Source organism: Suncus etruscus, chromosome 14 (assembly GCF_024139225.1).
Source record: "Suncus etruscus isolate mSunEtr1 chromosome 14, mSunEtr1.pri.cur, whole genome shotgun sequence".
Lineage (NCBI taxonomy): Eukaryota > Metazoa > Chordata > Mammalia > Eulipotyphla > Soricidae > Suncus > Suncus etruscus.
This window is the reverse complement of record NC_064861.1, coordinates 88,909,758-88,979,013: the sequence shown is the minus strand read 5'-3', so window position 1 is coordinate 88,979,013 and position 69,256 is coordinate 88,909,758. Positions and strand designations below refer to the sequence as shown.

At 53.8% G+C, this 69,256-nt stretch overlaps 3 protein-coding genes across 3 annotated transcripts in view; all 3 read right to left on the bottom strand.

The window, feature by feature from the left end:
• Window positions 1–2,922, bottom strand: part of CBLC (Cbl proto-oncogene C) — a 13,201-nt gene extending 10,279 nt beyond the window's left edge. Inside the window, exon 1 of the mRNA XM_049787522.1 lies at window positions 2,561–2,922. Coding sequence (XP_049643479.1) covers window positions 2,561–2,922 — 362 coding nt within the window. The remainder of the gene's footprint in view (window positions 1–2,560) is intronic.
• An 8,922-nt stretch (window positions 2,923–11,844) lies between these two features.
• On the bottom strand, window positions 11,845–23,883 carry BCL3 (BCL3 transcription coactivator). Its single transcript, XM_049787284.1, has 9 exons — window positions 23,613–23,883; window positions 21,840–21,993; window positions 14,684–14,792; window positions 14,284–14,488; window positions 14,075–14,163; window positions 13,852–13,929; window positions 12,547–12,714; window positions 12,270–12,390; window positions 11,845–12,165 (listed from the first exon to the last, which is right to left on the bottom strand). Exons 1-9 carry the CDS (start codon window positions 23,881–23,883, stop codon window positions 11,978–11,980), a joined length of 1,383 nt encoding a protein of 460 aa, XP_049643241.1. The 3' UTR covers window positions 11,845–11,977.
• Window positions 23,884–39,018: 15,135 nt separating this feature from the next.
• Window positions 39,019–59,032, bottom strand: CEACAM16 (CEA cell adhesion molecule 16, tectorial membrane component). Its single transcript, XM_049787520.1, has 9 exons — window positions 58,996–59,032; window positions 57,740–58,084; window positions 56,106–56,381; window positions 53,539–53,817; window positions 51,099–51,425; window positions 49,706–49,785; window positions 49,534–49,591; window positions 46,960–46,991; window positions 39,019–39,099 (listed from the first exon to the last, which is right to left on the bottom strand). Exons 1-9 carry the CDS (start codon window positions 59,030–59,032, stop codon window positions 39,019–39,021), a joined length of 1,515 nt encoding a protein of 504 aa, XP_049643477.1.
• Between the last annotated feature and the right edge of the window lie 10,224 nt (window positions 59,033–69,256).

Below are 69,256 nucleotides of genomic sequence, written 5' to 3'. Positions count from 1 at the left end.
AGCCTGGGGTTCCCAGCTCAGCAGCGGGGCCTCATCCTCATTCAGCACAGCCCTCCTCGGAACCCCTCTTCTGGGGCGATGGCTCTGCACCCTGGAGCCCCCAGTGTGATCTCTGACAGCCTCTGATCCCCCAACAACCCATAAGCACCACAACTATGTGGCTGCAAATCCCCAAAACAAACTCAATATAAAAGCCTAATTTTTTGTTTGTTTTTTGGGGGGACGATGCCTAGCAGTGCCAGGGCCTACTTCTGGCTCTGCTGTCTGGAATCATTCCTGGTGGTGCTTGGTGGATCCCATGGGATGCCAAGGATCGTATTCAGGTCAGCCATGTGAAAAGCAAGGGCCCTTCCTGCTGTGCAACCACTTCTGGCCCCATAAAAACCTCTTTCATAAGAGATATTATTTGCCTTGTACATACCAACCCAGTGGGTTTTATCTCCAGTGCCCCATATGGTCGAACCCAGAGCCTAGTCAGAAATGGTCCTTGCAGGAACAATAGTATAAATGACAAAGCACTTGCCTTGCAGTTGTGGCCAATTTGGGTTCAATCTCCTGAGACCACCAGGACTGACTCCTGTATCTTTTATTTTGTTTATTTTTGTGTTTTGGGACACAACGGTGGCGCTCAGAAATTACTACCCGCAGGCTCAGGGGACCATATGGGATACTAAGGTTGACCATGTGTAAGGCAAAATGCCCTCCTCACAGTGCTATTTCTCCGGTCCCACATTAGGTTGCTTTTTGTTTTTGTTTTTGGGTCACAGCATCCTGGCTCTGCGCTCAGAAATCATTCTTTTTTTTTTTTTTTTTTTTGGTTTTTGGGCCACACCTGGCTTTGCTCAGGGGTTACTCCTGACTTTCTGCTCAGAAATAGCTCCTGGCAGGCACGGGGGACCATATGGGACACCGGGATTCGAACCAACCACCTTTAGTCCTGGATCGGCTGCTTGCAAGGCAAACATCGCTGTGCTATCTCTCTGGGCCCCAGAAATCATTCTTGGCAGGCACAGGGTACCATATGGGATGCTGGGTTTTGAACCACCGTCCGTCCTGGATTGGCTGCGTGGAAGGCAAACGCCCTACCACTGTGCTATCTTTCTAGCAGCTAGTTTATATATATATATATATATATATATATATATATATATATATATATATATATATATATATATATAATTTCTTTTTGTGTGTGTGTGAGGGTTTGGGCCATACCCATCGGTGCTCAGGGATCACTCATGGCCATGCTTGAGGGACTTTAATTAATACTGGGAAAGGGATTGGGTCTGAGGCATGCAAGGCAAGTACCCTTGACCGAGCTACACACCTTGGCCCTTAAATTGACTCACTAGCCCCAGGGCTCGCCAACTTAGAAGGAACGCTGCCATCTTGTGTAACCCTGGGAAACCATTTGATCCCAAGGATTTACACAGACTGGGCATGGCCTCTTCTCCACAGTGTGCAAATGCCTTTGCATTTCATCCCAGGTAGACTTTTATCTTTATTTATTTGTTTTGTTTTGAGGCCATACCCTGTGGTGCTCTGGGGTTACTCCTGGCACTGTGCTCAGGAATCACTCCTGGTGGTGCTTGGGGGCCCATATGGGATGCTGGGGATCGAGCCCAGGTCAGCTGTGTGCAAGGCAAGTACCCTCCCTGCTATCCTATCTCTCCACTCAATTAAATACAATTATGGGTGCTTTCACCTATATGGCTCCCTTTGGGGTTAATGAGAGGGGACATGCCCAAAAAGTTGCCTAGCAGCGGGAGAGCCGGGACACAGTCCCCCTCAGTTGGTCCTCGAGGTCACTCAGCAGTGCCCCCCAACCCTGCATTTATATGAAGCAGCAGCAGCAGCTGCTCACACAGTGAGGCCTGAGATTTGGGGACTCAGGAGGGGTGGGAATGGGAGCTGAGGATCCCTCCAAACCCTCTCAGGTAGGAAGCTTCTAGTCTTGGAGGTCCCATATCTCCCCTCCTGATGTGTCCAGGGCCTGAGGAGTCTAGACTGAGGGAGGAGGGCAGGGGAGCATGGAGAGTCTGGTATGAGGGAAGAGGGACCAGGCATAGGGAGTCATAGTCTGAGGGAGGAGGGCCCTGTAGGGGGAATCTTAGTCTGAGGGAGGAAGGATCTGTTTGGGGGGTCCTGATCTGAAGGAGGAGGGGGCACAGGGAATCTGGTCTAAGGGAAGAGAGGTGAGCCTGAAGAGTCCTAGTCTGAGGGAGGAGGGGCTGTAGGGGGAATCTTAGTCTGAGGGAGGATCTGTTTGGGGGGTCCTGGTCTGAGGGAGGAGGAACCAGTCAGGGGTATCCCAGTCTGAGGGAGGCTGCCCAATGCCCCCCACCAAGGGGAATCTCAGTCTGAGGGAAGGGGGACCAGACATGGGCAATGCTGGCTTGAGGGAGGAGGGTGGGCACTGGAAATCTGGTCTGGGGGAGCAGAGGTGGGCCTGAAGAATCCTAGTCTGAGGGAGGAGGAACCAGTCAGGGGTATCCCAGTCTGAGGGAGGCTGCCCAATGCCCCCCCCCAGTCACAGCCTGGCAGGTAGGTGGGCGCTCACCTGGGCGAGGTGCCCTCCTGGAAGAGCTGGTCGTCGGCCGCCTTGCCCTCCCTGGGCAGCAGGGCCGCCAGCTGCCTGCCCTTGGCCTCCAGGTTGCCCAGGTAGATGGCGAGGAAGTGGCCGGCCCCTCCGGGCCCCTCGAAGGCGTCGTCCCTGGGGCCGGGCGGCTGGGCCCGGGCCTGGTCCACATCCCGCAGCAGCCGCGCGAGACCGGGCAGCAGGGTGCGCAGCGAGGGCGGGCTGGTGGCGAGCCGGGGGTCCCTGCACCGGGCTTGCAGGCGCTGCAGCCGCTTCACGGCCCTGCCGATCGCTCGAGGGTCGCTCCCCAGCCGGGCCCCTGGGGCCTCTGCGGCGGCAGCCATGGGTGCCGGGTGCCCGGGGAGCGAGAGGTGCGGCCGGCTGGGTGGCTGCGGGCCCAGCTGGGGCGGGGTGGGGCGGACCCTGCACGCTCGGGGCGGGGACAGCAGGTGGGCCCCACTCCCCGGTACTTGGGGTTCGGGCCTCTGGTCCCCCCTGCAGAGGCTTCAGTGGGGAGACAGAGGAAGGGGGACACTTGCAGGGGGGACCCCTGGACCCTGCAGGGAGCGAATGACCTGCTGGGTGTAACCCCTGCAATATCACGGGGGCCCTTTGCTTCCCGACCTGCCTCGAGGGCGAGGCTCCAGGTGAACCTGCGGCGGGGGATGGGGACTAAAGGTCGGGAGAGAACTTTCTGGAAGCAAAGGTCTGAGCTGGGCCTTTAGTCTCAGGACCAAGAAGGAGGCAGAATTCCCGTTCCCCCAAGTTTCCAGGCGGCCCTGCACGCGGCCAACCCGGGTGGGAGCCCCCCAGAACCCCACTAGGTCCCCTGATCACTGCTAGGAGGGAGCCCTGAGTTCAGAGCTTGGAGCTAGGCCTTTAGTGGTCCACGCCGGAAGTAATCCCACTGATGACAACCGGGCGAACCTGGGGCTTATATATGTGCAACGCGGTGGGCGTGGCTTTAAGAGGCGTGACCTGTGTCCAACGGGGCGTGATTTGCGTTTGGTAGGCGTGGTTTATGTCTGGTGGGCGTGGTTCACATCACCGTAATCTACCACCCACCCGCTGGTGGGCGTGGTTTACGTCTAGTGACTGATTTGTAGCTGGTGGGCGTGGTTTATGACTACTGGGCACGGCTTGTAGCCTGTGGGCGTGGCTTATAGCTAGTGGGTGTGGTTTGTAGCTGGTGGGCGTGGTTATGAGCACACCTGCTCCCTGGGCATGTCTCAGGTGGCTAGACAGAGTTCCAAAGTCAAATAAAAACACCATTCTTGAGTTTTGGGATATATTTTTTGTGGGATGAGGGGGTTGTTGGGGGTCATATTCAGTGATGCTCAGAGGCTACTTACTTCTGTCCCTGCACTCAGGGAACACTCCTGCAGGTGCTTGGGAGACCATATGGGATGCTGGGGTTATAGAACCTAGGTGGGCTGCTTGCTTGCAAGGCAAGCACCCTCCCACTGTATTTAAATAGCACAATCATTTGAGGTGGAGGGATGGGGAACTTTGTTGTACCCCCCAACTGCACATTGTTCCTCAGTCTCCGGTCTCCTCCACTCTATACAAAGAATTTGGGAACCCTTAGCCTCCAGACTTCCTGAGGCTGCCTCAGGCTAAACAGAGACCCACCTTCTGTCCTGTGAGAATGCAGGAGAGTTGGGCAGGGTCCGAATATCTGCCTAGAGCTGTTTGCAATCCTGCCCTGCCTGAGTTCTAGCATCCTCTAGAAGGTAGACCCAAAGTAATTTTGTGTATTTGTTTGTTTGTTTGGGCTACACCCAGCAGTGCTCAGGGGTTACTCTTGGCTCTGCGCTCAGAAATCGCTCCTGGAAGGCTAGGAGGACCATATGGGATGCCAGAAATCAAACCTGGATCGGCTTCATGCAAGGAAGATGCCCTTACCTGCTGTGCTATCACCCCTGCCTGAAATACTTTTCTTTATTCTTTTTTAAATTCCTCTCCTGTTGGGAGTCAAAACAGGACTTCAGACAAGCAAGGTGATTGTTCTACAAATATCCCCCCCCCCAATTCATATGTATGGATATTAGGGCTGGGGTCAGATTGGGCCACATTCCTGATGTCCATGGGCTCTCCTGGACTATCCTAATGAGTGAACCCTGGCCAGGCAGGGATGGTTCTGGGGGTCTAGTAGCCCCCAAAACTAGCCTTTTCCAGGATCCCATCTCTCAGCCCTAAATGCTCCATCCTTTAGAACTGGGTCCTGTATCTATTTTTGTGCACATCTTGCCATAAAACAGCCCAAACGAAATGTTTCTTCACCCTGGCTCTGGGTGCATGTTGGAACTTGTGTTTAATTCCATTTGGTTAAAGGGAAAATCGCGTTTGCAGCCCACTAACTAGATTTCCTGTCCCACTAATGGGTCTTGTTGGGCAGCTTGGAAAACATTGCCTTAAGAAGACTCAGCGAGGCCTCGCCAGGACTGTCAATTAAGGTCTTGTCAGAAACGAGAAGTTGGTGCCCATCACCTGCTGCTGGATGGGGGGGTATTAAAAAAACGGGGTGCACGCCTCCAACAGAGCCCAACAGCAGTGTGAATAGGCAAAAGTGGTTACACGGGCCATTAGCATGAATCAGAAAAACGTAAGCATGAGTATACTGGGGTGAGTAGTTCCTCCATTTGCCCCCATCATCTCTTCACCCCTTATGCCGACTCATAGATGTGGAATCTATGATTTAGAAAGTCTCTCTCTCTCTCTCTCTCTCTCTCTCTCTCTCTCTCTCTCTCTCTCTCTCTCAGCCCAAATACTTTTCTTTTTCTATTTGGCCACACCCGGTGGCGCTCAAGGTTTACTCCTGGCTCTACACTCAGAAATCACTCCTGGCTAACTTGGGGGACCATGTGGGATGCCAGGGATGGACCCCGGGCCGGTCAACCGCGTGTAAGGCAAATGCCCTCCCCGCTGTGCTGTCTCTCTCTGGTCCCCTAGAAGCCTAACATGATGGTAGTAACTCGGGGGACCATCTGGGATGCCCGAGATGGAACCTGGATCAGTTGCGTGTAAGGCAAGTGCCTTCCCCACTATACTTCTGGGCCAAGATTTTAAAAAAAGGAAGAACGAGCTTTAGAATGAGCACAAGGGGGCGCTATAAGCACAGGTTTTCCCTCTCCCTTGGGAATGAAATTTCTCAGGCCAAGCCACCAGGCTCTGGCTATACCCCCAATTGTCCTTAGCCCCCCTAAGGTCACATCCCAAATGTGACCCAAAATGTCTAAATCCCTAATGCCTAAAACCCCACCTTCGCCCTCTCAGTTTCTCTTTTCTTGATGCAAGCATGAATTTAGGTTTTTTTTTTGTTGTTGTTGAGGGGTCACACTTGGCAGCACTCAGGGGCTACTCCTGGCTTTATGCTCAGAAATCGACCCCGGCAGGCTCAGGGGACCATATGGGATGCCGGGATCTGAACCATTGACCTTCTGCATGCAAGGCAAACGCCTTATTGCTGTGCTATCTCTCCAGCCGCATGAATTAGCTAGAGCTTTAAAACCTTAGTCTTTTTCTTTTAGAAATCGCTTTCAAACTTCCCGAAAATTTTCAAAATTAGGACCAAGAATGGACTGGAGTGATAGCACAGCGGTAGGGCATTTGACTTGCATGCTGCCGACCCAGGACAGACCCAGGTTTGATCCCCGGCATCCCATAGGATCCTCCACTACCCTGCCAGGAGTGATTCCCTGTAATCCCTGAGCACCACCAGGTGTGACTCCAAAACAAAACAAAACAAAACAAATAACAATTTGCTGATTCGTTTTAGGCTGTTTCCCTCCCCCACCACACCAACTAGAGAGTAAATTTTTGGGTGCCTATTTCCTCAGGTGTTTTTGGGGTCCCTTGGAGATCTCAATCAGCGTCCAGTTTCTCTTTGTTTCAGGAAGCTGAAGACTTCCACCGTTTTTTCTCTTCCTCTTCTTCCCCTTGTTGTTGCCCATGAAGGGAACCACAGGATTATATCGTCGTCTTTGGGCCGGGCGGTGGCGCTGGAGGTAAGGTGCCTGCCTTGCCTGCGCTAGCCTAGGACGGACCGCGGTTCGATCCCCCGGCGTCCCATATGGTCCCCCAAGAAGCCAGGAGCAACTTCTGAGCGCATAGCCAGGAGTAACCCCTGAGCGTCACAGGGTGTGGCCCAAAAACCAAAAACCAAAAAAAAAAAAAACAAAAAAACTATATCGTCGTCTTTGTTTTGGGCCCGCACCCAACAATGCTGGAGGAGAGGCTGCTCCTGACACAGTGCTCAGGCTCACACTTGATGGCGCTCAGGGAACCATGCGGTGCTGGGGATCAAACCTGGGTCTCCTGCATTCACAGCTTAAGCTGTAGCTCTTTCAATGATCTCCCTTGTGCACTTTAGTTGTGGCATCAGGGGGATTAAACAGTCGAGTTGGACTAGGCTAGGCATATGTGGGAAGGGCCAGGGGTGAAACTTGAGGCCTTAGGTGTACAAGGCTGGAGCATTTGCTCTGGAGTCATTCCCAGGTTCTGAAGCAGGTAATACACCCAGCGACGCTCAGGGTTTACTCCTAGTCATTCGCTCAGAAATCGCTCCTGGCTTGGGGAAACAGATGGGACGCTGGGGGATAGAACTGTGGTTTGTCCTGGGTCAGCCGCATGCGAGGCAAACTCCCTACAGCTGCGCCATTGCTCTGGCCCCAGTTAATACAATTTTAACCTCATCATTCAGTTGTGATAGAGACTGCCTGCTTAGACTCACGCTTACCCAATAATACCTTGTGACCAGATTCTGGGGGTGATAGGGGATGATACTCTTTAGAAGTGACCACATGTGCCTGGGAGACTTGTTGTGGGAAGGCACACAAAGGTTGGTGATGAATTTTTTTTTGTGGGGTCACACCTAGCTGTGCTAAGGGATCACTCTTTTATTTATTTTTTGACCACACCTGGTTGTGCTCAGGGGTTACTCCTGGCTCTGCGCTTAGAAATCACTCCTGGCAGGCATGGGGGACCATATGGGATGCCGGGAATCGAACCTGGGTCTGTCCAGGGTTGGCCGAGTGTGAGGTAAATGTATTACCACTGTGCTATCTGTCCAGCCCCATCAAGGATCACTCCTAGTGAGATTATGGGACCATTATGTCGCACCAGGGATCAAACCCAAGTCAGTGGCGTGCAAGGCAAATGTCCTCCCCATTGTACTATCTTTCCGGCCCCACTGGTGATGAATTTCATCAATAAGTGTGAATATGAGAACCAGGACTTGGGTTCCCCAAGACAGCTGCACCCTCTTGTGCCTCAGTTTCCCTTTCTGAAAGATGGTGGTACCTTTCCCATTCAAAGTCTGCAAGAATGCCTAACCTGCAGATGTGTCCTGTTTCCCATCCATCCATCCATCCACCCATCCATCCATCCATCCATCCATCCATCCATCCATCCATCCATCCATCCATCCATCCATTCTTTCATTCATTTTGGTTTTAGGGTCAGAGCTGGCAGTGCTCAGAGCTTACTCTTGGCTGCACTCAAGGATCACTCCTGAAGGACGTGTGGGACCATAAGGGGTGTTAGGGATTGAACTTCTATTGGCTGCATGCAAGGAGAGTCCCCTACCCACTGGACAGATGAGTTTTGTTGAGTTCTCATGCTTTAAAAGTAAATATATATATATGCATATTTATGTATGCACTTAAAAGTTCATTTGGCAGTTTTTGTGCCTGGAAGGGCTGTTTTGGCTGGGTTTTTACCCACAGTGGTGATAATAAGTGAAACTTGGCCTCTCTCAAGAAATTGCTGAAAAAGTCACTTCTGGTTTTTTAGAAAGCGGAGACAGTTACAGGTAAGGGGAAGGGACTTGGCAGCCGTGGGTCAGGGGAGTGTGGTTGACACCCACATGCGTGCTCATCACAGCCCAAGAGTCCATGTCCTTGGGTTCTTTGGTCTACGTTCTCTCTCTCGAGGGGAAGTGGGGTAACTGTGGAAGGACGCCTGGGCCCAAGGTCAGGAGGCACGCAGGGAGTTTCCAGATCCTTTGATTTAGAGAAGTGACTGACAAGGTCAGTGCCCAAGCAAGTTCAAGACCCGGTTCAGCGCTTGAACTTGGGATCATTTCCTCACACACAGTCGGACCACAGACAATGAAGGACACTTCAGTCACACTCGCCAGGCTAGGCTGGGGTGGGGCTCTGGACCACCCTCATGAAATAAATATTCTTCCACCCAGCCCTGCCAAGATGTGTGGGGTCATTCCCATTTTACAGATGGAAAAACTGAGACTCAGGACAGTAAGGTAACCACACCTAGACTCATGTAGCCCTTTGCAAGCACATTTACTTGGGGTGACAGATTTACTTATTCCTTCCCAAACATTCTCTCCTTTATTATTATTATTATTATTAATTTTATTTATTTATTTATTTATTTGTTTTTTGGGTGGTGCTCAGGACTTACTCCTGGCTCCACACTCAGGGATCACACATGGCAGGCTCAGGCTCTAAATATGGTGCCAGGGACCGAACCCGGGATGGCTGTGTGCCAGGTAAGCTCTCACCCCGTTGTGCTATCAACAGGGCCCCTCTACCTTTTTCTAACAGATCTAGTCTGTCCAGAGAAAACTACATTTCCCAGAATTCCATGTGCTAACTGTGGCCACATGACTAAATCCTGGCCAATAAAAAGGGCTGTGCATGACATAGAGCGTTTTTTAATCTTAAAGGGCTACAACACAAGTCTCACTTTTTGGATTAGCTTTGCAATGGTTGGGATAAGGAAGGCGTGCTTGAGGTGGCGACTGGAGCTATGGAGTGTGAGATGAAGGTAACAGGGTAATGAGGTGGAATGATCTAGGGTTTCTTTTAAGGTCCTGAGTATTAACAGGATTTTTCTGTGAGAGAACAAATATTTATCTTATTTGAACCATGGTGCATTTCAGTTCGTTTTAGATCAATCACATGAAAAGACAGTCACCTGTTTATTCCTTTTTGGGTAGGGGCTGCTGAGGGGCTATTTCTGACTCTACTTAGAAGTGACCCTTAAGTAGTGCCAGGGACTGAGCCAATGACAGTTGTTTGGTAAGTGTCATATGCCATACCTGTATTATCTGTCCTCCAACATCTGTGTGTGTGTGTGTGTGTGTGTGTGTGTGTGCGTGCACACACACACACACACACCAGGGATAGAACCCAAGGCTTCACAAATGCAAAACAAGTCCATCTTTGTCAGCTCCTGCTGAGTTTCATCTGAGGTCCTAAGACACCTACCTGGGCAAGGACCTTGTTATTCCACTTTTCCATCCAAAAAAAAGATTCTGGGGTTGGAGCAACAGTACAGCAGGTAAGGCGTTTGCCTTGTACATGGTCAATCTGTGTTTGATTTCTGGTCTCCCATCTGGTCCCTTGAGCCTGCCAAGAGTGATTCCTGAGCAAAGAACCAGGAGTAACTCCTGAGCACCGCTGGATGAGCCCTTCCAAACCTATATAAACTAGATTCCTGGGGCCAGAGTGATAGTACAGTAGGGAGGGCATTTGCCTTGCATGCAGCTGAACCAGGTTTGACCCTTGACATCCCATATGGTCCCCAACCCCTTACCCCAATAAGTGATCCCTGAGCACAGAGCCTGAGTATTCCTGAGTACCACCAGTGTGACTCAATAACAACAACAAAAAAAAAATGGGTGGTGGTGGCCTGGAGAGATAGCACAGCGGTGTTTGCCTTGCAAGCAGCCGATCCAGGACCTAAGGTGGTTGGTTCGAATCCCGGTGTCCCATATGGTCCCCCGTGCCTGCCAGGAGCTATTTCTGAGCAGACAGTCAGGAGTAACCCCTGAGCACCGCCGGATGTGGCCCAAAAACAAACAAAAAAAATGGGGGGTGGCCAGAGAGATAACACAGTGGAGAGGGTGCTTGCCTTGCATATGGCTAACCTAGATTCAATTCCTGGCAGTCCATATGGTTCCCCAAGCCCTGCCAGGATTTACTGAATGCAGATTCAGGAGTAAGCCCTGGGCACTGCTGGAAATGATCCATGAGCACAGAGCCAGAAGTAAACCCTAAGCACTGCCAGATATATCCCCAAACTAAACTCACAAGAAAAGAACCACTAGCAATGGGGCCTGCGAGATAGCCTAGAGGTGAGGCGTTTGCCTTCCATGCAGAAGGGCAGCGGTTCGAATTCCGGCATCCTATAAGGTCCCCCTTGCCTGCCAGGGGTGATTTCTGAGCACAGAGCCAGGAGTAACCCTGAGCACTGCTGGTGTGACCCAAAAACTAAAAAAAAGAGAACCACCAGCAAACATATTGATGGTTTCGAACCATCTATTTTGTGGGGATTTGAATGCAAATCCTGAGTAACTCAGAAAGGCAGGCCCAAGATCTCACTAGAAACAGATTCCAAACATAGGGCTGGAGCAATATATGGCAGGTCGGGCACTTGTCATACCTGCAGCTGACCAATTCTATCCCTGGCACCGAATATGGTTCCCTGAGCACCTTCAGGAGTGATCCCTGAGCACCACCAAGTGTGGCCCCCAAACCAAAACCCAAAACCAAACCAAGAGGCTAACTTGGCCTGAGAGACATCATGACACTTGAAGTCAGGTTGTCACCCAGGGGACCAACCACACTGTACATGCTCACCTCTGGGACCTGGACTGACCCTGCCAACACATCTACATACACCCCCAGAGCTACGACCATCACATGCCAGCCTCTGGACCTAGCTTGGGAACCCACAAACTGACCTCAGAAAACCACATCCAAGTGGGTATACTAGGGTGTCCATGGGTTGTCAATGAGAAAAATGGCGCCCACGTTACCCAAACACACCGGAAGTGCATCACCATGTCGCATCCGGTGAGATCCTCAGATGCCCCCCACAGCATCACCTGAATACGGAGGTCAGGGTGTGTGTAGGGGGTGGGCAGTGTGTTTTCCTCCACTTCCCGAAAATGAGATCCAGCTAGGACAGCGACATGGTACAAAAATAGTTTATTACAAAAGAAATCCAACCAAAAGATCTAATAATTTACATTGCTATCAGTGTCCAGCCCAGCTCCCTTCTCCCTGCCCGCTAATGGGGTTCCAGGCAAAAGGGGAATGGGGGTCCCCTGCTTCCACCAGCTCCGGGGAGAAGAACTAGTTTTGGTAGAACTGCAGAGAGTGTGGGAGACGGGTGCCTGAGAATCACGGGGTGGGGGTTGAGGCCAGAAAGGGCGGTCACGAGTTGAGTCCTGGGGAGGGCTCCGTAGAACAGTGCTCAGAGATGAGGTTGGGTAGAGTAGGTGCGTGTGCCTGTGCAAATCCTGGTCCCAAAGATTGGTGGGGGAGGGCAGAATGAGCGCTTCACAGTTTCCAGGAGGGCTGGCCCTATTGGGCCTGGGGGGGGGGGGGTCCCTCCGTATGAGTCCGACATCTGCCCTCCCCATTCCTCTCAGCTGCCTCCTGGAGCTGGGGAGGGGATCATTGGCCGGCCAGGGCCTCGGAGGACTCCGGCAAAGGGCAGGAAGGCAGGTGGAGAGGAGGGAGAAAGGAAAAAACTGGGGGGACCCAGGGGGAATCCGGGGAAATCCTTGGGAGGAGACTGGGAAGGCGAAGAGGCGGGCGAGGCGGACAGCAGACCTGTGGGGGGACAGAAAAAGGGGTCGTGAGGGTCTGAGATGGTTTCCCTATATGGGGGAATCTTGGGGTTCACCCCCCAAGCCTGGGGTGGCTGGCTGTCTCACCATTGGAGCTGAGGAGGCCGCTGCTTTCAGGAGAGGGGGTGAACCCGCGCTCCGGGGAGGGCTCAGGCTGGGGTGCAGGCGCGGGGGGCCGCGTGGCCTTTCCCCGCAGGATGTCTATGACCTGTGGGCCGAGGGGGGCCATCAGCAGGCACCAGGCTCTCGAGGCTCCTGCCTGGGCGAGCCCCGCCACCTTAGAAGCCGGTGACAGCAGGCGCATCACTTGCTCCCCGCGTGCCTCGACGTCCCTCCAGCGCCCCCGCACCCCGCAAGCACTCACCCGGCGGTTGCGCGCTACCATAAGTGGTGTGTCGTTGTGACAGTTCTTGAGGCCGCTGTCGGCGCCGCTGCGGACCAGGGTGCGCACGAGCGGGAGCAGCCCGCGGCCCGACGCCGAGTGCAGCGCCGAGTTGCCCGAGCACATCTGGGCGTTCACGTTGGCGCCGTGCTGCGGGGCGGGGAGCGGATCGGAAGAGGGGGCGTCAAGACCCGCGCCCGGAGATGCGCTCGGGAGCACAGGGACAGGGGGCGTGACAGAGGGGGCGGGTCCACAAGGAAAGTAGGTGTGGCCATGGGCGGAGCCTTAGAAGTGAAATATACAGAGCTGGGGGGGTAATAGGCGTGGTCCCAGGGCGAAATCTGATTGGTTGGTGAAATGAGGCGTGGCCTCTGAGGGCGGAGCCTGCAGAGGTGGGGAAATGGGCGTGGTCACGGGCTGGCCCAGGGGCGAAGTCTGATTGGCTGAGAAGGGGGGCGTGGTCTTAGAGGGCGGAGTCATGTGGGTGGAGAGATGGGTGTGGTCCCAGAAAATCTGATTGGTTGGGAAAGGGGCGTGCCTTAGAGGGAGGAGTCATGTGGGTGGGGAGATGGGCGTGGTCCCAGGATGGAATCTGATTGGATGGGGAACTGGGCGTGGCCTATTAGGGCAGAGCCTGCAGAGCCGGGGAGATGGGCATGGGCCCAGGACAGTCTGAATGGCCGGGAAAGGGGCGTGGCCTTAGAGGGAGGGGCATTATTGGGGGTGGGCGTGGTTGTGGGCGGAGTTCACAGGTGTGGTCAGGTCGAGGGCGGGGCCTGGATGGGACCATTTTGAAGGCTGGCGGATAGACTGAGAGAGGCAGACCCTGGATCAAAACCAGGTGAGGCTGGGGACAGGTGACATCTGGAAGCAAGAGATGGAGTGCTAGATCTGCCTGCAGTAGGCCTCAGTTGGGTGCATAAAGGAGCGGAATCACGGAGGATAAATTTCCAGAAGATCTGCAGCATACTTGGGACCCAGCCCGGGCAAAGAGCTTAAGCCAGAGCAGGTTGGCAGGCTCAGCAAAGTGATCACTGGGTGAGTGGGGGAGCTGTATTTTTTTGGGGGGGTAGGGAAGAATAGGAGCAGATTTGCGGACTGTGGGCTAGTGGGGAGATGCGAGGTCAATCAGTTGACAAATGGGGCCCAGATGGAAGACTCAGAGCTGGAAGCGAAGCCAGAAGCAAGGCCAGAAATAACTAGCAGGCAGGGTCAGTGCCAGCGACAGGAGCAAGTTGGTGCCAGAGGAAAGGGTGACAAGAGTCCAAGGGCAGGAACTGGACCCACCTGCAGTAGCAGCTGCACCATGTTCAGGCTATTGTTCTCCACAGCATGGATGAGCGGTGAGCGACCGCTCTTGATGTCCTGCAGCAGGAGAAAAGGTCTTTGAGACCAGCCCAGCCACAGGCTCCCTCATCTCAAACCTATTAGATGCTCATAGGCCACGGCCACCAACCAGGCCCACCCAGGTACCTCCAGGCTCCATCCCTTTAGGACTGCTCATGCTCACCACTGCATCAATGTCTGCTCCACGCTCCAGCAATAATTTGACAGCTTCATGACACTCGGTATTCACGGCCACATGCAAGGCTGTGAGCCCTAAGAGACAGGCCGGCTCCATTAAATCATATTTCTGGGGGTACTGGTCACCCCCAGTACCCCATAAAGATTCCAGAACCTGCCTGACGCCGCAGTCCATACCTCCAAGTTGATGCTTACCATCGAAATTGCGAGCCTCCAAGTCCACCATGCCGGGGGCAGCGCTGTCCAGCACGGCTTGCAGGCAGTTGGCATTGCGGTGCTCGCATGCCAAGTGGGCAGCCGTCTGCCCGTTGCGGTCCAGTGCCATCGGGTTGGCTCCAGCCATCACCAGGAGCCGAACCACAGCCGGCAATGTAGTGATCACAGCCAAGTGCAGTGGGGTCTGGAGCAATAGAGACTCATCAGGATCCAATGCAGCTCAGAACCAGCCTGGAGCCGCCCCCCCCCCCCAACTTGGTCACTACTCCCAGGCTTTCCAGGGATGCAGAAATATAAAAAGCAACCCCTCCTGCAGACCTAGAAACCTCAACATCGGGCCCATCTTCCCTCAAATTCGGGACTTCTGGGCCCCCCTCACCTGCCGTAGATTGTTGTAGATGTCCAGGTCCCGGCCTCCGTGATGGAAGAGGGCGACCAGCCGGTGCACAATGGGTAGATTTCCCTGAACCACGGCGATGTGGAGTGGCCTGAGAGTGGGGGGAATCGCAGACATTAGGAGGGGGCTCCTCTTCACATCAGCCTTGCAATGCTCACTTACTCCAATGTGTGAGAACTGTTAGATTCCCCACCCCCACCCCAGAGCCCCTGTATCACACGGTGGGGCCCCTACCATGCAGCTAAGTCCCTTCTACTCACCCCTGTCTCTACTATACTTATTTCCCTCTACCGAGTCCCTGACACTGCAAAGTGGCTTCTTTTCTGTCTGAATCTCCCCAGCACCACCTCAGAACCCTCCAGTCTCTGCCCTATGCCAGAGCTAAATGGGTGCTTTAAAAATGAGAGTCTCGGGACTGAAGAGATAGCACAGCAATAGGGCATTTGCATGGTCGGTGGTTCAAATCCCGACATCCCATATGGTCTCCAGAGCCTGCCAGGAGCAATTTCTGAGTGCAGAGTCAGGAGTAACCCCTGAGCACCACCGGGTGTGACCCAAAAACCAAAATAAAAAAAAAGAAAAAGAAACTTGAGTCTCTGGAGTCAGTGGCACTGTACCCTCCTCCAAGCACCATGCCTCTGGGCAACATTTTCTGGCCTGAGAAATGAGGGGGGGAAAGGGGTGACTCAAGCTCTTGAGGACCTTCAGGGGGTTCAGTTGACCACCGTGTCCATTTCCAGCCCCAGAGACCCAAGGGCCAGGTGGCAGCCAAGCTGATGGATGACATTTTACCTAGAAGGGAGGTGGATTAGGGCCAGGTGTGGTCCCGAAAGTGAACGAAACCAGACCAAAGAACAACCAGGTGGGCCCAGCCAGGATGTGGTTCCGGGTTCGGTGGCTGGAAGGAGGCAAGTAAGTGGAGGCAGTGGCTCTCCTGGGCATCCGATGACTGGTTAGTGTTGCAGAAAAAATGCAACCTGGTGGCCCTGATTCTGAAAGCCCCTCAATTGCAGTAGTCTTAGGGGAGGCCACCTGAGACACTGCATAGATCACAGAGGTACCCCACTTCTCCAGCTCTCCAGGACTTGGGCTGAAAACTGCTTCTCTGGGGCCCATATTGGAACAGCACTGAGAGCCAAGGGCCAGCTGGGATGACCATGGTGTGTATGTGTATGTGTGTGTGTGTGTGTGTGTGTGTGTGTATGTGTGCTCCGAGGGCACAAGACTGACAGTGAGGACGATGGAGCCTGCTAGTTTGGGCAATTCAGAGTCATTGGCCAGAGTTTTGCATCTGTGAAAATCCAAGCTGGATTTCTTTTTTTTTTTTTTTTGGGGGGGGTCACACCCGGCGGTGCTCAGGGGTTACTCCTGGCTGTCTGCTCAGAAATAGCTCCTGGCAGGCACGGGGGACCATATGGGACACCGGGATTCGAACCAACCACCTTTGGTCCTGGATCGGCTGCTTGCAAGGCAAATGCCGCTGTGCTATCTCTCCGCCGCTGTGCTATCTCTCCGGGTCCCAAGCTGGATTTCTTTCCCCATTGACAAAGTCCGTTCACTAGAACTATTCCTTCTGCCCTCTGGGTCACACCTAGCAGTGCTCAGGGCTTACTCTTGGCTCTGTGCTCAGACGCCAGTCCTGGCAGGGCTATGTGTGGTGAGAAGGAATGAACCACAAGGCCACCCGCAAGCCAAGCACCTTAACCCTAGTATAAGTCTCCCGCCCACATCTGCCTTCTCAGCCACACTGCAGATAAGACCAGAGATCTTGAATCTACTCTTTTTGGGGAGACCCATTACCAGGCTATGCCAGTCTCTCACAAGTATCCCTGCCCCGGGGCTCTTCTTGGGTTCTTGAATCTACATTTCCTCTCTCTCTCTCTCTTTCTCTCTCTCTCTCTCTCTCTCTCTCTCTCTCTCTCTCTCTCTCTCTCTCTCTCTCTCTCTCTCTCTCTCTCTCTCTCTCTTTCTCTCTGTTTTGGGGCCACATCCAGCAGCACTCAGGAGTTACTCCTGGCTCTGCACTCAGAAATTGCTTCAGGGAAGCTCGGGGGACCATATGGGATGCCGGGGAATTGAACCTGGGTCAGTCCCGGGTCATCTGCGTGCAAGGCAAAATGTCCTACCGCTGTGCTATCACTTTGGCCCTTCTTTTTTTTTTTTTTTTTTTTTTTATGAGAGGGGAAACATTTGGTGATACTCAGGTTATTCCTGGTTCTGTGTCAGGAGTCATGCCTGACAATGTTCAGGCATATGGTGCCAGTTGCTACTAATCTGGCCACAGTTTATGTGTGATTTTGGGATCACATTACATAGGAACCTTGCAGTGCTGGAGATCAAACGCCAGGGATCCAGCATGCAAAGCATGCAGACTAACCCTTTGGTTTTTATTTTCTGGGGGTTTTGACCCACACTCTGTGGTGCTCAGGAGTTACTCCTGGCAGTGCTCAGGGGAGGCCATATGGGATGCTGGGAATCGAATCCGGTTCAGCCACAGGCAAGGCAAACACCCTCCCTGCTGTACTATCACTCCCTTTGAACCATCTTCCACCACATATCTTGATTTATTTACTTACTAATTTATTATTTTATTTCTATTCAGGGAGGCTTGGGGCTCCACCCAGTACTTGTCAGGACTTATTTCAGGCTCTATGCTTGGGGCTCACTCTTAGAAGTGCTTGGGGGAACCATATGTGGTTCTGAGGATTCAAATCAGGACTGGCCACATGTTAAACAAGTGCCTTCTTTTCTGTACTCTCAGTTATCTTTATATTTATTTTTTGGAGGGGGTCACGGGGAGCTGTGCTCAGGACTTAACTCCTGACGGAAATCAGGTACCTTACGTAGTTTTTTTTTTTTTTTTTTTTTTTTTTGGTTTTTGGGCCACACCCGGTGACGCTCAGGGGTTACTCCTGGCTATGCGCTCAGAAGTCGCTCCTGGCTTGGGGGACCATATGGGACGCCGGGGGATCGAACCGCGGTCCGTCTCCTAGGCTAGCGCAGGTAAGGCTTACCTTACCTCCAGCGCCACCGCCCGGCCCCACCTTACGTAGTTTTGGGGAACAACCCCACGTCAGCCAGCAGCAATGCAAGGCAGGCGCTCATCTCTCTGGCTTTACATTTGCCTTTTTGTTTGTTTGTTTGTTTTTGGGTCACATCCGGCAGGGGTTACTCCTAGCTCTACACTCAGAAATTGCTTCTGGCAGGCTCGGGGGACCATATGGGATGCTGGGATTCGAACCACCATCCTTCTGCATGAAAGGCAAACACCCCACCTCCATGCTATCTCTCCGGCCCCACATTTTTTTTTTTTTAATTTTTTCCCATGGGGATCTGGATTACTCTACACCTGGCTGTGTTACTACTACCAGTTTTGCACTCAGGGCATCACACCTGGAGTAGCTTGAACCCTGAAATCTATGGGATGAAAGAGCTTGAATCTGGGTGGGGTGCAACTACCACTACTCGCCGGGCTGTCTCTCGGGTCCCACCCACATATCTGAAACGGGGCTCCTTAGAAGATTTGGGGGGGTTGCAGCTAAGAGGCCAGGAGGGCCCATTATTGAATTGCACTCTGGGCCTCCCTTTGTTTTGCTCCCTGAAGAAGGCAGAAGCAAATACTGGGAGGAGGGGGGACCTGGCAAGAGAGGGGCCCCAGGGGAGGGCCCCCATCCCGCCCTGCGTCTCCCAGGACGCCGGGCGGGGTTAAGCGAGGGCAGGGGAGCGAATGATTTCAGAGAAACCCAGAGGCCCCAAGTTCCCATAAACGCAAGGGCCGTGGGGGGCGGGCCTGGAGGAAGTGGGGACGGGAGGGGCAGCCCAGCCAGGACTTCCAGTAACAGGTCCTCGGGGCGGGGCTCCGCTTCCTGCATAGGGGAGGGAAGCCTGGCGGGGATCTACCCCGGCCACCCCGACTTCCAGCTTAGGGCTGCAGCGGAAGGGGGTGTCCCACCCAAAGCCAGCCAGCTCCCCTAGGGGAGTGTGTCTGGCCCCTCCATCCTGAGCACACACACCTCTGCAATTCCAGCCTCCAGGCTAGACTCCAAACTGGCTTCTGAGCCCCCCCCCATCTCCAGCCTCCACACCCCCAAGACCTTCAGGGACACCCCCCCCCCAACTTTGCTCATGCACACTTCCCTAATGCCTCTTATCTCAATTCCAAAGGTGTCAGCCACACACTTTCTCATACACCCCCCAAAAGTTGAGGACACCCCTCACTTCTGCTCTCTGAACACCCTGATGTCTGCTTTTTGGGGTCCATATGCCCCCAGGCTTTTTGCTTCTTGCTTGCTTCCTTCAGTCCCTAGAAGCCTTGAGGTCTCCAAGGTGCAAGCAGTTTTGGGGATGAGCTTTGGGGTCCTAGACCCTGCAGGTGGGATCTCCACCCCCCCCCCCCAGGAGGAGTCGGGAGCCCATTCCGGTAAGGGCTCGGCCCAGCGGAAGGGGTTAAGGTTAGGGAGCTCGGAGGGGGTGGCTGTGAGAGTGACGTGGGGTAGGCCAAGCAGCTGGGCTGCGGTCAGGCCCTGCGGGAAGGGATTTCCCCCAACTGGCAGCTGAGGCAGAACTGTTTGCTTTGGGGGAGAAAGGGGGGGCTGGAGGCGGTGTGGCAGGTCCAGTTCTGCAGTGTTTGTGAGGCTCCTAACCATTTGTCCTGGTGGGGGGGGGAAGAGTAGATCCCTGTGAAATCCATTTCCCAGGGGACCCTCCTGACCACCCCTCCCCAGCATGGAGAAAGCAGTTGATAGAATTGTTTATTTAAAATTTTTTTCGTTTGGACAGACACACACACACACACACACACACACACACACACACACGGAGTCACTCCTGCTCTGCATTCAGGAATCATTCCAGGTAGTGCTTGGGGGTGCCAGGGATTGAACCCTGATCCGCTGTGTGCAAGGCAAGTAACCTCTCATCTGCTGTACTATCCTTCTAGTCCCCCCAATCCTTTATTTATGTACTAAGATTTGAAGGGGGGGTTTAGACTACCCCCAGTGGTGCTGAGGGGTTACTCCTGGCTCTGTTGTGCTCAGGAACCATTCCTGGTGGGCTGGTATTTAGGGGACCCCATATGGAGCTGGGGATTGAAAGGAACCAAGGTTGTCCTCCAGCAAGGCAAATAAATGCTTTAGTTCCAAGCCCTGGAGCAGCTGATAAAATGAGGTCACTTTCTTGAGCTCACCTCCCAAGCACAAGCAGGGCTCTATATAGATAGGTATGGGGGTATGGAAGGGGTTCTCTGTTCCCTCAGCGCCCCTCTCCTGCGCCAACATTGGCTGTGTCTGCCCCGTTTTAGGGACTCTGCTCTGTGGAAACCTATCATGGCCCTGAAGCTTACTGCTGTAAACCCTGGTAGGAGCCCAGATTTCCAGAGAGGGAAACTGAGGCTCAGAAATGTCACATCACTAGAGACACCCTTACTCTCTTCCTGAAGGTACTGATTGGATCGATCGTCCCATCATGGTTTGCCAGTCCCCAAACCAATCCCTGGAGGACTATGTTATGCAAATCATCTGGTTTCTTCCTCTCAGAGAACCTCACAAGGTTCTGGGGTGTATTTTTTTTGAGGAGGTGGCTCACCCACCTCAAGGCTTACTCCTGGCTTTGTGTTCAGAAATCCCCCCTCTGGCAGTACTTGGGGGAGCTGATAGAGTACCAGGGATTGAACTTGGGTCACCCATGCACAAGTCATGTGTCTTTCTCACTGACTATCCTCTGGCCCCATGATTTTTTGGGGGGGTCAAAGCGGTGCTCAAAAGTTACTCCTAATTCTGCACTCAGGAATTATTCCTGGCGGTGCCTAGGTAGCCATATGGGATGGATCCCAGGTTGGCCACTTGAAAGGCAAACAAACAGCCTACCTGCTATGCTATCGCTTCAACCCCAAGCACCCTGGTTTTAACAGGGGGAAACTGAGGCAAGAAAGTAGCTGGCTGAGATTCTAATAGAAGCTAACCAAATTGTCCTCATGCTGATGATAAGAGCAACCAGTTTTCTGCCAGAGCTGAAGTACAGCGAGTAGGGACCATGCCTTGCACACAGCAGACCTAGGTTCGAACCCCAGCATCCCATATAGTCCCCTAGAACCTGCTAGGAGTGATCTTTAAGCAAAGCAGGGTGTGAGCCAAAATTTAAAAACATAAAAAACAACAGCCAGTGCTTCCTAGGGCTTCACTGTCCAGAGTAAAGTTTTTCAGCATTTTTTTTTTATTTTTGGTTTTTGGGCCACACCCAGAGGTGCTCAGGGGTTACTCCTGGCTGTCTGCTCAGAAATAGCTCCTGGCAGGCATGGGGGACCATACGGGGGGGACACCGGGATTTGAACCAACCACCTTAGGTCCTGGATCGGCTGCTTGCAAGGCAAACACTGCTGTGCTATCTCTCCGGGCCCAGGTTTTTCAGCATTTTAAGATCTAAGACCCACAGGGATGAAAAGGTGCTTTCTGAAATCCACTTAGAAACCTTCACTTGGGTCTTGGCCCTAACTGGGCCAAGCAGAGAAACTGAGTAGGGAGAAACCAACATTCAGATGCCCAGATGTGTGTGTGTGTATGTGTGTGTGTGGGGGGGGTATTGCATTGAGGGCAATTTCTACCATCTTTATGTGACACATTTAATTTGAAGTCATAATATTATTCATGAGAAGATAATTTTCGGGGCCAGATCGGTGGTGCAAGCAGTAGGGCATCTGCCTTGCATGCGCTAACTTAGGACAGACCACGGTTCGATCCCCCGGCGTCCCATATGGTCCCCCAAGCCAGGAGCGATTTCTGAGCGCATAGCCAGGAGTAACCCCTGAGTGCCACCGGGTAAGGCACCAAAACAAAACAAAAAAAACAAATAAAAAAGATAATTTTCATCCATAGTCAACTACCTACCAGGCTCTCTGCTAGGCCAGAGGCAGGGGAGTTCATCAGGGAAGCAATGAGATGTTTTTTCTCCATTTGGGGATAACAATGAAATAAAAATGGAAGCCCTGCTCTCAGGAGTACCCTTAGGGTGCCCCATTTTTTTTCCAGAGGAGTCACAAGGCCAGCAGCGGAGACAGGATGGGAATTCACAAGTCCAGGATGCGGAGCCAGGACCCCTAGACTCCTGACTCCCACACCCCTTCCCTGTGGGGACTGTCACTCACGTGTCTCCGTCCTCATCGGCTAAGGTGGCCATGGCGATATCGGCTGACAGAGGGTGTTCCATGGAGCACATCATGGGGTACAGGGGCGTTGGTAAGCTCAGCAGGGGAAAAGGGGAGTTCATGGTGGGAGTGGGGTACAGAGGCAGCAAAGGCCCTGCAGGAGCAGAGGAAAGACCGGGATGAGATGCAATGTCCCTGTTCCCCGCTGAGTGCCCAGGTCCCTTTGGCGCCTCATCTGGGGTCCTCAAGCCCCCCCCCACCAGACAGCCTCCATCACTTTCACATCCTGAGCCCTCAAAACCCTACTTTTGGGGTGGATTTAGGCTACACCTGGTGACGCTCAGGGGTTACTCCTAGCTATGAGCTCAGAAATGGCTCCAGGCTTGGGGGACCATATGGGATGCCAGGGGATCAAACCTTGGTCCGTCCTAGGTCACCCTCTTGCAAAGCAAATGCCCTACCGTTGCGCCACCCCTCTGGCCCCTCAAAACCCTACTTTTGTCCCCTAAAGCCCCGAACTCTGACTTCTCTCTGCCTGCATCCCACCCCCAACTCCTACTAGGCAAATTTTTCCCCCAGGATGTGGCTAACACCCCCTCAGCACCCAGCAGGGGGACCCCACGAGCAAGCGAGCTTGTGGCTATGGAGGTAGGTGGGGATGAAATACTATTACTGTGTGGGTGAGAGTATTGAGAGTTTGGGGGACCAGGGAGGGTCAGAAGGTGAGAGGGTGGGGCCAGAAGTCTGCAGGTCAGACTGTTGGAGGGGCCCTGGCAGCCCAGCAAATCCACTTGTACCCACTGTGGGCCATCGATCTCTCCAGGAAGGGAAGGGGCTGGCAGGGGCCCCCCTCCGCACTCCTGATGCAGCACTCTGATAGAGTGGGGCATAGACCTGGGGGGCACTACATAGTAGCCCCTTACATTTTGGGGATCCCTTGGAACTGGTACCTCAGGGCATGCTCCTTTGCTGGGGTCCGGGCTATTTGATTCTCTCTCTTCTCCCAGTATGGGGAGGGCTCCATTCCTGCACCCCCTAGATCTGCAGGTGGTTCCTCTTTCTCCACATTCTGCCTTGGCACCCCTGGGCTTTTCTTGAGGCCCCTCTGAATTCACTGTGGCCCATAAACCCCACTCTTTCTTTAACTTTTGCCCCCAAGCCCCCAATGCCTGCTGTGGGACTTAGGAACCCAGGGGAGATCTTGGATCTAGTTCTTCAGACATCTCAGAACCCCGGATAATAATAGATCTGCCCCCCATATCCTTGTGGTCCCAGATATTGGGGTGCCGACAATGGCACCATTCCCCTTAATCCCCACAGTCCCCTTTTCCTCATGATACATTGCCTCCTAAGTCTCTCTCCTGCTCCCCCAAACCCCCACAGAGCTACTTAAATGTGTCAAAACCCCTCCAAACACTCCTTTGCCTTAACCTAACCCCCCAATCCCTGAACACCTAAGATTTAAGAATTCCCAGTCAATGGCAGCTCAGACTCCGCTCACCGGGAGCCCCCTCCCCTTAAATCCATCCAGCGGGGTTCTGCACCCCATTTCTGACCAAGAACATTTGCAAACCCCCCAGGCATCCAGCTTCCCGGAAGCTGCTCCAGTGACAGTCCCAAGTCTCAAACGGTTCCCAGCTACGGGTGTCAGGCCCGCGGCTGTCCCCCAACTCCCCAGGGGCATCTGGGGGGGCCCTAGGATCGTGTCCACCATGAGGGGCCCTGTCCCTGCACCCCTTGTCTGTCTGTCTGTCTGTCGCGGGCAGTACTTACCCGGGTAGTAGAGCGCCTCGGGCCGCACCAGGCCGGGCGGTGGCTGGGCGGGCAGGGCGGGCGAGGCGGCTCGGGGCCCGGAGCCGCAGATCTGGGGTTCGGCGGGGAGCAGCGGGCCGGGGGCGCCGCGGGGGGCTGCGGGCTGGGGCTCGGACCCGCGCAGGGGCCGCTTGCGGAGCGGCAGCGCGGCTCCGGGGTGTGCGGGGGCCTTGGGCCGGGTGCGCAGGTCCACGGGCCCCTCGTCCATGGCCCCGGCGGGGCATCGGGGCATCGGGGCGCCGGGTGGGCCGCGGTGCGGTGCGCGATGCGGGGCGCGGGGCGGGTGGCAGCGCCGGGCGGGCGCCGGGACTTCCCCTGCCGCCGGCTGAACCGAAGGGACTTTTGTCGGCCGGGGCGGTGCCCGCCGCCCGCACCCCGCCCCCGGCCCCCCCACCGGGGCCACCCCAACGCCCCAGGGCTTTCCTGCACCCCGCCGGGCTCCCCGCCCTCTGCGCCCCAGCCGGGAGGCGGGAGGCGGGATCCGGGTTGGGGTCCCCGCCCATCCCCAAGGTCCTTCTAGCTGGGCCCTGTGCGGATCTCGGGGTCCCCAGCTGCTCCCCTTTCTTGATTTCCACATTTGGGGGGATGTAGACATTTTCCCGGCACAGTGCTCAGGGGAGCGCGCAATGCCCAGGATGCAACCCCAGGCCTTTGCATCCCCTCCCCAAGTCCTGGAGCAATCTCCCCAGGAAGGGAAGTGGAGGGGCTGGCAGGGCCTGTATCCCCCCACCCCACACTGCAGCACTCTGATTGATAGAGTGTGGAACATGCATAAGACCTGGGGGGCACTACATAGGAGCCCCTTGCATTTTGGGGATCCCTTGGAGCTGGTACCTCAGGGCATGCTCCTTTGCTGGGGTCCGGGCTATTTGATTCTCTCTTCTCCCAATATGGGGAGGGCTTCCATTCCTGCACCCCCTACATCTGCAGGTGGTTCCTCTTTCTCCATACTCTGCCTTGGCACTCCTGGGCTTTTCTTGGGGCCCCTCTGAATTCACTGTGGCCCATAAACCCCACTTTTTCTTTAACCTTTACCTCCTTCTTTGGCTTTATCCCGGGAGGTGCTGGTGATCCAAACCCACCCAGGATCTCACACGTACAAGGCCACACTTGGGCCCCCCACCAAGTTCTCAGCTCCGGCTGCCTCTGCTTTGATTTCTTCTGTCTCCATCCGTTTTCTGGAGATCTCTGTCTATCTCCCCGTTTCTCCTCCATGTCTCCCCCTCGACCTCCACACCAGCCTCTGAGCCTCCTCTTCTTCCTCCCTGCCTCTCTCCTTCCACCCCAGACATTCCCACAGGCCCTGGGGCGGGGGCTGGGCACGGGTTCGAGTCTCCCAACTCCCACTTCCTCTGCCTTGGCCAAGGCATTTACTTCCCTCCCCAGGCAGCTTCCTCCTTCGTGGGAGTGAGAAGGTGGCTGGTGGGGAGAGCGAGCTAAGTCCTTGGTATGGTGAGGGGAGGGCCTGCGGCCTGTTCTCCAGCCTCCTGAGCACTGAATCGGGAGTAACCCCTGAGCACTTTTCCTCCTTCCCCAAATGAGCAATGTTTTTGCATATGGGAGCCCAGAGCCTGATTACTGACTTTGCACAGCCCTCCCACAATCACAGGGGGTTTGACCCCCCCAAATGAAGCCGCAGGAGGGTCAGGGACTGTACTGGGGGTACCCTGGGGACTCCTGCCTTGCCTGGGGGAGAATGCACTAGGCCTGTTGACACCCCCCCCTCCTTCTGAGACCTTGCTCCTCAGTTCCCTGGCTCATGCCGGGAGGAGCCGGTGGGTGGGGAACAGGCCAGGCGGGTTGGGGGTATGACTCAGAGGCAGGCTGGAGCTTGGGGTGGGGGTGGGGGTGGGGAGATTGGGGGGCGGACTCCTCCCCTGCACCCTTCTCCCCGCCCCAAGGAGGAGGTTGGGTTCACCCCCCCACCCCAGTCGGGGCTTTCCCGGATTTCCCAGGGGCGGGGCGGGCGTTGGGGTTGTGTCCAGGTCATCGAGTTATGGGAGGCGGCCTGGGGAGGTCTGGGGGGCCCCTGCAGTGGGGTTGTGCCCAGATTTGTCCATGCAGGACGGTCTTTGGACTTGCCTGGATTCTTTTCGTCTATGCATCTAGGTCGTTTTAACGTTGGAGCAGCTCTGGGCTCCCGAAAGTGGATGTAAGGCCTGGGGGCCCCCCCAGGAAGGAACTTTGCCCGAACCTGGGGCCGCACCCGGTGGTGGCTCGTTAACCCGGGATGTGGGGAGCAGCTGTGGGCTGTGGCTCTCCCTCCTTCCCTTTCCCCTCCCTCCTCCTTCGCTTCCCCTCCAGCCACAGTCATCTGGGGGCGCCCACTGGACCCCTTTCACATGCCAACTGCACCCGTTGCACCAACAAACTCTTACTCTTATCACCCAATCCTGCATCAATTTTTGATTTGCTTTAATCCTTCAAAGGCTTCTCTGTCCTGGCAGCCTTGAAAGGTGCTTTGGGGAACAATTTTGGGAGCTGTTTAAAGTAAGGCCGAGCACCCCCCCCAACCCCCATCTGGAGACCTCTGCACCATGAGCCCGTGAACCCCACTCTCAAGGAACCCACACCGAAAGGCTGGAGGGAAAGTCTGGGAGCTGCTATCCCCACCCACCCAGTCCTGGCCTCTGGGAACCCCCAAACACAGGAGGGGGCCCTGCCTGGAGAGATAGTACAGTGGGTAGGGACAGCTGGGAGAGTGACTGCCTTGTGCATAGCAGACCTGGGTTTGATTAGCAGCACCCCAGATGGTCCCCAAGCCCATAGGAGTAGCGAATGATTCCTGAGCCCCGCTGGGTGTGACCCTCAAATGAAAAAAATAAATAAAACCAAAAAAAAAAAAAACAAAAACACAGGACAAGGGTGGGTGTGGGAGCACAACCTCTGTACTAAAGAGGAGGAGTCCCGAGGGATGGGACTACGCTTGTGGAGGCCCAGGGAGCTCCCCTTTTTCTCCCCAGTAAACTGGGGGAGCCAGGACTGGGAGTTAATTGTGTGCTTGGCTCAGAAGGGGGCTTGGAAGACTGGAAAAGAGGGGTTCATATGTGGGAGCAAGTCTGCACCCACATGGAGGAGGAAGAAGTGGGATTAATGGAAGAGGTGAGGGTGTAAGGGAGGAAGGTGAGTGCCTGAAGGAGAAAGTTGCAGTGAGGTGGTCTTTATTGGGGGGCCACACCTGTCTGTGCTCAGGGATCATGCCTGGCTCTGCACTCAGGGATCAGACCCGGCAGTACTTGTAGGGGGGACTGTACGGAATGTCGGGGGATCAAACCCCAGTTGTATGTGTGCAAAGCTGACCCCCTACCTGCTGTATTTTGACTTCGGCCAGTGAAATGGTGCAGGACGGGTGGGGGGGGCAGAGTAGGAAAAAGGGGGTGTGGTGAGATGGTCTTAGAAGGATGAGGTGCGGCCTCTAAGCAGGTCTGAGGGAGGAGGAGAAGTAGGGGTGACTTGGAGGGGCCCTGTGTGTCCTGATACACTCAGAAGGGGAAGAGTGGAAGAAGATCTGAGGGTCTGAGGGTGGAGGGCAGGGTTGGGCCCTGCACTGGGGGGGGGGGGACCCAGCAGGGAGGGAAAAGGGGTGCCTGGAGTCAGCCCCGCCCTGCAGCTGCCTCGAATTTCCCAGAATCTTCTGCCCTGCAGGAAAGTCCCAGCACTCGTACCTCCCTCCAGTGTCGGGAACGGAGGATGTGGAACCGGGATGGTGGCCCCTCCTTCCCCCTGGTTCCCTGCACCCTTAGGGGCTCCCCTCTCCGGGCCTACACTTTGGGAGGCCCCTCGCAGGCAGGGGCAGTCCCTGGATGAGTCCCAGAGTCTTCCCAGAGTAGGTGCCGCAGTGCTGCTATTTGTCCTGCTTCCCACAACTTCTGGGGGGCCCAGGCCTGGTGCAAGCCAAGGTCCCCATGGCCCCCAGCCTCAGCTGGGGCACGAGTCTTCTCTGCAGCCCATACCTGGTTCCTCTCAAATCTGGGCCAGGGAGATAATACTTTGTTTTTGCAGTGCCAGAGTGATAGCACAGTAGGGAGGACATTTGCCTTGCATGTGGCCTACCCGGGTTCTATCCCCAGTATCCTATATGATCCCCTGAGCCTGCCAGGAATGATTTCTGGGCACAGAGCCACGAGTAACTACTGAGCACTGCCAAGTGTAGCCCCAAAACAAACAAACTAAAACCTATGCTGGGGCCAGAGCGATAGCACAGCAGTAGGGTGTTTGACTTGCACGAGGCCAACCCTGGACGGACAGTGGTTCGAATCCTAGCATCCCATATGGTCCCCCAAGCCTACCAGGAGCGATTTCTGAGCACAGAGCCAGGAGTAACCCCTGAACACTGCCGGGTGTGAGCCCCAAAACTAACAAACATAACCAAAACAGAACCTATGTTTTGGGGTTACAACCAATCTGGGATGTCTTGGGGAGACTTAGGGCATTGCTCAGGTTGTCAGCTATGAAAACTGGGGCTCAACACACAAAACCGACTGCGTTCAGCCCACGGTCTCTCAAGCACATGGGGCTCCTGATAGGTGGGCAAGGCACACCTTGTTCTTGTCTCTGCCAAGCTGCAAATGAATGAATGAACAAATGAATGAAGTGATGGCTAGTTTTAGCTCCTCTGTGCCTTTAACCATCATGCCAGGCCCATCAACTGCACTGGCTACACTGAGGGAGAACCCAAAATGACCTATCACTCCTGACCCAGCTCTCAGAGAGAGTTGGGCCACTAAAAACTTGGAGCCAAAGAAGAGCAGGAAGGGCTCTTGCCTTGCATGAACTGACCTGGGATTTGATCCTTGGCAGTCCATAGGGTCCCCTGAGCACTGCCAACCATGAATTGTTTATTTATTTATTTATTTATTTATTTATTTACTTTAGACACACCCGGCAGTGCTAAGGGGTTACTCCTGGCTCTGAGCTCAAAAGTCGTTCGTGGCAGGCTTGGGGAACCATCTGGGATGCTGGGAATTGAACTGGAGTCCATCTGGGGTTGGCAGTGTGCAAGGCAAATACCCTACCCCTATGCTATTACTCTGGCCCCAGGAGTGAATTTTTTAAATCACAGAGCCAGGAGTCAGTTCTGAGCAGCTCCGAGGTGTGGCTCAAAAACCAAAAAAAGGAAAAAAATGATTTTAAACTGGGCTAGTTCTCAAGTCCTGCGGGTAGGGCGCTGCCCCTTATACGTAACCACCCCAGGTTCAATCCCCAGCACCCCATAGGGTCCCGCAAGTCCATCCAGGAGTCATGCCTGAGCTCAGAGCCACGCAGGAGTAAGCCCTGAGCAATCTGAGAAGAGAAAAAAAAATTTATTTTAAGCCTTTGTTTCCAATTCCTACCCTGGCCTCCAAGATGCTCCTTGGAGGGCCAAGAGCTGTATTATGTGTCGGGAACAGAGGAAGTGAAACTGGGATGGTCCCCCCTTATTCCCTTTGGTTCCCTGCACCCTTAGGGCCTGGGGCTCCCTTCTCTGGGCCTACACTTTGGGAGGCCCCTCGCAGGCAGGGGCAGTCCCTAGATGAGTCCCAGAGTCTTCACAGAGAAGATGCTTCCTACCTCTCTTCTCAAATGTAAGCCCTAGCCTTGCTGGGGAAGGGATGGGATCAGGGGGGGAAACTGAGGCAGGGAGTTCAAATCCTGTGTCTGTGCAGGAAGCTGTGCAGCCTCGTTGACTTCTCCCCCTATGAGGAGCGTGTGCATATGTTTGCACGAATTTGTGTGTACATGAGCGTGCGCAGGAGCCAAGGAAGAGGAGCAACTCCAGGGGCTTAGCATGAAATTCAGACAGAAGAGGAAAAGGCAGGGGAAGGGAGAGATAGCATGGAGGTAGGGCATTTGCCTTGCATGCAGAAGGACGGTGGTTCAAATCCTGCATCCTATAGGGTCCCCCGAGCCTGCCAAGAGCCATTTCTGAGCATAGAGCCAGGAGTAACCCCAGAGTGCTGCCGGGTGTAACCCAAAAACCAATTAAAAATTTTTTTTTAAAAGAAGAGGAAAAAGCAGAGACGGGACCGGAAGGGACTGGGCCTGCCAAGGTCAGACTTGGTCCTGTCTGGGTCCAGCCGCAGGTCCCCTGGTCTGCACCCAACTCTGCTCTGGGCGTGAGGGGTGGTGCGGGCCAGCTTCCTGCAGGACGGCCTGACCCTCCTGGTCCCTCCCCTTGGCAGCTGCTGGAACCCCCTGGCACCAAGCGGGACCAACCCACAGGGTCGCAGCCAAGACTTAATCTTCCCTTTTCTGCCCCTGCCCGGTCTGCACGCACCAAAGCGCTGACTCAGAGATTGCGACAGGGCCTGGCAGGGCTGGAGCGGACACCCTTCCCCGCAGCCTCCTCCCCTCCTCGACCTCCCCTTTCCTCCTCCTTCTCCTTCACCTTCCCTCATCCCCCTCCCAGAAGATGGTGCTTCCACTGGTGGGACAGGGTCGCTGGGTAGGAGACATTTGCCCCCTGATGGTGGGGGATGTGGGTTCGAGAGAACTTTTGGGAGCTTCCCGTAGGGCCTGCCTTGGTGAGCTCATCTCCTCTCTGATTCCAATCCCAGCTCAGCCTCTGGCCCGCTGTGTGGCCCCAGGCCAGCGGCTCACCCTTTCTGAGCCTGCTTCTGGGATGGGCTGCACAGAGAGGCTGCCCCGGGGTGCTGGGAGAGCCAATGGGTGAATATGGGTTGGCAAGGGCAGCTCAGGGACAATCCTCCATCCGTGGAGATGCTTTTGTTATGATGGCTGGAACTAAGAGAGGCCTGAGGACTCGCCTTTAAGAAAGGAGCAAGCCGGGGCCAGAACCGTAGCATAGCGGGGAGGGCGTTTGCCTTGTACCTGGTTGATCCAGGTTCGATCCCCGGCATCCTATATGGTCCCCCGAGCCAAGAGTGATGCCTGAGTGCAGAGCCAAAACCAAACCCAACCGACCAAAAAAAGAACAGCTGGAGGCCGGCCTAGGGCTGAGGCCTCTTCACCTCACCCTTCCAGATACCTTCCAGCTGGCTGGGGGAGTCCCCATGATGAGCTGGCCCAGGTGTGGGAGATGCTCACGCAGGAGTGCCGAATTCTGCAAGAGGGTGTAGAGTCCGCCATTTTTTTAGCCTCCCTCCTTTGGGCAGATATCTGGGCCCAGATGGTCCCCCTTGCACCCCATTCTGCTCCCTGCACCCCTTCCTTTCTTCATTACAGCTCTTCTTCTTCTTCTTCTTCTTCTTCTTCTTCTTCTTCTTCTTCTTCTTCTTCTTCTTCTTCTTCTTCTTCTTCTTCTTCTTCTTCTTCTTCTTCTTCTTCTTCTTCTTCTTCTTCTTCTTCTTCTTCTTCTTCTTCTTCTTCTTCTTCTTCTTCTTCTTCTTCTTCTTCTTCTTCTTCTTCTTCTTCTTCTCCTTCTCCTTCTTCTCCTTCTTCTTCTCCTTCTCCTTCTTCTCCTTCTCCTTCTCCTCCTCCTCCTCCTCCTCCTCCTCCTCCTCCTCCTCCTCCTCCTTCTTCTTCTTCTTCTTCTTCTTCTTCTTCTTCTTCTTCCTTCTTCTTCTTCTTCTTCTTCGTCCTCCTTCTTTCTCCTTCTCCTTCTCCTTCTTCTTCCTTTCTTCTTTTTCTTCTTCTTCTTCTTCCTTTCTTCTTCTTCTTCTTCTTCTTCTTCTTCTTCTTCTTCTCCTCCTCCTTCTTCCTCTTCTTCCTCCTTCTTTCTCCTTCTCCTTCTTCTTTTTCTTCTTCTTCTTCTTCTTCTTCTTCTTCTTCCTCCTCCTTCTTTCTACTCCTTCATTCAACTACTCCTACTCCTCCTCCTCCTACTCCTCCTCCTCAACCTCCTCCTCCATCGTCTTCTTCTTCTTCTTCTTCTTCTTCTTCTCCTCCTCCTCCTTCTTCTTCTTCTTCTTCTTCTTCTTCTTCTTCTTCCTCCTCCTTCTTTCTCCTTCTCCTTCTTCTCTTCCTCCTCCTCTCCTTCCATCACTTCTTCTTCCTCCTCCTCCTTCATCTTCTCCTTCTCCTCCTCCTCTTCCTCTCTGTAGTGCTCAGGGGTTACTCCTGGCTCTGCCCTCAGAAATTGCTCCTGCCTGGCAGGCTCGAGACCCTTATAGGATGCTGGAGATCAAACCCAGGTCTGCCAGGTGCAAGGTAAACACCCTTCCCGCTGTGCTATCCCTCTGCCCCCCTGTGCAGCTTCTTTGAGATACTGGTGACCCTTGGGACTCCCCACAGCCTTGATGAGGATGGGCCCTTCCTGACCTTGGAGGAATGTCCCTGCTGTGGGCCTCAGTTTCCCTTCTGAGTCAGAAGATGGGCTTAGTGGGGTGCCCAGACAGAGACCCAGGTGATTCAGCTGGGACAGATGTCACAAACGGCTGCCTTACAGGGCGTCTCCTCCACATTCCTCAGCATCTGACAGACACCAAGGAAAGTGAGGGGACAGAGAACAGACCAAGATGCTCTGGTCTTTTATTTGTTTGTTTGTTTGTTTGGTTGGTTGGTTTTTGGTTTTATGGGCCACACCTAATGGCACTCAGGGGTTACTCCTGGCTTTGCACTCAGATATTGCTCCTGGCTTGGGAGACCATATGGGATGCCCAGGATCGAACCCACGTCCATCTTGGGTCAGCTACATGCATAGCAAATGCCCTACCACTTTTCTACCTCTCTGACCCCACTCTAGTCTTTTATTTTGGGGGCAACACTCAGGAATGCTCAGGGATTACTCCTGGCTCTGCACTCAGGAATCATTCCTGGCAGGCTCTGAGAGTCATATGGGATGCCAGGGATCAAACTCAGGTCATTCACATGCAAGGCAAAGACCCTCCCCGCTGTGCTTAAGCTCAGGCTCCATACCCTGATCTTCTCAGAGGAGAAGACTCCTGGGCTAAAAATCCTGGGTGCCCTCCTGCAGATGTTCAGTGTTTCTGTGGGTGCACAGAGAAGTAAGAACAGGGCTAGTCTCTTCCCTGCATCACTAAGTCAGGAAGAGAGGAAGGAGCCAGGAGAAGAGGTTGAGGAGGTGAAAGGGAGCCGCCTCTCCTATCAGACTGTCTGAGGGTGAAAGGCCTTTGCCATCACACAGGAAGCTGCCCTGTGGACTGGGGTGCCCATTACGGTAGGGTGCCCAGTCCATACTCAGGAAGAGGAGTCTATGGCTAATAAAGAACACCTTTTTCCTCCTCCTCCTCCTCTTCCCCCAGACCAGAAAAGCCCCAAGAATGAGGCAGGTCTCATGGGTCAGCCATCCCGATCAGCAGGGCACACCCTGCCTTTTATCAGGCTCGGAACTCCCCGGGGTGGGTGGGGTGGGTGTCAGGGTGACAAATTGCACCCTCCTCTGGACTCTCCTCCTTGTTGGTGCTTCCTGAAGACTCAGTGCAGGCCTCCCTCATCTGTCTTGCACAATGACTTTCTATAAAAAGGGACCTTCTTGCTCCTCCCCCCCCTTTGCTGCACAACTGGACTGGAGCTTCTATCAGACTAAAGCTTTCTAATGAAAGTTGGTTGGCTCTGTCTCCTCCGTCAGACTAGCTCATCACAGTTTGAATTGGCCACCAAATCAGCAGCTCTGAGAGTGTGGGGTCAGCTCTGCCCACCCCCCACTACTCAGCCAGGAGCTAACACTTATCTGGGAGGGAGGGATGCTCCCCCCCACCAAACCAAACTTCCAGGAACTGGGATGGGTCTCCCCTGCTTCAGGAACAATTCCTCCTTTATGGGGCCGGAGAGATGGCACAATGGTAGGGCATTTACCTTGCATGCAGGCCGACCCAGGAGGGACTCGGTTCGATTCCTGGCATCCTACAGGGTCCCCCAGCCTGCCAGGGATGATTTGTAAGGGCAGAGCCAGGAGTAATCCCTAAGCGCTGCCCGGTGTCGCCCCCACCCCCAAACTAATAAATCAATCAATAAGACCTTTCTCTGGGGTGGGGGGCAGAGTGGAATCCTAGGGAGGGACCCTGCAACCCTTAAAACTCTAATTGCTAGGATTGGAATTATAATAGGGGAGGGTGTTTGTCTTCCACTCACAAGACCTGGTTTTCCTGAGCCTTTCAGAAGTAATTTCTGAGCTCAGAGCCAAGAGTAAGTCCTGAACATCGCCAGATGTGGCCCTAAAACAAAACAAAACATCTTTACTAAGAGCTGGAGCAGTAGTACAGTGGGGAGGGTGCTTGCTTTGCACGAGACCAACCTCAGATTTGTTCCCTGGCATTCCAGAGTCCCTTGAGCACTGTCAGGAGTGATCCTTGAGTGCAGAGCCAGGAGTAAGCCCTGAGCACTGTTGGGTGTGACCCAAAAAGTAAAACACAGCAAACATCCATTTGCTCTTGGAGGTTGCTCTTCCCTGACTCCCCTGTTTGAGCCCCCACTGCCCTCTCTCCTGCAGACCCTAAAAATAAAGCCACAAAAGTTCCCCTACATTCCCACCCGCAAACAGCACCCTGGGAACACAGAGAAGTTGATTACACTAGGTCCTTCCTCCTGCAAGCCAGGCCTTGGGAGTCTCAGCCTCCTGATCCCCCAAGTTTCTCAGCATGGGGGGTTTCCTCTAGCTCCTGCCCCCCCCCCCAGAGGAGCCCTTATAGGCATGGAGTGTCATCTGTGCTGGTGACAAAGCTGGCAGCATGCTGACTCACTGGATACCAGGAAAATAAGATGTCACCTTGTCCTGCTCTGCAGGAACCTGGGGAAGCCTGTGGTGGCTGTGTGGGAGGTCACCCCCTCTGAACTCGCCCCTTGGACCTTGGGGGTCATGCCAAGAGTCTTCTTTCATCTGTTAGCTTCCTGGAAAAATCCTCTGTCTTGTATGTTTCAGATCCTGAAATCGCTTCTGGTGGGTTCTGTGGTCTGGACCATGTCATGTGTCCCCTACCAGCATTGGGGATCGGAGGGAGCCAGGGGGCGGCGGGGCAAGCGGGACTGAGCAAAATGCATTTAGGGGGAAGGCACTGGCGGGGGTAACAACAGTCTTCGATTCGATGCAGGACAGAAGGTCTTAGATGCAGCTGCCCCAGGATCTAGCCCTGGAACCATGTGGTCCCTGGATCATTGCTGGCTGCATTCCTGGGGGGTCCCTGGGAACCAGAGGATGTGACTCTGATAGGTTGCCCCCCCCCCCCCGAGAGCTACCAGCCTGGCTAAGTAATCCCCAACACTGGGGTGGGGCATGCTTGGGCATTGAACCCCCAGCAGGGTTGGCTAAAAATCATCTATATAGCATATCACATCATATCATACCATATATCATTATTTCATATACCATATAAAACACCATATCATATATCTTCTCATATCATATTATTTCATATCATATCATACCATTTTATACACTTAATATCACATCATACCATATATCATATCATTTTATATGTTATATCATATTGTATCATATCATACATATATATATTTATTTTTGGTCACACACCCGGTGGTGCTCAGGGGTTACTCCTGGCTCTGTGCTCAAAAATCGCTCTTGGCAGACTCGGGGGACCATATGGAATGCTGGAATTCGAAGCACAGTTCGTCCTGGATGGGCTGCATGCAAGGCAATCGCCCTACCGCTGTGCTATCTCTCTGGTCCCCATGTCATATATAATTTTATATCATACAATTCCATATCATATTATACCACATTATATAATTTAATATCATACCATACTACATATCAAATCGTATAATATCATATCACATCACATATCAATCTATCTAGTACAGTGAAGAGGGAACTTGCCTTACATGCAAAGGACCCTGGTTAAGAGATCCCCGACATCCCATGTTCCCCTGAGCTCTTCCAGGAAGTGATTCCTAAGCACAGAGCCAGAAGTAAGCCTTGAGCACCGCTGGATGTGCACCCATCGCCCCCAAAAAGGGAAGGGGTACCCAAGAAAGGAAGAAATGTCCAAGGAACTCCAGGGGGACCTGACAGGCTCAGCCTGAGACTGCATCTTGGAGCTGCGGTGACTTTGTCAGCAGCAGAGATCTCTGTGGCCTTTCAACTCCCAGAGACTGTCAAATCCTCCTGTTTGATTTGCAAAGGTTTCTTCTTTGTTGTTTGTTTTTGGGGCACACTCGGCGATGCTCAGGGTGTCCTCCTGACTTTGCGCTCAGGGATCAGTCACTTCGGGCAGTGCACAGGGGACCTTATGGAATGCTGAGGATCGAGGTCTGGCTAGTCACGTGCAAAACAAGAAACCACCGTACTATTTTTTTTAGACTTTATTTATTTATTTATTGTTGCTTTTGGGACCATATCTGGTGTTGCTCAGGGGTTCCTCCTAGATCTGCACTCACAAATTGTCCCTGGCAGGCTGGGAGACCATATGGGATGCCAGGGATTGAACGGGGTCCCTCCTGGGTTGGCCGCATGCAAGGCTAACTTCCTACTGCTGTTCTATCTCTCCACCTCTCCGCCCCCCCCCCCATGCTATTGCTTTGATCTTTTGCAAAAATTTTGTTTTATTTTAGGGCCACACTTGGTAATGCTCAGAATATACTTCTGGTTTTACTTAGAGTTTACACCTGCTCCTGGCAGGCTCAAGGAACCATATGGGATGCCGGGGATCAAACCAGGCTTGTTTGTGTGCAAGGCAAGTACTCCTCCCAGCTGCACTATCCCTTTGGCCCTTTGCAAACATTTCTTGCACACACCCCTGAACCCATGGTGAGACCTGACCCCCCTCAATCTCTAACTTGGGTGCATACTCCTTCCTTCCCCCTCTCGCCTCCTCCTTCACCTGCAAAGCAAGCTTAGGGACTTTCCCTAGGGTCATTTAGTAGGGCAGAGGAAGAGGAGATAAGATAAAATAAACCACCTTTATTGGGGTACAATTTATGTACAATAAAACGCACCCCTTTCATTATGGTAGATGAGCTCTGATAAAAGTTTACAATCGGAGAACCGGCTTCCAATCAGAGGCCAGAATGATAGCAAGGCTGATAGGACATTTACCTGCACATGGTCTACCTGGGTTCAATCTCCGGCACCCCATATGAGCCTTGAGCCTCTTAGGAATGATCCCTGAGCACAGAGCCAGGAGTGGGTGTGGCCCCCCAAAAGAATCATCTCCCAGTCAAGATAGAGGGTGCTGTCACCACTCCCAAATGGTGTCTGTGGCAACTAACCTTTCCTTCCCATCATGCATTTCTCCCCATGGTTTTTATTTCTTTTTTTTTTTTTTTTTTTTTTTTGGTTTTTGGGTCACACCCGGCAGTGCTCAGGGGTTATTCCTGGCTCCAGACTCAGAAATTGCTCCTGGCAGGCACGGGGGACCATATGGGACACCGGGATTCGAACCGATGACCTCCTGCATGAAAGGCAAACACCTTACCTCCATGCTATCTCTCCGGCCCCTCATTTTATTATTTTTATTTATTTACTTATTTATTGGTTTTTGGGTCACACCCAGTGGCGCTGAGGGGTTACTCCTGGCTCTTCACTCAGAAATCGCTCCTGGCAGGCTCAGGAGACCATACGGGATGCTGGGATTCAAACCACCTTCAGTCCTGGATCATCTGTGTGCAAGGCAAATGCCCTGCCGCTGTGCTATGGCTTCGGCCCTCATGGTTTCTATTTATTTTATTTTATTTTTTTCATGGTTTTAATTTTTGTGTGTGTGTGGTTTTTGGGTCACACCCGGCAGTGCTCAAGGGTTATTCCTGGCTCCAGGCTCAGAAATTGCTCCTGGCAAGCACGGAGGACCATATGGGACACTGGGATTTGAACCGATGACCTCCTGCATGAAAGGCAAATGCCTTACCTCCATGCTATCTCTCCGGTACCCATGGTTTTAATTTTAAGTTGCTTTATATTTCAGCAGGAGGCAGGGGGGTGGGTTTGGGCCATATCTGGTGATGCTTAGGGCTAACTCCTTACTCTGCTCAGATTCACTCCTGGCAGGTTTAGGGGACCATACAGGATGCCAGGAATTGAACCTGGGTTGGTCACGTACAAGGCAAGCTCCTTACCACTGTACTATTACTCTGGCCCAATTTTGGGTTACTTTTTCTGGGGGAGGGGGTAGTTACCCTCCCATGATGCTCAGGGATAATTTCTGGCAGTGCTGATGAGGCTCTAAAGCACCAGGGATTGGTTGAGAACAAAGTATGTGATCCAATCTGCTGAGCTCTGTCTTCTGCCATTGGATATGTTTTTATTTTTATTTTATTTTATTTTGGTTTTTGGGTCACACCTGGTGACGCTCAGGGGTTACTTCTGGCTATGCACTCAGAAATCGCTCCTGGATTTGGGACCATATGGGACGCCAGGAGATCAAACCACCATCCATCCTAGGTCAATGCATGCAAGGCAACTGCCCTACCGCTTGAGCCACCACTCCAGCCCCGATCTATTTTTATTTTTTTATTTATTTAAATTTTGTTTTCTTTTGAGCCATACCCGGCAGTGCTCAGGGGTTACCCCTGGTTCTGCGCTCAAGAATCATTCCAGGGCCGGAGAGATAGCATGGAGGTTAGGCGTTTGCCTTTCATGCAGGAGGTCATCGGTTCGAATCCCGGTGTCCCATATGGTCCCCCGTGCCTGCCAGGAGCAATTTCTGAGCCTGGAGCCAGGAATAACCCCTGAGCACTGCCGGGTGTGACCCAAAAACCACAAAAAAAAAAAAAAAAAAGAATCATTCCAGTGCTCGGGGAACCCTATGGGATTTTGGGGATCCAACTTGGGTCCACTACATTCAAGGAAAACACCCTCCCTGCTAAAATATCACTCAGGACCAGTTCATAGTCTTTTTTTGTTTGTTTGTTTTTGTTTTTGGGTCACACCCAGCAGTGCTCAGGAGTTACTCCTGGCTCTACTCAGAAATCGCTCCTGGCAGGCTTGGGGGACCATATGGGATGCAGGGATTTGAACCATTGTCCTTCTGCATCTAAGGCAAATGCCTTACCGCTGTGCTATCTCTCCGGCCCCACCAGTTCATATTCTTTGAGAAAAAAAAATATTGTTGAAGGGCCATAGAGAGAGCTCAGTGGTCAGGAGCAAACTTCCATTCACATTGTGTTTCATTTCTGTAAAACCTTGAGTTTAACAACCCTGGCAACATGTGTGTGTGGGGTGCTGGTGACCCCATTATTGATTTGTATGGGCCAATTGGGGATTTCTGGGGATTGCCCTAGCTGCACAGGGAGCCAGCGAGGGCCACAGTACAGGGCACCACATGGGTTTCAGAGCACCAAGGTCGGAGTACCCCCGAGCACTGCTGAGTGTGCTTCCCAAATAACAGAGTCTGTGTATCTGTGAGTATATCTCTGTGTCTATGTATATCTCTGTGTGTGTCTGTCTGTGTGCATCTCTGTGTGTCTGTGTCTCTGTGTGTTTGTATATGTCTGCGTGCGCTGTGTCCTTGCGCATTTCTGGGTGTGTGTGTTTGTGTGTAGCAGGTTGATCAGGCTGCCAGGAAGATGGGCGTCCTCAACCAGGCTGACTTTGCTGGTAGGTGGGGGCCAGGGCATCTGGAGCTTCAATGACCTCGGGGGTGACATGGGCACAGGGCTGGAAGGGCAGATGAGGAATCACAGGAATGGGGTTTTGCGGTGGTTTTGGGGGGCAGGACACACCTGTATATCAAGGCTACTCGGAGGTGACTCTAGGGGGCTGGGGCTGGAACCTAGGGACTCCCACATCACAGCCTGTTGCCTGCCTGAGCTATGGAGGTGGTTTCCAAGGTGGTCCCCCAATACCTGGTGCCTTATTGGTCTGAAAGGTACCTCCAGAGATGCTTGGGGGGGGGATCAGGATCAGTCAGAGGGAGAGACCCAGGCCTGGACTGTGGAGATAGGACACACTGGGAAGCCTCTGAGATGGGGTGGCATGCTTGCATAATCTGCTGAGAGTCAGAGAGGGCCCTGAGGATGCAGATTGGGGGTTTCTCAGAGTCCTGGGGAGCCCTCCCAGCTTCTGGTGAAGGTGGGGAGATCTACTTCAGCTAGGCAGAGGTGGGGTTCTGAAGGCAGAGGAAGGGTGAACAGACAGGCCAAGGGGCTTCCATGCCTTGCCTTGGGTCATGGGCTCAGTGGACCTTCCCAATGGCCTGCAGGGGAAACTAAGGCCCCATCAATGCAGGGGGAACAGTTTTCAGTCCCTACAGGAAGTGTTGACTTCCAGGGTGGGGCTCAACAGCACCTCCCCTCACCCCCAGGAGCACTGAGCCCAGCTCTGGACTTTAGCCTGAGCAGATAAACAGCCGGGTGAGCGGAGACAGGCAGAATTCCCCTGGTCCTCGTGCCAGGGGGTGTGCCGGGGGCGTGCCGGATACCCGGAGGGCAGCATTGCTCTGTGTCTCAGTTTCCCTTTCTGTCCAGCAGGAGGGCATCGGTCGTCTGCACATGCAAGAAGGACCCTCTAAATGCTGCAGGGTCCCCGTTTCTCTTTCCTGATGTTTGGGTTTCCCCAGACAGTTTCGGTTTCCCCAAACTGATGGTGGATGTGACCAGGTGTTGCCAATCTGAAGAAGGAGGCAGCAGAATCAGGAGATATATAAGAAACCCCCCTTTTTTGGGGGGGTCACACCCGGCAGTGCTCAGGGGTTACTCCTGGCTTTGCACTCAGAAATTGTTCCTGGTTTGGAGACCATATGGGACGCCGGAGATCGAACCCAGGTTCGTCCTGGGTAAACTGCGTGCAAGGCAAACACCCTACTTCTGTGCTATTGCTCTGGCCCCACTCTTTTATTTTTACTTACTTATATATTTATATTTTTGGTGTGCGATTATTTTTGGGGGGCCACACCCGGCAGCAATCAGGGATCACTCCTGGCTCTGTGCTCAGAAATCACTCCTGGCAGGTTCTGGGGGAGCATATAGGATGCAGGGATCGAACCTGGGTCTGCCACATGTGAGGCAAATTGCCCTACCCGCAGTGCTATGGCTCCAGCCCCGGGGTTTAAATTTTATTAATAAATTAATTTGTCTTTGGGAGGGCCACACCCAGTGGTGCTCAGGGCTTATTCCTAGCTCTGCACTCAGGGATCATTCCTGGCGGTGATCAGGGGACCCTACGTATGGGATGCCGGGGATGGAACCCCAGCTAACTGGTGTGAGGCAAGCGCCCTCCCCTCTGTGCTATGGCTCCAGGAGGTGAGGGGTTTTGAATCTGACGGTAGAAGAACCCCCCTGTCTGAAGGGGGAGACACAGGCCAAGGTGGGGGGGGCACATTCACTCTGGACTGCCTGGTTAAAGGAATTTGTGGCTGCTTTGCAACCATCTGCTGAATGCAGGATGGAACTTCTACAGGTTCTGGGAGATTCTAGGAGGTTTTAGGAGGTTCTGGGAGGTTCTGGGGTTTGGAAGACCTGAGCTGCCCAGCCCTGGACACTCCCCTGGCCACTGGGGTCCTGGCGCCACCTAGCGGTCATGGCCGTTCAGGTGGAGCAGGTGGAAAGCGGGCATCCTCCGCACCAGGGAGGAGGAATTGGTGCCCCCCTGGGCCCCAAGTCCAGCCCAGCCCCGACACCCCCTTTTTACAAACAGCTGAGGGGACTTTCTGCAATACTGCACTTCCTGGACAATAGCACAGTGGAGAGGGTGTTTGCTTTGTACACAGCCAACCTGGGTTTGATCCCAAGCATCCCACATGGACCCCTGAGCCTGCCAGGAATGATTCCTGAGCACAGAGCCAGGAGTAAGCCCTGATCACTGCCGATGTGGCTCCCCCAAAGCAAAAAAAACAAAAACAAAAACAAAAAAAAAGCAAAGCAAAATGAAATGAAACAAAATAAAATAAGAACTGCTCCTCATCTCCTTCTTGGTTCCCCCAGTCTGGGAGGAACCCCCAACCGACCCCAAGTGGTCCTCTCTAGAAGCTTCCAGGTTTTTGTGGTATGATGAGCATTTTCTGGATCCCTCAGTTCCTCCCACCAACCCAAATGCTTCCTGATCCCCCATTTCTCCTTCCCATGCCCCGGGTAGATGTCACCTTTCTGAGGCTCCATTCCTCCCATTATATTTCACCTGGCTCTTTGTTTCTTTTGGTTTTTGGCCACACTGGTGCTCAGAGGTGAGTGGGTTTTTGGCTCTGCACTCAGAAATCACTCCTGGCAGGCTCGGGGAGGATCATATGGGATGCCAGGGATCAAACCAGCTTCTGTCCTGGGTTGGCCGCATGCAAGGCAAATGCCCTGTCGCTGTGCTATTGCTCCGACCCCCTGTTTGGTATTTTTTGGGAGTGGGTTTGGGCTTACTTCTGGCTCTGTGCTCAGGGGTGCTAGGGTTGGAATCCAGCCATGGCTGCATACAAAAAGCAAGTTAACTATTTCTCATTGTCCTTAGTGACCCCTTCTGCCTGAGCACTGAGGGGTCCAACAAGGCCCCTTGCCCATCATAAAGCTCTAAGCCTGTTATGTGTGTAAATATTTTAGGGGATTATTATGTTACTGACCCTACCTTGATCAGTGATTGTGCCCTACCCTAGGGTGTGACCTGGCATTCTGTCCCCACCCTAGGGTAGTACCTGATTCTGCTTCCACCATTGGGTGGTATCTGATCCCACCATTGGGTGGTACCTGATTCTGGGGGATAAAAACAAGGGTCTGTGGAAGGCGAGAGGCTTTTTGGCAGGAACTGATGCTGAGGCTTTGGACTTCAGTCTTGTCCACTGAATAAAGCTAATATTTCCACAAGCCTGACTGTCTGCGAGCTGTTTACCTGCTGTTTCACCTCAGAACCGTCGGCTAGACTGGGTGGCAGACGCGTGCTTCGAGCTGAAGCGGAAAGACCTCATCCTTCATCCCTCCATTAGTCAACCTCTTCAGGGGCTGACTTGCAACATAAGCTCTTCGTCTGGTCCCTTCAGTCAGGGGAAAGGACATGGTCCTGTTAGAACCTGCAGATCTCCCCTTAATCCTCTCATTTCTTTTGCAAATGCTATTTATTGCCCTCAACCTGAAACACAGGACCCCCTTAACTCCCCATCTTTCCTTTTCAACTCTGAGCTGCCCCTCTTCCAGGAAAGCCTTCTAGACTGCCAGCTGGGTCAGGCCAATCCCCCCACCTGCCACCCTTGGTTCCCTCATCTCAGCCCTGACCTCAGTGGGTTCTGGCAGGATGTTCTTCTCTGAGGACCTGGGTTCAAATCCCAGTTCCCCCACAGTCAGAGTTTCAGAGGGTGTGAGCATTGTGATACGTGGGAAGAAATGTTAGTTCTGCCCTCAGCTCCTCTGGAGCTGAAGGAGGGGTGGTGGGACCCTAAAGCCACATGCTAGTGAACAGGGGTGACCCACTTCCCCTTTTTGGGGGACCATCTGGCTGGATGAACAGGGTGGCAGCCCCCCTTCCTGCTGGGACATTTCAGGAGGTGGCCCGGGGCTTCCCGAGGGAGGTGGGAGGGTCAGGGCCGGGCAGAGGGAAGGGCTGTCTGATGGGTCGGGGAAAACCAACTTCCCTGTCATAAAACAGATGACAGGGGCGGGTGTGGGGGGAGCTGGCTGAGGGGGGCTGAGGGAGGAGCTGGAAAAGCCACACAGCTGCCCTCCCCTGTGTCCCAGCCCTAGTCTCCTGTCTGTGTGTGTTTTGTTGGGCTCGAACCCAGGTCTGCATTTCCAGCCTGAGTCTCTTTTTATGGGAGTTCATTGTTTTGGGGTCCCACCTGACAGTGCTAGGGCGGCATTTGGTGCTTGGCATGAAGCCTGGGGCTCCCACATGTAAAACCCTTTTGGTTCCCTCTAGTCCCCACATTTTAGTTAGTTGGGGGGCCGCACCTGGCAGTGCTCAGAGAGGGTTACTCCTGGCTCTGTGCTCAGAGATCATTCCGGGAGGGGTTCAGGGGATCTTATGGGATCCCTGGGGATTGAACCCAGGTCTACCACATGCAAAGCAAGTGATCTCTATTCTGTATACTATTGTTCTGGCCCCATATTTATTTATTTATTTATTTATTTTTTGGTTACACCGGTGGCGCTCAGGAGTTACTCCTAGCTCTGGATGCAGAAGTCTTTCTTGGCAGGCTCGGGGGACCATATGGGATGCTGGGATTCAAACCTATGTTGGCCGTGTGTTAGGCAAACGTCATTACTGCTGTGTTATCACTCTGGCTTGAGCTCGATCCTATGAGGTTCACACTGTCCCCGTCTGCTCCCTGTCCCACCTCGCTGCTGGCCTACACCCTGTTTTCCTGCCCTTGACCTCAGGTCCTCCACCTGAATTGCTATTCCCTGGCTCCCAGCAGAGCCTCTGCTCTCTCACTTCACTTGTGGGGTGCTGGCTGGTGTCCCCCTCCCCCTGGACCTTCAAATGTTACCCTAAACAGTCGATCCTCCAGCAATGCAGGAAGGTGTGGGGTGTCCAAACATCCCCCAAACTCAAAAACTAACATTTCTGATGTTGGACACCCCCAAATTTAGTTATTCATCACCTTCTTTTTGGGGTGGGGGTGGTTTGGGTCACACTCAGAGGAGCTTGTGGTTATTCCTGGCTCTGTGCTCCAGGCTCACATGGGGTGCTGGGGATCGAACCCGAGTCAACCTTATCAAGGCCAGCATCCTACCTGCTGTTCTATTGCTCTAACTCGCTCCTGGCTCAGAGGAAACGACACCAACATAGAATCAAAGGGGGCCCAGCAGGGCCGGAGCGATAACACGGTGGGGAGGGCGTCTGCCTTGCATAAGGCTGACCCGGGTTTCATCTCTGGCTTCCCACAAGTTCCCCTGAGCACTGTCAGGAGTGACTCATGAGTGCAGAGCCAGGAGTCAGCCGGATGTGGCCCCAAGCAGACAGGAGGAGTTGCTAGTGTGACGTCCTTGCTGGGTTCTGGGGATTAAACTCTGAGCTGTGTCAATTTTTGGGGGAGGGGTCACATCCGGCATTGCTCAGGGGTTACTCCTGGCTCTGCACTCAGAAATCACTCCTGGGAGGCTTGGGGGACCATGTGGGGTGCTGGAGATAGAACTTGTGTCCATCCTGGGTCAGCTGTGTGCAAGGCAAATGTCCTACTGCTGTGCTATCACTCCAGCCCATCTGAGCTGTACCTTAAGTGCCCCAGAGGGCAGGAGGAAAAGTGCTTCAGTCACCAGTCCCCAGGGACCCTGCAGTGTCTTCTCTGTCCTAAGATCCAAATATTCTCTCACCTGGCAACTGTTTTTTGGGTTCTACATCCAGAGCTTACCCCGTCTCTGCACTTAGGAATCACTCCTGGCGGTGTTCAGGAAACTCTGTGGGATGCTGGGAATCGAACCCAGGTCAGCTGTGTGCAAGGCAAATGTCTTCCCCAATGTGCTATCGCTCTGGCCCCCTTATTTGGTAGCCTTAAAGCAGGGGTGTTTGCCCCACTGGGGGTATAGATGATGATTCTGCTTTCCTGGGGATCCTTAGGGGTACAATTATATGTCTCTCCCCTTTTCTCCATGATAGGCCTGACCTCCAGGAGTCTGTGTGGGGAGATGGAACTCCTGGAAAGGGAATCAGGGTGTCTAAGAGGGATCTCTGGCCCCTGGGGTAGAACAAGACAGTTGATGAGGAGTAGGGAAGAGTAAACAAAGGAATTATATTTACATACCAGGGCCAGAGAGATGTCCTAATGGTCAGCGCAAAGACTCTGTAAGTGTTGGGCCTAGTTCCATACCCCATGGTCCCTCAGTACCACTGGGAACCAGGCCGGGAGTATCTTCTGAGCACCATTGGGTGTTCCCCTAAAAAAGAAATCACGGGCACATGGGGGTGCTCAGGGGTCCTCAGAAGGGGGTCCTTCTGAGAGAACATATGTCAATCTTCTTGGAAGACTCTTCTGAGCAAAGAATATTCTGAGCAGAAGGAAAGAAGGGAGCAAAGCCCCAGTGGGGCCATCAAACCCAGTTTGCTCCCCCACAGAGGATAGGGGGTGCCCAATCCTGGCCTGGAGAAGCCCCCCTAGTCCACCTGCCAGTCCTCCATGGCGCTGCCCGGGCCTGTGCCACCTTAGACTGCCAGGACACCCTCTTTCCAGTTGAACACAGTCCCTGCTCCCCTCCCCAAACCTGGCCTTGGCACCCCGTGCCTGCCTGACCCCCCCTGGGTCCTGAATCAACACTCCAGCCCCGGGCAGGAAGGCAAGGCAGTTTCCTTCCTCTTGGGGCGCAGGGGGGGGGGCTCCTGACCAGCTGATCCTTTGTGTGCATTGGCCTCAAGGTCAATGCTGCCCCCACTCCTGCCCCCAGGTGCCCAAAGGGCTACTTGAGAAAAGGCATCTGGATGGGGGGAGGGTGGGAATGGGCAGAGGGAAGTTGCCCTGGCCCCCAGGGAGGGCCTCAAGCCCCTGCAGTGGATCCCAGACCCCAAGAACCATCCGAGCATTCTGGGGGGGTTTGGAGGGGACTGTGTGCTCCTGTTGGCATCATGCCTAGGCCTGGGTCCTTCCCCGATGAGCCCTCATGCATGTCCCCCCTCATGACCGTCTTATGTTTTGTTACTAACGGTCCCTGAATCTGGGCCCCAAAAGTCCCAACAGAATAGTCCAAACTAAGTACTTTGTAGGGTTTTTGATGTTTTGTTTTGCTTTGGTTTTTGGGTCACACCCTCTGGTCCCTAGGCATTTTTATTTTTATTATTTTTGTTTTTGGGGGCCACACCCCAGTGATGCTCAGTGGTTAATTCTGGCTCTGAACTCAAGAATCATTCCAGGTGGTACTTAAGGTACCATATAGGATGCTGGGAATAGAACTCGGATCAGCTCTGTGCAAGGGAAGCAAGTGCCCTCTGTGTGTGTGTGTGTGTGTGTGTGTGTGTGTGTGTGTGTTTGTGTGTGTGTTGGTTTTTGGGTTACATCCAGTGATGCTCAGGGGTTACTCCTGGCTATGCACTCAGAAATCACTCCTGGCTCAGGGGACCATATTGGGATGCCGGGGATTGAACCCGCTCTGTCCTGGGTCAGCTGCGTGCAAGGCAAATGCCCTACTGCTGTGCTATCGCTCCAGTCCCTGCCCTCCCCATTGTACTATCTCTCAGCCCTAACATTTTCCTTATTTATTTTGATTTTGGGGCCTCACCTGGCAGTGCTCGGGGCTGCCTCCTGGCTCGGTACTTAAGAGACCCAGCTCAGTGCCTATGGCCTGTGTGCAAGGTAGCCCCCCCCCCCCCATTCCTGTATTATCTCTCTGACCCCTTCTTTCCTGCAGGTCATTTCTTGTACTTGTCAAGGACAGTTCCATAAAAAGAGGCAGATCTGCAATGGCTTGGTCAATGAAATCCCCCAGGAAGGCATTACAGAAAAATGGTTATTTTGGGCCGTTCCATCTGCGCATATGGCAGACGTGGGAGTGGGGTCAAAAGCCCTGACCGAGCACTTAGGGGCTGGTTCCGGGCAGTCTCCTCTGGCTAGTTCAACTCCCTGGATGCCAGGCACTTAGTTCAAAGTGGGCTGCAAAGGGGGGGGGTGCTTCCACTTACGGTGTCCCGCACCCCGCTATAGCCCTGAGCCACTGGAGGATGGGGGTGTGTGACCTCAGAGTACCGGTAAGAAGGACAGAGTAACTCTGAGTTCTGGGACCTTCTGATTATTTTTCTTGGGGTGTGTGCGTGTAATTGCTGTTCTTTGCTGCACGGTTGAAGAAGGACTGGGAAGATTCTGGGGTGCCTGGAGGGAGGGCATCTGGGGACATCTGATCCCCCACACTCTGAGGATTCAGGATTGGTTGACCTAGAAACCTGAGTAGCTTCTCCCCCCTGGGGGGTGCCTCCCTGCCCCTCCTGCTGGCCTCATTCTGAAGAGGGCTCCATCTGACACCCTCAGCCCCCCAACTTTGCCCCCAAATCATTTGCTGCTGTGCCTGTGGCTCAGGTGAGAAAAAACATTTTGTTTGTTTGTTTGTTTTGGGGCCACACCCGGCAATGCTTACTGCTTACTTCTGGCGGTGCTTAGGGGACCATATGGGATGTTGGGGCTTGAACCCGGGACTGGCTATGTGCTAGGCAAAGGCCTTCCCTGCGGACTTACCCCTGAATTCTCTCTCCAGACTCAACTGAAGAGAAATTCTACCTGATGTCATAGCCCTAAAGTTGAGAACTTGGTGAAGGGGGTCTTTGGGTCCTATTTGAATTGAATTGGGGTGAAGTTGGGCTTTAAGAGCCAGGACACAGCCCATGCTTTGCATGCTGGAACCCTGGTTTTGACCCTCAACCCCCTACGGTCTTTCCCCCCAGGATCCTTAAATTCATCTTTTTCTCCTAGTCTGGAAACCTCAGATTGGAGGAGAAACAGGGAGCAGCTGGCCAGACTCCATGATGCTATGCTTGGGTGGGTGGGGCCAGGGGCAGGACTTGGGCTTTTTCCTTCTCTCATTGGCCAGAATAGATCACATGACCCCTAGCAGCTGCAAAACTTTCTGGGAAGGTGATATGGAAGAGCCCTAGGTGTAGTCACTGGGGCTGTGCAGTCCTATAGTAGAGGAGGGGGGCGAGACACAGCTCAGTCCCTGATCCGTACATATTTACAGAGCCTCTAAGTTTTGTCTATTTAATCAACAATTCCAGAGTACCTGTTTTAGTATCCTTGTTCTCTTTTTGGTTTGGTTCATTTGATTTTAGCTTTTTTTTTGGGGGGGCACACCCAATAGTGCTCAGGATTTAATCCTAGTTTTGTGCTTAGGCATTACTCTTGGGGGGCTTGGGGAATCATATGAGATGCCAAGAATTGAACCTGAGACAGCTGCGTGCAGGGCAAGTGCCTTACCTACTGTTGTACTATTGCCCCAAAGGCATAAAAATTTTTTTTTGTTTTGTTTGGTTTTTGGTTTTTGGGCCACACCCGGCGTTGCTCAGGGGTTACTCCTGGCTGTCCGCTCAGAAATAGCTCCTGGCAGGCACGGGGGACCATATGGGATACTGGGATTTGAACCAACCACCTTAGGTCCTGGATCGGCTGCTTGCAAGGCAAACACTGCTGTGCTGTCTCTCCGGGCCCAGAAATTGTTGTTGTTGTTGTTTTTGAGCTACCTGCTGGTTCTCAGGGGTTACCTATGGCTTTGCTCAGAAACCACTCTCCTGGCAGGCATGGGGGCCATCTGGGGTGCTGGGGATCAAGCCTGGGACAGCTGCATGCAAGACAAATGCCTTACTGGCTGTCCTATTGCTCTGTCCCCTATTGAGTATTTTAAGGCTATCATTTTCCCTCTGGGTGCAGCTCTGACCACCCACACCTCTTTCCATAGACGGGTTGCTTCATGACATCAGTGATGGGCTGTTAACGGACAGCCATTACAGTAGTTAGAGAGATGGTAGGTAGCCTTTCCACACCCACCTTTTCTTTCAACACAGCCATCCCCAGATCTGCCATTGCTGTCCTGGAATATCAGACAGTCTCCATCTTAGACTTTTTGGCCCTTGTCCTCATTGTGAACCCCACACCTGGCATCTACTAACCTTCCTTCTTCTTCTTTTTTTTTTTTTTTTTTTGGTGCTAGAACCTTATGCATGCAGCTCTCCCTTTGGGTTGCAACCCCAACCTGCCATTGTCCCTTCTAACACAGTTGGTTTCTCTTTAGCTGGACGTTTTAGCTGTAGGTCAGGCCCCACTAGTGAGAGAGGAGTAAAAAGACACTGTTTGGTTCCCAATCACCATTCTTGTTTTTTGTTTGTTTAGTTTTGTTTGTTTTGTCTCTTGGGCCACACCTGGCAGTGCTCATGGGTTACTCCTGGCTCTGCTCTAATGATCTTTCCTGGAAGTGGTCAAGGGACCATATGGGATGCCGGAGATTGAACATGCATGGCAGGTGCCCCTTCCCCACTGTCCTGTCACTCATGTCACCCAGAATGAGAGGGTTTTGTGTGGGAAGGTGGCCCAGTGGCAGGGGTGGAAGGAGGTGCTGACACACGCATGTTATCCAGGACATTTATGGCCCCCGGGCCTCCAGGCCAGCTCAGGAGGGATCCTCGCATGGGAGTTAGATAGGGCGGAAGGAGGCGGGTTCTGCAGGCCCTGGTGAGCTCCTCCAGGCAGGAAAGGAGACCCCGAGGCTGCGCAACCTCTGGTGGAAAGAGCTCGTGTCTGCAGACGTCTGGTCTCCACGCAGCTATTCCAGGGCTGTGGGGAGAGGGGCCACGGGGCAGAGCAAGATCAGGGGGCGGAGGGACTGGTCCCCGGGAACCCACCCTCCCTGCTCCCCAGCCAGCCCATCCCCTGGCCTCCCGCGCCCACCCCGCCCTGCTCAGCCTGTGCCACATTCTGATGAAGGTGGTGGTGCTGGTCCGTGGACGGGTGCGAGGGAGGGAAGCTGACTGTGAGGAGAGAGACAGTGAAAGGGAATCTGGAGCTTCCTGGGGTGCCTGTGCACCACTGGCCCCCAGAACTGCCCCTGAAAGCCACGGTTTGCTTGGGGGTGATGGGGGGTGTCCAGTGACCTGGTGTCAGGTTCCTAAAGTTTCAGTACCAAGAGAGAGATAGACATCACATCTGACAGTGCCTGTCTGATGGGGGGAGACATGGTCCCTGATTCTGAGAGCTTCCAGTTTTTTTCCAGAGAAAACATGGTCACTAATTCTGGGAGTTCAAGGTCTGATGGAGGAGACATGGTCCCTGATTCTGGGAGCTCCCAGTCTGATGGAGGAAACAAGGTCCCTAATTCTGGGAGCTCCCAGTCTGATGGAGGAGACATGGTCCCTAATTCTGGGAGCTCCCAGTCTGATGGAGGAGACATGGTCCCTATTTCTGGGAGCTCCCAGTCTGATGGAGGAGACATGGTCCCTATATCTGGGAGCTCCCAGTCTGATGGAGGAAACAAGGTCCCTAATTCTGGGAGCTCCCAGTCTGATGGAGGAGACATGGTCCCTAATTCTGGGAGCTCCCAGTCTGATGGTGGAGACATGGTCCTGGATTCTGAGAATTCCCAGTCTGATGGAGGAAACAAGGTTCCTATTTCTGGGAGCTCCCAGTCTGATGGAGGAGACATGGTCCTTGATTCTGGTGGTTTTCATCATGGGGGAATTCCCAGGATGAGGAGACAGAGGAGCTACTGTTTCTGACTATGGGAAACTCTGCGGAATAAGTAAAGACAAACAATCTAAGCCTTTAAGAGCCTCCATCCTAACTCAGGGTATTGCCCTATTTCCACATGAGAGAGAAACTCCAGGCTCTGATCATAGAAATCACTCTCTCTATATAATGCTCAGGATCAACCATGATCTCCAATGTCTAGACCTCCCCCCCCAGTCTAAAGAGGGAGGCAAAGATCCATGCTCACTTATCCTTCTAGTCTGATGGGGGAGGCGGACTCCCCTCTGCCAGAGCTCCTTTCCCCAGTAGGGTAGAAGAAGCATCATTCCCCCAGGACTTAGTCTGTAGGAGAAAGGCTGCCCCCCACTCAGACGACACCCCTTGTCAGAAACCATCAGCTTGGTTCACCTTCCTGTGTGCCCGAGGGCTGATGGGGTTGGTGGCTCCCATCTGATGGAGGAGGCCCAGGTCGTGTCATCCATTTGACAGGCTCCTTTGGCTCCCAGAGAAAGGGAGGAACAGAGGCCCAGGGTGTGTGCCACTCTGGGGCAGTCCTAGAGGCCTCCTTGGTGAGGTGCCCACCTGCCCTGCTACTCACGTGCCACCTGTAGCTCCAGCTCCAGCGACTCGGTCTTGCCCTGCAGCGTCACGGTCTTGAGGGTGTAGCGCCCCGCGTCCGTGAGGTTGAGCTTCTGCACCAGCAGGGAGCAGTTGGCAAAGCCCACCTCGCGGCCTGTGTGTGCGGGGCCTGCAATCCAATTCCCCGAAGGCAACTGGCTCAGCAGCCGGTTGGGCTCAGCCGCCGGGCCCCGATACCAGGCATAGACCAGCAGGTCCTTGGGGTACCCCTGCACGGTCAGCGTCACGTCCTGGCCCTCCGTGGGCTTGCTGGGGACAGGCACGATGCTCATGGCCACGGCAGCCGCTGGGGAGAGAAGAGGGGACGCTGGGTTGGGGAGCACCTGGGGTGCGAGTCCTCCCTCACCCTCCTCCTTCCACTCCCAGCGAGCCTCCCCCCTGCAGGGAGTAGGATGGAGACAGAGGAAGGAGGTGCCCAGGTGGTGGAGAGGTGACCCTTCTGGCCTCTCAGTCCTAAAAAATGGAAGGGGCCCTTGGGGCGTCTCCTCTATCAGATTGGGGGGGGGTCCTCTGGCTATCATTGGGAAGTTGGAAGTTGGCAGCCCTAATCTAGAGACCTCAGAATGTGGGGGCTGAGGGTGGGCCTCAGCAGGTGGGAAGATTCCAGAAGGGATGAGGGGGGGGCAGGCATGTCTCCTCCATCAGATTGGAAATTCTAGAGTCCTGGAATGGGTGACAAGTCTATCCTAGCAGAAAATTCCTAGAAAGTGGGGGAGCCTGGACTCCTCCATCAGATTAGGAGCACATCAAAGGTGACTCCCCCCACAAATTAGGAATTGTCCAAAAAACAAAAAAAAAGGGAAAAAAAAAGGACCATGTCTCCTGAAGACCATGTCTCCCCCATCAGATAGGGAGTTTCCCCAAGGAGTTGCTTCCCCTTTCTGTCTGGGCCAAGGTCTTGCCCACCTCCTCCTCCATCAGATTGGTCTTCTCCTGCTTTGGGGAAGGCCTGTCTCTCTTTCCTCTGTCTCTCCTGGTGTCTGGACCCCTCATGGGGAGGATGCCCCAGCGAATGTGTGTGAATGTGGCTACAACATGTATACACACATACATGACACACACATGTACTCTATGTGCATAAATGCCTATACACACATGCACCACACCTGCCTTCAGGTGCTTACACATATTCATACCTGTACCCACATAAATGCATACCTGCCCCCCACATGCACAACATCTTATACATGTTTACTCGCACGCACATACAAGAACAATGTCTTGAGATTCTCTTAGCCCACCTTGGCCGGCAAGGCAGCTGTTGGGGGGCTGCTGGGGTCCTGGGGTGTTGCCAGAAGCTGAAGCAGGGGTGCACTTACCTCTTCAGTGGGGAGGAGGACCCACCCAGTGGCTGAGCCCCACCTGCTGGAGGGAGTGAGGATGGGAGTAGATTCAAGAGTGGGGGGAGTTTTTTTCTTACTGTCCCAGGGGTGTTCCGTGGCCATTTGGGCTTTAGCTGAAGGTCTGAGGCCACTATGTCCAGGAAATGTGCGGGTGGGGGGTAAGGGAGAAAGCCCCACCCCCTGGGAAGAAGGGCCCCAGAGGATGTCCTGCCCAGCCCAGGTCCTCTGAGGTCAGTGCCAAGCTGACCCCCAGGAAAGGGGCTCCATTCCAGATTTGGGGGCATGCGTGGGTGGTGGGGTCTGGTGCCTCATCCTGGCAGTGCGATGGCTGACTTGAGTCCAGCTGTATGACCTTGAACTGATGGCAGTTTCATGGCAGCGGCCCCCGCCAAGGGCCCCACTCTCTGATGCGCCTTGTTTTCTAGGTGACAGAGGCTGGTGTGTCTTTTTTGGGGGGGGAAGGTTTCTTTGGGGGCTCCCCTAGCTCAGGATTCTAGGCTCAGTCCCTTGGGCATTCATGGTGCCGGGGAGCCAAGCCCAGTTTCCAGGGCTAAAGCTTGGGTCACCCCTTTTGCAACTCACACAATCTTCCTTCATCCCTGGCACCACGGTGAGACCATTTGACCTGTCACTTTGTCACCTGACCAGTAGCTGGGTCTCAGGTCTCTCTCCAAGGGCAGGAGTGCCAAATTGACATGTGGGGTTGAACCTCAGGACCTCACAGGGCCCCTGAGCACTACCAGAAGTGACACTCCCAAAAGGAAAAAAAATAGAAAGGAAGAAATCCCCCCCCCCACTTTTTTTGGGCTACACCCTGTAGTGCTCAGGGGTTACTCTTGGCTCTGAATAGAAATCATTCCTGGCTAATTGGGGGACCATATGGGATGCCGGGGATCGAACCCAGGTCAGCCTCGTGCAAGGCAAATGCCTTCCCTGCTGTGCTATTATGGCTCCAGCCCCCCAATCTTTTTCTTTTCAATCAATTGTGTGCTGGGCTCAGAGCCTCAGGGTCCGGCTGAGTCTCCATGGGTGAGAGTCAGAAGGGGGTTTACTTACCAGACAGCTTCACCACCACCGAGGCAGACCCCGAAAGCAGGGTCTTGGGGTTCTTGGCAATGCATGTGTAGGTGCCCTCGTGGGCGGCCGACATGCTGCTGATGTTGAGGTGGTCCTGGCCGTTCTTCAGGGCGCGTCCATTGAAGGCCCACACGTACTCGGGTTCAGGGCAGGAGTGGGAGGCACAGATCAGGGTGAGGGACGTGTTGAAGTCGACTTTGAGGGTGCAGCCCGTGCGGGTGATGGAGTCTTGTAAAATGGCCACGCGCTCAGGCCCGACTGGGGGGACAGCAGGGGGAGAGAGAGAGAGAGAGAGAGAGAGAGAGAGAGAGAGACAGAGAGAGACAGAGACAGAGACAGAGACAGAGACAGAGAGACAGAGACAGACAGAGAGAGACAGATCGACAGAGAGACAGAGAGACAGAGAGAGACAGAGAGACACAGAGGCAGAGAGAGATAGAGAGAGACAGAGAGACACAGAGAGAGACACAGAGAGAGAGACAGAAAGACAGAGAGAGACAGAGAGACAGTCCGAGAGACAGACCGAGAGACAGAAAGAGATGAGAAAGACAGAGAGAGAGGGAAAGAGAGAGAGAAGGAGGGAGAGTCATTGAGATGGACACCCTAGTTTGCTTTTACCTCCGCCCCTATGCTGCCCCTTCCACCGGACCCTGAGATTCTCTTAGCCCACCTCCCCCTTTGGACTTGTCTAGAATCTGACAATCTGAATCCCTTTCAATCTCCTGGAACCTATTTTCTCTTCCAACAGGTGTGTGGATCAGACTTGTTTTGTGGTCTGTCTCTGTATTAAACAAACAACCTGTATGCTTTGATACAGCAGGATTCGATCCCTGGCACACCATAGGGTCTTGCCAGCCCTCTAGAGTGACCCCAACACTCCCTAAAAAACCCACAATTTTCAGATATGGCTCCTGGCTCCGGGGACCATATGGGATGCCAGGGATCAGTCCATCTTGGATTGGCCGCATGCAAGGCAAATACCTACTACTTGCTATTACTCTGGCCCAAAATCCTCAATGTTTTTAAGAAGGCAGCGGGCCACTCCTGTGGTATTCAGGGATCACTCCTGGCTCTGTGTTCAGGGATCACTCTTGGTGGATTCATATGGGACCATGGAGAAGTGGGGAGATTGAATTTGGGGTGGCCATGTGCAAAGCAACCACTGTCCCTGCTGTGCTGTCTCTCCAGCTCCAAGATTTTCTTTCTTTCTTTCTTTCTTTCTTTCTTTCTTTCTTTCTTTCTTTCTTTCTTTCTTTCTTTCTTTCTTTCTTTCTTTCTTTCTTTCTTTCTTTCTTTCTTTCTTTCTTTCTTCCTTCCTTCCTTCCTTCCTTCCTTCCTTCCTTCCTTCCTTCCTTCCTTCCTTCCTTCCTTCCTTCCTTCCTTCCTTCCTTCCTTCCTTCCTTCCTTCCTTTCTTTCTTTCTTTCTTTCTTTTCTTTCTTTCTTTTCTTCTTTCTTTCCTTTTTGGTTTTTGAGTCACACCTGGCACCACTCAGGGGTTACTTCTGGTTCTGCACTCAGAAATTGCTCCTGGCAGACTCTGGGGATCATCTGGGATGCCAGGATTTGAACCACCATCCTTTCTGGGTCAGCTGCATGCAAGGCATATGCCCTACGGCTGCACTATCTCTCCAGCACCCCAAGATTTTCTTAATTCTAGCAAACAGTTACGACACGGTGCTTAAGAACTCAGATTTTACCTAGAGAGATGATCCTGGCACTGTGGTAAACCCCAGTTCGTCTCCAGTCCTATTCATGACTTTTTAAAAACAGGAGTTCTGGGGCCAGAGCTATAGCACAGCAGGGACGATGTTTGTTTTGCATGCAGCTGACCAGGGTTCAATCCCCCAGATCCCATACAGTCTATTGAGACTTTCAGGAGTAACCCCTAAGTACTACAGGGTGTGTGACCCTAAAACTAAAACAAAACAGGAGTTTTTTTTTTTTTTTTTTTTTTTTTTGTGGTTTTTGGGTCACACCCGGCAGTGCTCAGGGATTATTCCTGGCTCCAGGCTCAGAAATTGCTCCTGGCAGGCACGGGGGACCATATGGGGCGCCGGGATTCGAACCGATGACCTCCTGCATGAAAGGCAAACGCCTTACCTCCATGCTATCTCTCCGGCCCCCAAAACAGGAGTTTTGACTTATTTTGATTTATTCTTGCAATGCCAAAAAATTGACCCCAGGGTCCCCACTGTGTCTTCCAAGTGGGTCCACCGCTTTTGGGGACCCTCAAACTAGCGCTTTCTGTGGGGTTGTCTAGGAGGGATTCTGGGGCTCATAAGGCTGGAACTTGCTTTTTCTCTGTCGAGTCAGATCCCCAAAGTACCACAGAGCCATACTGGAGTACCACCCAGGATGACTCCCCAGGATGGAGTCCCCCCCCCCCCCCCCGATATTCTTCAGAGTGTGTGGGGAGTCCAGAAATAGAACAGAAAGCTCAAACAAACGGGGATCCTGCATCCTGAGCTAGCTAGCACCCCTTCTCTATGCTTCCTGGCCTCAGTTTCCCCATTGTGGAGGTGATGGTGATGGGGGGGGCACTCACAGTACACGGTGAGGTTGAAGGGCTCACTGCGGCTGGTGCTGACCGGGTTCGAGACCTCGCACTGGTAGGCGCCCGCCTCCTCCCTGCGGACCCCGTGGCGGGTGAGCGAGCGGCCGTCGGGGGACAGGCCCAGGCGCAGGGCGATGGGCAGAGGGTCCCCGTTGAAGAACCAGCGAGCATCAACGTCCCCTGGGCTGCCACACACCAGCCGCAGTGTGTCCCGCCGCTCCACCAACTCTGTTTGGTTTGCCAGCACCACGGGTGGGGCCAAGATCTCTGTGGGGGCAAGAGACAGGGGGAGGGGACCGGGCACTGCCTGCTCCTAGGGATGCTCCCCAAACCTCGCCAGGCCAGGGCTGCATTATGACCCTTCGACACCCCCCACTTCAAGACAAAGAATGGAGTAAAAGGTAGGTGTAATTCTGAAGGCCAACCTGAAGGAGGTGAGCATTTCTAGCATTTACATTAGATTTATTTTCTCTCCTGCATGGTTTCAATTCATTATGTTTTAGGGTTGTGTTTGCTTGCTTGTCTGTCTTTCTTTCTTTTTGGGTCATACCCATCGGTGCTCAGGGGTTACTCCTGGCTCTGCTCAGGAATCACTCCTGGTGGTGTTTGGGGGACCACATGGGATGCTGAGGATCCCATGAGGAAGCCAGGTCTGCTGTGTGCAAGGCAAACACCTTATACTCTGTGCTACTGCCCCCGTTACTGGGTTTAATTTGAAAAAATTTTAAACTAGGGACTATCTCCAGTGGGGCTGGGGGATGACTCCTGGTTCTGTGATCAGTCTGTTCGAGGGGTGTAGGAAACAGGAGGATAAGTGCTATACAGTCCTAGGGGGGTGAATCTGGGCCTTCCACAGGCAAAGTGGGGGTTAGCACATGAAGTCATTACTAGGTGTCAGCTCTCAGGCCCTCACTCATTTCTCCAAAGATGGTTGCTGGGTGGTGGGTGGGCCCCAGGGGTTTCTGGATGGAGGTCTGGGTGACCTGGGGGAATCTGGGTGGGGGAATCTGGATTCTGGGGTGCCTTGGGTGGAGGCCTGGGGATTTGGGTGGGGTTCTTGGGGATCTGAAGGGGTCTGGGATGTGGGTCTTGGGGAAACCTGGGGGGGTCTGGGTGGATTTCGAAGGGTCTAGGGTGGGTTTCTGGGTGTCTGGGTGGGAATCTTGGGTTGATCTCTGGGGATCTGAGGTGAAGTTTTGGAGGTTTGGGTGAGTTTTCGGGTTCTGGGGGTCTTTTGTGGGGTTCTGAGTTGAGTTTTGAGGTTCTGGGAGCCTGGGCAGGAGTTTTGTTGTGGGTATCTGTGTTGAGTTTTTGGGGTTCTGGAGTCTGTTGTGGGGTTCTGGGTTGAGTTTTAAGGTTCTGGGGTTCTGGGCAAGGAGTTTTGTTCTGGGTATCTGGATGAGTTTTGGGGTCCTGTGGTTCTATGAGGGAGTTTGGGGTTCTAAGGGTCTGAGTGGAGTTTTGGGAGTTCTGAGAGTCTGGGTGTTTTGGGATTCTATGATGGATTTTTGGGGTTTTGGGTCCAGGGTGGGTTTTGAGGGCCCTGGTGGGGTTGGGTGAGTTTTGAGGTTTCTGGGGGAGTCTCAGGGGTGGAGGCTCCTGGGGTTGGGTGTCGGGGGTCTCACCATAGACCTGCAAGTGTCCGTAGCCCACCTCCGTCTGGAGCTGCCGGTTGAGGGTCTGCAGGATGTAGGTGCCCGACTGGCTGGCCAGGGCGCCCCGGATGTCCAGGCTGCCATCGGCCCGCACCACCTCGCGGCCCGTGTGGGCCGGCCCGGGTGTCTCGTCTCCGGTGCTGACGATGTAGCTGGCTACCAGGTAGGCCAGGCTGAGCTCGGGGCCCGCGTACCAGCTGTAGGCCAGCAGCTCACCCGCCAGGCCCCGGGCCAGCAGCGTCACGTCGTCGCCCTCGGCGGGCTGGGCTGGCTCGGGCGTGATTGAGATCTGGGCCTGGGCACCCAGGACAGCGGCTGCGGGATGGAGTGGGTGGGGTGCGGTGGGGTGGGCTGGCCGGGTCCGAGACCCGGGGTCTGGGTATGGGGCTTCTGCCTGGGACCCCCAGCTACACCAGACAGAGACCAATTGCAGGACCGCAAATTCCAGTGGGCCCTAGTGGCCCTTCCTGACTCCATAGGCAGCCAAGGACTATGTGGGGGCTCAGGCTGGCACCCCAGCCCTGCCACTTAGCCCTGACTCCCCTAATTTCCATCTCCACCCCACTGTCTTGTCTCTCCAGCCCCATAATAGGGGAGGGAAGTACACTCCCGTTTCAGCTTTCTCTGCTCACATCCTGACCCCCAGACCCTTAGTAGTTTGGGGGTGACCCAGCAGGGCAGGGTCTCGGGGAGAGGGATGCCCAGACCCACCTGGTTTGCAGGCCTAAGAGAGGGGGCGCTGGGCGTGACTCAGTCCTGCACCCCCCAGTCCTGCTCTGAACAACCCATCACTCCACTCTCTGAACCCCGACTATCTGGATTCTGAAGTTGAGGGGGTCACGAGTGAACCTCTCTCCCTCAGGTCTTGTTCACAGCATGGAAACATCTAGAACAACTCGGAGAGCAGAAAAACGGCAGTAAAATGCTGCTAACAGGCAGCCTGGGGGGAATCTCGGGATTTAGGCCCATTTTGAAGATGAGAATGCTGAGACCTGACCTAAATAGGGAGAAGGCCGGTGGCCCCTCACTCTCGGGCATGGGGCAAGGGGGTGATCTCGGGCATGAGGGAGGAACAGAGGGGCCTCCCGAACCCCCTGCCTGGCTCACCCCTGCCTGGCAATGGGAAGAGGACCCCCAAGTCCATTTCCCCTTGGACCTTCCTGCCTACCCTCCCTGTCCCGGGACCCCCTGAGCTACTGAGATTATGGGGATCCCCTCCTGCTCACCACCAAGGAGGAGCCAGCTGCACCCGGCCAGGGCCATCCTGCACCCCAAACCCGGTCTTGGGGCGTTGGTGTCCGAGGCCTTGCTGTTGGTGACTGGCACACTCTGGCTCAGGGACCGGGCACGTCTGGCGATCTGGAGCCGAGGCTCATCACCTGAATTTGGAGGGATCGAGTCACCGGGATCTGGGGCCCTGTTTGGGCACCCGCGTGGGCGTGGCAGGTGCCGGCAGGGGCCATGACCCGGCCGGCCTCCTGGGGCGCTGCCTAACCTTCTTTGTGCCCGGGGCCCAGCTTTGGTACCAGCTGGAGAACCAGGTGCCAGGGAGGGGCGGGGAGGCTCCAGGCAGATCGAGGCAGTTTCTCCCCACGGCTCAGGCCCCAGCCTCCCCCACACTGTGAATTTTGGGGGGTCACTGAGGGAAAATCCGGTGAGAAGTAACACTCATATTCTGGCCTTTCTGCTGGAGGTGACCCGTGTGATCTCAGAGGCTGTCAGAGCTTTCTGTTAACAGATAGGGAAACTGAGGCACCAGCTATTTCCTGCAGGGAATGGGGCTATTATTTCTTCTTTTATTCCTTTTCTCTTGTGTTCTTTTCTTTCTTCCTTTATTATTATTTATTTATTTATTTATTTATTTATTTTTGGCCATACCTGGTAGTACTCAGGGGTTACTGTTGGCTCTGCACTCAGAGATCACTCCTGGCAGGCTCAGGGGACCTTATTCGATGCTGCGGATCCATGCATCCCAGGTCCCCCATGCAAGGTTCCCCCCATGCAACGTTCCTCCATGCAAGGTAAATACCCTTCCTGATGAGCAATTGCTTTGGCCCCTCTTTTTTGCTTTGTTTTGAGGGCCACATCCGGTGGTGCTCAGGGGTTACTTCCGGCTCTGCACTCAGGAATCACTCCTAGTAGTGCTCGGGGACCATATGAGATGTCGGGGATCAAAACCAGGTCCACCCCATGCAAGGCAAACACACTCCTTGCTCTATTTACTTTTGTTCCAGCACCTCATTTCTTTATGTTTAGAACCACACCCTGCAATGCTCCGGGCTTACTCCTGACTTTGTGCTCAGGATTCGCTCGGGGTGGACTCTGTGGGATGTCGGGGATGAAGACAGAGTTGGCTGCATGCAAGGCCAGCACCCTGACCACTGTCCATCACCCTGGCTGTGACCCCCCCTCGCTGTTTCTGAAGCCACATTTCTTTCTGTGACACTTTCTGTCTTGGGGGCGGGGGTCATGTCTGGAGCTTTCCCTAGGGGCCTAGGCAGTCCCCAGGACCGAACCCCGAGCTACCGTGTGCAAAGCTTGTGCTATGGGACTTCCCAGCTGCTCTGTTCCTGCCAAGCCATGGGACCTCAGTCTTCTCGCTTGCAGAATGGGATGAAGGTAGCTATGCCTCCCTGGATCCTTTTCTGTCCCCCCATGCTGCAGGAGCTGGGGAAATATGCTCAGACCAGGAAGGGGGAGGGGAAGAACTGGGAAATAGAGCGGACAAAATTCTGTTTATTTGACCCTCTGGGGAGAAAAAGTCCCACCCCCCAGAGGGAAGTAAAGGGGGTCTCCAATTTTCAACTGACTTCTCATTGAGGGGAGCAGGGGAATGAGCCTGGGAGAGGGAGGGAGGCTGGCAGAGATTGGGGGGGTGTTGAAAAGATTGTTCTGGACAATTAGGCTCTTGTATCCTTTGCTTGACACCCCCAACCCCCCGCTGGGGAGACTGTCCCTATTCTCACCTGACCAGGGTAGCTCTTCCAGGGCCCCTGCTGTCCTGAGCTGGCCCGGCCTCATATCACCCTTCCTGTGCTCTGCCCGCCCCTCTCCGGTGTCACTCAGGCATCTTCCCGATGTCCTTGGCAGGCCTCCCTCACCTTGTCCCAAACTCACCCCCAGACTCACCTCTCTATCTATCACACCCTGATCAGGGAGGGCCCATCACCCGCTGATCAGGCATGGCCCACCTCTCACCTGTCCCTGGGACAGAAACCCTTCCTTCCTTCCACCCACCATGGAACATCCCACTTTGTGGGCTCTACTCAAGAATCCCGCCCCCTTAGGTGCTCGACTCATCCTCCCTGTGACCCCTGCTTTGCTCCAGATTCCTGCCCACCCCCTGTTTGGCTTCCCCTAAATTGCTCCCCCTCGAAGCTCCCAAGATTCAAGCCCTGATACCTCTCCCCAGTACTTCCCTGGACAAAACCCAAGCTCATGCCCACCTGCCTGACCTCAAGGAGCTCACCTTCCTTTGGGAATGCTCTGTTTTGTAAACAGAAACTTCCAGCCTCTCTCCACTTGGCTCTGGGTTCTCATCTGCTCAACACCCCCTTCTCCAGGAAGCCCCAGGATTGATTGTCAGGCTGGGTCAGGTGTTCCTAGGGATCCCCCAATCCCAGCCCCGACCTCTCTGGCTCCTTACTGAGGTGAGGGGTAAGGGTGGGGTGACTGCAGTATGAGTGGTCTGGGGAGGGTTGGACAAAGCTTTTGGGGTCCCCTGTGTACTCAGCCCAGCCTTGGGGCTCTGAGGACTGTTTGTGGAACCCGACACCTGCTGTGGGAACAGAAAATCTCTAGGGGAGGCTCGTGATTTGCCACCTGGCCAGGAAGCATGACCGGGTCCCAGCGCTGCCTCCACAGCCATTCTCAGCCGGTCCTGCCTTCCTGGCCTCCTTAGGGGGTTCTGGGGTGTTCTGGACTTGAACCCAAACCCTGCTGTGACCAGGAGCTGACGGTTCTGAGCACTAACTGCGCATGTCCCGACAGTGTGTAACTGTAGACAGACCCGGCCTCAGGGGCAGAGTCCTGGCTGCCCCATGATGGGGGCATTACTGAGGGACTTCAGGGACTGAGCCCCAGAGGGGATATAAGGTCTGTTGGTCTTGCCACAGGACACACAAGGTTGCCTGCAGTGTGTTGGGCACTGTGCAGGATTGTTGGACCCCTTAATAGACACACACCAGCTCTGGCTCCCACCTGCATAACACTTAGGAATCAGTGAGGGGCGCTTGAGAGTTTGCGGGGAGCAGAAAGAGCTCAAGGGCTGCGGAGTACAGGAGACCCAGGCTGAGCACTGTGCCATGAGCAACCACTGAGTATGGCCGGGGGTGGCTCAGAACACACCCCCCAGAAAAAAATCCCACAACAATAACAAAAAAAAAATAAGTTGTCGAGGACCAGAAAGATAGGTACAATGAAGGACTTTACCATGAAAGCAACTGACCCAGGTACAATCTCTGCATCCCATAAAGTCCCCAGGGCCCTGCCAGGAGTAATCCCAGAGCTCAGAGCTATGAGTAAGCCCTGAGCACCGTCAGGTGTGGTTCCCTCCAAAAGAAAAAAAAGTTTTAGGGGGCCGGAGAGATAGCATGGAGGTAAGGCATTTGCCTTTCATGCAGAAGGATGGTGGTTCGAATCCCGGCATCCCATATGGTCCCCCGTGCCTGCCAGGGATGATTTCTGAGCATAGAGCCAGGAGTAACCCCTGAGCGCTGCTGGGTGTGACCCAAAAACCAAAAAAAAAAAAAAAAAAAAAGTTTTAGGGCCAGAGCTATAGTACAGAGGGAAGAGTGTTTTATCTTGCATACAGCCAACTCAAGTTCCATCCCCAGTATCCCATATGAGTCCCTGAGCACCGCCAGGAATGATTCCTGAATGTGGAGCCAGGAGTCAACCCTGAGCACCACCAGGAGAGACCCAAAAATCAATTAAAAAATATTTATAGGGCCGGAGCGACAGCACAGCAGTATGGCGTTTGCCTAGCATGCTGCTGACTCTGGATAGACTCAGGTTTGATTCCCAGCATCCCATATGGTCCCCTGAGACTGCCAGGAATGATTTCTGAGTGCAGAGCCAGAAGTAACCTCTGAGAGCCGCCAGGTGTGGCCCCAAAACAAAACAAAAACCAACTCCTTTGATCCACCTGTGTATAATATAATCCCAGCTCATTCACATCATAGGCTGAGTCCGACAATGACAGCTCTGTGCTGCCACTGGGTCAACATTCGTCTCACTTGTCTGCTCTGCTTCTGGTGACACTGGCTCCATGACTCTCCCGCACGATGGGAAGGTCACAACAGAGCAGCTGAGCACCTGCCCTGCATGTGTGCTCCAGGGAGACAGAACAACATGGTCATCAATAGTTTTCATGTTATTCATTTATTTTTTTTTAGCCACACCTGGTGGTGCCCAGGGGTTATGCCTGGCTCTGCACTCAGGGAATGACTCCTGGAGATGCTCAGGGGACCCTATGGGATGTTGACGATCAAACCCCTGTTGGCCCCCTGCAATGCAAGTAAGTGCCTCACCTGCTGTGCTATTGCTCCAGTACAAGAATAGTGTTTTGTTTATTTGTTTGTTAGTTTGGGAACACACCTGGCAGTGCTCAGGAGTTACTCCTGGCTCTGAGTTTAGGATTATTCCTGGTGGGCTCAGGGTACCATGTGGGATGCTGGGGATCAAACTCGGATTGGCCATGTGCAAGCAAATGCCCTCCCCGTTGTGCTATCACTCTGGTCCCTCATCTCAAAGGATTTTTTTTTTTTTGTTTTTGGTCACAACCAGCAGTACTCAGGGTTACTCCTGGCTCTTCACTCAGAAATCACCCTTGGCAGGCTCGGGGGGACCATATGAAATGTCGAGAATCGAACGACCATCTGTCCTTGGTCGGTTGCATGCAAGGCAAACACCCTACTGCTGTGCTATCAATCCAACCCCATTTTTTTTTGAATTGTGGACACACCCAGGGCTGTCCCAGAGTGCTCAGATTCCTGTGTAGTGGGAATGGCACCCAGGGACACTTATAGGCTCCATATACTAACGGGTCCCACCTGTGGTGAATGGGCCTGAAGCAGGGGCACTGTGATGATTAAGAAAACAAGACAGGGGCCGGAGAGATAGCACAATGGTAAGGTGGTTGCCTTAGATGCAGAAGGACGTTGGTTTGAATCCCGGCATCCCATATGGTCCCCCGAGCCTGCCAGGAGCAATTTCTGAGCATGGAGCCAGGAGTAACCCCTGAGCACAGCTGGGTGTGACCCAAAAGCCAAAAGAAAAAAAAAAAAAAAGAAAACAAGACTGACAGGGGCCTTGCAAGCAGCTGTCCAGCGTTTGATTCCCAACATCCCATAGGGTCCCCGGAGCCTGCCAGGAGTGATTACTGAGTGCAGAGCCAGAAGGAATCCCTGAGCACTTTTGGGTGTAACCCCAAAACAAAACAAAACAAGAAAAGCAAACAAGACAGGTATTACGAGAGAAAAGACTGGGGACAGGGGCCTCACAACCTCAACTGTCCTTCACATACAGCATTCATAGATTAGAACCAGTAGACACAGGAAGACCAAATGTCTTCTTGGCCAGAGCAGTGGCTCAAGCTGTAGGGCATTTGCCTTGCACACGCTAACCTAGGAGAGACCACGGTTCTACCCCCTGGTGTCCCATATGGTCCCCCAAGCCAGGAGCAATTTCTGAGCGCATAGCCAGGAGTAACCCCTGAGCATCACTGGGTGTGGCCAAAAAAAGAAATGTCTTCTCATTTAACCAGGTGAGGCCTTTCCATAGCTAAGGCAAAAGTCTCTGAATGTCTTCTGGGAGAGGCTCAGAGACTGTGAACCCAGAACCCCACCAACGGGGCGTTCCCTAAGGGTGCCTGTGTTCCAGTGACTCCTAATGAAGGTTCCCCACATCCCGTCCCCATTTGTCTCTCTCCTCCAACCGTCATCTTTCTGGCTAAGCATCTCTTTCCTGGTGTCTGTAGATCCAACGGCTCATGCTTGACCTCACCACATCTGTGACCTGGAACCGGCTCTTCTTCTTTTACTGGTTTTGGGGCCACAGAGCTCAGGGGTGCTGGGGGGATCAGTATTGGGGGTGGGTCATTCCTGGTGGTCCTTTGGGGGGGTTCAGGTGGTGTCGAAGATGGAACTGGAGCTTCCATGGGCAAATCTGGGCTTGGCCTTTTGTGTTGTGTCCTAGGGTCCAGAATCACATTTGTGGGGACCCAAGGAGGAGGAGGAGGAGTGGGGGGGGGTGAGGGAGGATAGGTGGAGAAGGCAGCAGGAAATCCAAGTTTCTTTCCCCAATACCCAGACTTTGCTTCCTCCAGCAAGGAGGAGACTGGGGTTCAGCCTTGGTTTGGAGGAGCTGTCCAGCCCCGCCCAGTTGGTCTCTCTCTCCCTCTCCCTTATCTTGCAGCTCAAAAGCTCCCTAAGGAGCCGGCCTCGCCTGCCCAGCTGCATTCCACCTCCAGGACCTCGCCCAAGACTGGATCAATATTTGTCAGAAACTGTGACCCCCCCTCCAGTCCCCGAGGCCCCTTGGACTGTCCTCTGTGGCAGACACGTGGCCACTGAAGGCTGGAGCCTTGATCACTTCAGTAGCCTGAGAGGTTTCGGCTCTCAGGTCCCCCCTTATCTTTCTGGGGCGTCGGTGTCTGAAGTCTGGCAATATTCACTGGGGGGGGCATCTGGGGTGCAGCTTCCTGTGCCCTCGGGCAGGGGCAAGGACTGGGAGTACAGCCATGGAGGATGAGCTTGATGAGGGAGAGAGAAGACCCCCGTATTCCCTACCCCATCCCCAATTCCTTACCCTAGAAAGTGTCCCCAGGACACCCTCCAGAGGGTGCTGGCAGGGGTGGGGGAGGAGGGAGCCCGCAGCTCCGCCCCACCCGCCCCTTCACCTGGGTTTTTCCAAGTCATTCAATCATTACACAAATATTTATTGAGGTCTGATGTGCCAGGCCGAGCCCTGAGAGCAGTGTCCCTTCCCCATGGGCAGAGGCCGCCTGGAGGGGGGGACATGACGAGACACCCAGATAGAACCTGTCACAGGGAGAAACTCCAGTGGGACTGAGAAGGGATTGCTCCTTAATCTCTGGGTACAGGGTGGGCCTTTATTTTGTTTTTGTTTTGGGGCTGCACCTGGTGATGCTCAGGGGGTTTACTCCTAGCTCTGCACTCAAGGGCTATTCCTGGCTGTGCTTGGGGGACCCTATGGAATGCCAGGGATTGAACCCAGTATGAATGCAAAGCAAATGCTCTACCCTCTGTTCTATAGCTCCTCAGGGTGGACCATTTTGAGGAGCTGATGTTGGAACAGGGAGATAAGAGAGAGCCAATGACCATGGGAAAGAGTTTAGGGGGCTTTGGCAGCAGGTACAAAGGCCCTGAGGCAGGCAAGCGAGTGTGGCAGAAAGTGTGTTTGTGAGAGAGAGAGAAAGAGAGTGGGCGATTCTGGAGCCTGGTTATGATCCAGCTGGGAAGGAGCCAGAGTAATAGAACAGCGAGGAAAGCGTTGGTCTTGGATGTGGCTTGACCCGGGTTCAAATCCCCTAAGCCCTACCAAAACTGATTTTTGAGCCCAGAGCCAGGAGTCAGCCCTGTGCACAGGCAGGAGTAACCCCAAACCAAACCAAACAGATTTAGCTGGGCAGAGGCAGAGAGAGAAAAGAGGAGGGTTTGAGGAGAGCCTGGAATGTTCTGGAAGGGCATTGAGCAGAAAGTGGAGATGCATGAGGGGGATCAGAAAGAATACCAGCTTCCTTTTGGGGGACCCGCAGCAGGGGTTGGTATGAGGTGGCTGGGAGAACCTCAAAGATCCTTGAGGAACACTGAGCCGCCATCACAATGTCCCTTTGTTGGGGTCCCCCCTATAATTCGGTCAGCCAGTGGGGCTTGGACTGGGGGACCAAGGATGTGGGGCCATGGATGCAAAGTCCCCTAATCCTGGGGCCGGAGTGGTGGTGCAAGCGGTAGGGCATTTGCCTTGCATGTGCTGACCTAGGACAGACCGTGGTTCGATCCCTCGGGTGTCCCATATGTTCCCCCAAGCCAGGAGCGATTTTTGAGCGCAGAGCCAGGAATAACCCCTGAGTGTCACTGGTTGTGCCCCTGACCCCCCACCCCAAATTTCCCCTGGTCTCTTGGGCTAAGGGAAAAGACTGCACCCTACCCGACCGCGAGGGGGCACTGGCGAGCCATGCCCCTGCTCCTGGCAGCCCAGCCAGTGCTCTGCCCTTTTGCACACAAAGGGTCTGCAGCGGGGAGGGAAGGGTTTTCCCCATGAATCATAACACCCCTGTTCGGGGCCCAGCCCACTTCCTTCCCCGGCAGCCACTTCCTCTTTTGTCAAACAAGAAGCCCTGAGAAATCTGGGGGACCTGAGAGAAGTTGGGGGCAGTGGAGGACAGTGACCCCTGGTGGCCAGCTCTGGATACAGCAAGCCGAGCTGCTGGGCCTTATTTTTGGAAATGTCTTATATTTGGGATGTCTTAATTTTTTGGTTTTTGGGCCACACCCGGTAAGGCTCAGGAGTTACTCCTGGCTATGCGCTCAGAAATCGCTCCTGGCTTGGGGGACCATATGGGACGCTGGGGAAATCAAACCATGGTTTGGCCTAGGCTAGCTCAGGCAAGGCAGATGCCCTACCGCTTGCACCACTGCTCCAGCCCCAGGGTGTCTTATTTTTGAGGTTTTTCTTATTTTTGGGAGGCAAAACACGTGCCTGGGACCACCCTGAATAGTAGTTCTTGGAGATACCGCTGTGCAGCTAAGCACTGTCTCTCCTTGGTGCCCTCTTTACAGAAGGCATTTGATCCGGGCCCGGAGAGATAGCACAGCGGTGTTTGCCTTGCAAGCAGCTAATCCAGGACCAAAGGTGGTTGGTTCGAATCCCGGTGTCCCATATGGTCCCCCGTGCCTGCCAGGAGCTATTTCTGAGCAGACAGCCAGGAGTAACCCCTGAGCACTGCCAGGTGTGACCCAAAAACAAAAACAAACAAACAAAAAAAAAGGCATTTGATCCTTTGGCTTGAACATGTATGTAGTCCACCCCACCCCCACCCCGGGAATTTTAGTGGACATGGACTCATGTGCTGATTGGAAGTCTTAGAACATAGGTGTTAGGGAGATATCCAGTACTGCCAGCAGGTCCCTCCTCCAGCTCCTTTGGCGAGCTGACCTGCCCTAGCCTCAGTTTCCCCATCTGTAAAATAGGGATCGGCCTGGTACTTTCCATGCAAACCAGAGCAGATAAGTTAAGTCAATGAGGACTTGGAAAGCTAGGACAAGGAGGGTATAAGGTTCTTGCCTTGAAAGCAGACAAGCTTCCATTTGATCCCCAGAACTGCATTCAAACCCCTGAACCCCCATTCGGAGAGATTGATCCCTAAGTACAGTGAATTAATGAAGGTGAAGCAATGCACCACAGTGCATGCAGAGTTAAGGGTCTTGTCAATCCATGTCAAAACACGAGTGGAAATTGGACCCTAGCAAGCCTTGCTAGCAGGGTCCCCACAAATTCTCAGGTCCCCTGTTGGAGCTTGCTGGTGTCCTGCAAAAGCAATTGGCCTGCAGGAAAGAGGAGAGATACTAGCAGGAAACCCCCCTGCAGTGGGGCGGGACAGGGGTGCCACCAGCCCGGGCAGGATCACAGCTTCCAAGTCTGGGTTTCTGCCCCGCAGCAGTGCAGTGACGTCATCGCTCATTCCGCTTCCAGTGGGATTTTCCTCCTTCCCTGGAAACTCAGCCCTTGCCTGCGGGAGAAGGCGGAGCATGCGCAGTGGAGCCGCCTCAGCCAATGACAGATGTCACTGGGGCCTGAGCTTGAGTAGCTAAGCTGATCAGGAGGGGAGAAAGCTAGATGTCACAATTACATATCAGCCTGAGAGAGAGAGAGAGAGAGAGAGAGAGAGAGAGAGAGAGAGAGAGAGAGAGAGAGAGAGAGAGAGAGAGAGAGAGAGAGAGAGAGAGAGAGAGAGAGAGAGAGAGAGAGAGGTATGACCCCTCAAATAAAAACAAAGCAAAATAAAAAGGATTTTTAAGGGGGGACACACACACCAGGTGGTGCCCTGGGGCCACACTTTATCTGTGCTCTGGAGTGACCCCCTGGTCCCACTCAGGGGACTTTATGTGGTTCCTGGGATTAAGCCTGTGCTGGCTGCTTGCAAAGCCTGTGTATTGTCCCTGTACTGTCTCTCTGGCCCTGTCCCCTGCCTGTGGCCTCCCTCCAGGAACTTGACTCCCATATTTTGTGCCTAGACAACAAGGTGGTCTCTCTGGGGTCCAAAAGTTGGTATATTAAAAAAAGGGAGGGGTCAGAGAGACAGTACAGTCTTTGTAGACGACACGATCTCTGGAACCACAAGGCTCCTCTGGGCACTACCAGGAATGAGTCTAAAGCACAGAACCCTAAGCACACCCCCCCCAAATCATAAAAGCATGAAAGAAGAAAAAAATGGGAGGGGCGGAGATTGGCGCTGCCTGGGCA

Coding starts and splice junctions, on each gene's coding strand:
- CEACAM16 (XM_049787520.1), bottom strand. CDS start 59,032: ATGGCCCTGGCCGGGTGCAGCTGGCTCCTCCTTGGTG. Junction 46,992..49,533: donor ACGAGCTCTTTCCACCAGAG/GTTGCGCAGCCT, acceptor CCCATCCTCCAG/TGGCTCAGGGCTATAGCGGG. Junction 39,100..46,959: donor ATAGCGGGGTGCGGGACACC/GTAAGTGGAAGC, acceptor CTGCCCTTCCAG/CCCTGTGCCCATGTCACCCC.
- BCL3 (XM_049787284.1), bottom strand. CDS start 23,883: ATGCCCCGATGCCCCGCCGGGGCCATGGACGAGGGGCCCGTGGACCTG. Junction 12,391..12,546: donor TGGTAGCGCGCAACCGCCGG/GTGAGTGCTTGC, acceptor CTCGGCCCACAG/GTCATAGACATCCTGCGGGG. Junction 12,166..12,269: donor CGGCCTCCTCAGCTCCAATG/GTGAGACAGCCA, acceptor GTCCCCCCACAG/GTCTGCTGTCCGCCTCGCCC.